General features: G+C 49.8%; 2 long non-coding RNA genes across 3 annotated transcripts; one reads left to right on the top strand and one right to left on the bottom strand.

Moving 5' to 3' along the window:
• Positions 1-17619: 17619 nt before the first annotated feature.
• Positions 17620-24722, top strand: LOC142020342 (uncharacterized). Of its 2 annotated transcripts, XR_012647372.1 has the most exons (4): positions 17620-17741; positions 21328-21462; positions 22585-22636; positions 24143-24722. It is a non-coding gene; the product is annotated as an uncharacterized LOC142020342 (long non-coding RNA). The 2 variants fall into 2 exon arrangements; XR_012647371.1 differs by lacking the exon at positions 22585-22636.
• A 14732-nt stretch (positions 24723-39454) lies between these two features.
• LOC142019963 (uncharacterized) lies at positions 39455-42947 on the bottom strand. Its single transcript, XR_012647247.1, has 3 exons — positions 42796-42947; positions 40013-40116; positions 39455-39554 (listed from the first exon to the last, which is right to left on the bottom strand). It is a non-coding gene; the product is annotated as an uncharacterized LOC142019963 (long non-coding RNA).
• Positions 42948-61941: the final 18994 nt, after the last annotated feature.

Below are 61941 nucleotides of genomic sequence, written 5' to 3'. Positions count from 1 at the left end.
ATTTCCATCCCTCAAGGCTTTTAAGTCCCAGCTTGACAAGGTCCTGGCTGGGATGATTTAGTTGGGGTTGATCCTGCTTTAGGCAGTGGGGTGCACTAGATGACTTCCTGAGGTCCCTTTAAGCTCTGGGATTCTATGATTCTAGGAACAGGCAACCAGGAAAAATCTCCATTCCTTGCACTACTGCTGCCCTTCCAGCAAACTGGGCTGAGCTGGGTTTCAACTTGGCTGTGTCTACACGAGCGCCCTCCCAGCAGGCACTCAATAGCCAACCCCACTTTGGGGCCGCACTCCTGATATGCTGAGCCATCTATGAAAACACTTCCCTGGTTGTGTTTGTCTGATGCCAGGCCAAGCTCTGAATGGAGACACGCAAAGGACATTCATGTGAATCTCCCTTAACAGGTCATGTGCCAATCGCAAGATTCCAGATGCTTGGTTTGCAGTCACATCTCTAGCCTGTAACAAGAGTGCCCAAGAGGTTGATCTTGCAATTGATATTTTTCCTTCCTTTACTTGGCCTGATAAAAGGAATTGCATTGTGAAAGGCAGAGTGAGAATCAAAGGTGACAGGCCCACAATATAAAATAAAGTGTTTAACAGTCCCAAACATAGGCAGCATTAGTCTGGAGTGCCAAGAATTCTCCCCTCCTCGCACTCCCTCCCCAGGAATTAATACCTGAGATGAATAAATAACTGCCATGAGTTTTGAATTCCCAGACCTATCAAAGGTAGCTGCTAGTGGTCTGTGTCACAGCTGATTCCAAAACCTTCATGGGAGATTAGAGTAACATTCCATTAGGATGTTGATGGGAAGTTTTTTCCTCGTCTGGGGTTTGACAGCGCCAAGGCTATAACCTCCCAAATCGTGTTAGTTACCCAGAGTTACAATCCCTAAGGCCCAGAAGGGCCAGTAAGATGTCTTGGCCTGGTGCCCATTCAGAGCACTGGGAAACAGTCATAGGCCAACCCAACTGAAGCTGAATCCAGAAAGTGTTGGTGCATGAGGCGGGGAAATGGCACAACAACGTGTTAGAGCTCACAGTTTTCCTCAAAGATGGGCCCAGATTACGCGTCATGTCCTAGAAGAGCCACTTCAGAGCAGGCCTGGATGCAAAGAGATGGAAGAGGCAGCATGAGGCAATTACAGCCTGGATTCTGGGATGCAGGACTAGCTGGGAGTTGGGGGGAGCAGAAGCCCAGAGAGGAGCTGCTGCTCCCAACCCACAGATTCTCCCCTCTGTCCTGCATTGGAGAGACCAGGACCTTTTTCTTCCCCTCGTCTGATCCCATGCGGGAAAGACCAGGAGAAACCATGAATTTGCAATGATATTTGTGACCAAGAGGTGGACTTGCCCTTCCTGGTTTCCACCGCCACCACTACTGCATCCCTGTTAGAATTAGAACAATTCTCAGTCCTTTTCCTAGAAGAAAAAGACAGGAAAGAGCGGACCTTGGGAGGCGACAGCAGGAGTGAATCACACATCTGAACTCTGCTGGGCAGTAACATTGAAACTGCCTTGAAGGCAGAGAGGAATATTTTCTTGACTACCTGGGATAGCTCAATCTTGCTGCTAGAACATCCTTGTTTCATGGGGTCATCAGTGTCATGTTGGATGGTACTTGTCCAGGTTGTTGTTCGGTTCAGCTAATGGGGACGGGGAGAGGTGTTTGTTCCCAGGACATCACATGGCAATTTTCCCTTCCTATCCTGCTGAGGCCTCACCTTTTCTGCCAAACATCACGTGTCACACGTACAATATGACTTTTGGTGACAGAGCTAATGGGGTAACCAGAAACACCCATGCTGATGTAAGCACAGCAATGCAAGCCAACTCTCTTCCTGGACTACATTTTCAATGGCAGGCACCAAGCCATTTCCCCCTACAGCCGCCTGACTGGCCCCAGCTGAATTTTCCTTGCAAAATAACATACAGTGAATTTAGCTAAGTTCATCGCAGTTACCCCCAATGGCTTATGACCTTTACAAATGTATTACTGGCAAATGCGCCACGAATCATTTCCCTGTATGTTTGCTGTTTATAAATTCACCCGCATGATTGGCCCCAAGTCCCTGCAAGAGAATTTCTGCTACCCAACTGGATAAGCTAAAGTCTAGAACCCATAAGGTTTCCTTTCATCTGTAGGCTTCATATTTGTCTACAGAGTCTACTGTGCATATAACAAAGAGCTTCTAGTGCAAATATTCTCATGGATATTTCTTCCCATTCTGGCTTTTCCTTTCGTAAACCATTCTGGGCTAAGAAATGTTCGTACCAATGTTACCAAATGCAGTGAACTGAGGCTTTAGCAGTATCTGAAAGATTGTTCGCAAATGCAAGTGGCATTTCATGAGGCTGTGTTCCCTTTTACTATTACACTAAATTTGCCTTCTAAGCATCACTAAAAGGATGGCTACACTGAAAAATGACTACATAAAAAATGGCATCATCTTATTCCAGATGTGCATATCGAGAGCCCGAGCTGCTGAGTTGAGTAACAAGGAGTGTTGCTATCTCTTTCTTCTGTGCCTACGTCACAGCGGAGACAAAGGGAGGTAAAACCCATCCAGGCCCATGCATTATTCCCAGCATTATTAACAGCTTAGCCAAGTTTGGCTCTTTGTTGTATCAGAAAACAAACAGTGACGTTCCGATGTAACAAAGGCACAGCTCACTCCACAGAATCTTCTTCACACAAGCCACAGAGGTCAGCTTGACTTTCAGATCCTGGGGCTCATGGGCAGACCTGGCAGTCAGGGGAAAGGCAGGCAAATTAGACCACTCACTGAAACCAACATAGGAGCTGCCTGTGTACTTTGTAGAAATTCATTTTCAGAGCAAAACTATTCCTGAAACATACACCCCATACAACACACAGTGCAAACAGCCACATGCCCTGGCTGTCTAGGAATACCTGAGGGTTGGGCACACAGACGAGAAACACTTTTGACTAACTTTCTGTATACTCAGGGTAAGCACATGTTGAAGCACAAGACTGCTTTGTGTTTAGGCGGCTAACATTCAGCTTTATTGAATTCAATAAGGCAACAGATGAGCCAAACTGGACACTGCTAAAACCAGGTCCAGCAAGGCTGCTTGATGCAGCTAACTCTGGTATTTTATACCCATCCACAAACAAGTCCAGTGCCAGAGGCAATTAGTTAGAGAAGCATAAATCATTTTCAGAGAGAAAACTGCTATCAGCAAGGAGGAACAGGTGTCAGGGAGAAGGAGCCCCAAATCCAAACCGTTCATTAACGTGTTCCATAGAGCTCATCCTCCCTGCCGTTCCCAAATAGGTGAGGAAAAGTTCAAGCTCTTGTGTACGTGCAGAAATAAGAAACGTGAAATGGCTTCGATATAACATGGCTTCCACACACAGGAGGGGCTGACTTATTTTAAAAATCAAAAAGCTTTGAGGAAAGTAGATTTTTGAAAAGACACTAAAATCTGTGAACATATCCCGCTTGCTGGAGCGTTTGTCTTTTCTTAGACATGTCAGCAGGAACTGAAGAGCTCCCTGCTGACATCTAATAATAAGCTGGGGAGAAGACTTCAGGAGCGGATCTTTTTTGCATAGACACACCCACGCTGCCTAGGCGCACAGCACGTTGGAGCTGCTTTGCCCCAGTGAGCACTTCTGGCGGGTGCTGGAGTGTGAGTCTCTTTCTCGTTGGATGCAGGGGTAATAAAGTGCGGTTATCCATTTGGTGTGACTCAAGGGGAGCAGAACTGTGCTTTTAATGCTCTAATTAAAGGGCTTACCCTCATCTGAACTGTTCTTACTAAGCAGAGTATAGGGATGCCAATGCTCAGTGGAGATCAGAGGGGCAGGGACGGGTATTTATCTACTGGTGTGGGCACTGCCTAAAGGTCCCAGTTCCATTTGACCCTTCCTCTCTCCACTGTGTAATGACAGAGCTGATTAAGCCTCAGGAGAACATATTTTGGGTGGTGCATCAATAGAGCTGAAATCGCTGGTAACCGGGTCTGAGGTTAGCAATCAGCAACAGATGAGCCAAACTGGACTAATAATTCACACACCCTGGCAGTGCTGGGCTGGATGGGAAGAGCAGAGAAGTGTGAGGCTCCAGTACACAAGAAGCATGGGGAACAAGGTCACACAGCAGGCGGATGGGTGCTCGTGGTCGTGGTGAATGGCAGGCTGCTTCAGCCCATTGAGGTGAAGCAGGGTCATCGCTGGTTGCCCATCACTGCTCTAGGGCTCAATTTGAAATGAAAGAGGTGCCTGGTGCTCAAGCAATTTTTTTCTTTAAATTTCATAATTGATGTGAAATGCCCAGAGGTTGCAGGACTCGGATCTGCCAGCCTACAGGGACAGGGATTCAGCCAGGGCACTGCAGACCTCCAGTTAAAGTCCATGACAGCCAAGTGGTGGCATCCCGTTGTCTCTGTGGTCAGACCCAGCCCCAGGGGCTTCCAGCAAACACTGTGGATCACAGTCATTGTACTAAAAACCATAAAACCAAAGTAAACTCACTGGCCGCTGGAGACAGACAAGGAACAAACTAACCAGGCATTGAACAAACACGGAGTGAAGCAGAGCAGCCATGAGTGGGCTGTGTCCATGTTAATATCGTACTGTTTGCCTGGCAGCCAGATGAACCGCACGGCCACAGGAAACAGTGATCCTGAGTGCTCCTGGAGCAAGCAGCTGATAGAGGGAGTGGGATGGACTTTTCAACAACTTTAAGCCAAATGCGGGATTGTCCACTTAAAGTTACTTCCACTTTGGTACCGTCAAACTGGGCAGAAAAAAATCCTAGGAGACTGGGGGTTCATCTTCCATTTGCAGAAGCCTCCAGCACTAAGATTGCAGGGGCTACAGGCAACTCCTTTCAGCCAAGCCGGTCAGGTCTCTGAGGGCATGAGATCAAACCTGCCCTGGCACAGAGATTTGCAAGATGTCTCAGACCATTAAACAACATTGGATCTTACACCTCTGCCAGCTTTGTGCATTGCTTATTGCTAATGAAATGGTCATAACTTCTCTGTTCTCCAGATATATTCTGTGGACTCTCAGAGCCTATGGCCAGCTGGACTGCCGGAGAATGTAAAAGCATTGGGCACAGACACTTACTTCCCAGCTTCCTCTGGCAATTATTTGTTTAGTGCCTAGGAGCTGTAGATATGCACCAGGGCCCCATCTTGCACAGCCAGACAGCCCCTGCGCTAAAGAAGTTTACAATCCAATTAACTTCCTGTAGCGTGAAAGGGACCGAGTCTTTGTGAGGTGACACCCTGTGATGTACAATGCTATTGTTTTGAATCCTGTTCCAGAGAAGCAATTTAAACTCCCGGTACAACGTCCTGCTAAACACAAGTGTAAGTCATCCATGTTTTCCCTGGGGAAAGAATAGCCCATTTTCCACAGCTGGTGCCAGAAGGGAATTCATCGGCACAGCAATCTGCTGCACCTCTCTGATGAAAACCGCTATCCCTTCCCACAAATACCGACCAAGGACTTCCCCCTAAAGGCTGAGGATGCTCACTGGTGCTCTATTACTGTAGCATCTGCAACCATAAAAGTTACTTTTACAAGAGACGCTGCAGGTTTTATACCTCTCCTTTTCCTGCAAACCCTGACAGGGGGTCACTGCATTGCCCCTCTGTTTTGCCAGCCTCCGTCTCCTGCAGTGCTGTGTATGGAGGATGTCACACATGGTAGCAGCTGTCTGAGCTTCACAAGAAGAAGCAAGGGGGGTGGAGAAGGGAAGCCGCCACCTCTCCTGACATTACTCATTTAGTGCTGGAGCACCTTGATTTTTCTCACACACAGGGGCAGCAATGAGAACAAACTGCTTGGCAGACGCAGCCCAGGCTGTTGTGTCCAATGGCTGGTTTTCACTGGGGACCAGAGAGATGGGCAGCAGGCAGGCAATGGGAGGGAGGAGAGCTGTCAAAAGAAAGCGTGGAGAAGGAGGTGAGGACGGAGAGGGATGGGGATAACAAAGGAGGACAGTTGGCCTAGCAGATGCTGAAGGATTACTCGGGGATGAACAAGAGCTAATTCGGAAGAGCCAATTTCTTGCTGAGCCCTCAATTGAAAGGCATCAGCTAAAAGCATAAAGCCTACTGCATGCCAGTAGACCTGCTCCAACGGTACTCTTAGCATCTGCTGCTGGACCACCTGCAGGGCCCCTCTGCCAGGCCCCTCTATGGCACAGTCTCGCTCACAAGCGCAGGGTACTACCAGAGTCCTGCCCTGCTGAGTGGGGTATTGGCTGGGACAGATGGGAGCCAGTCCCAGCCTTTTGTGACCGACCCCATTGGAATTCAAGATAAGTGCTCAGCCCCAGAGGTATTGCCCTTGCATGGCAAGATTTAGCCCTTTCTGGAGACTCCATGCATCAATGAAAGCTCCCTTAAGCCACCCACACAAAGTGCATAGAATCACAGAATCACAGAACAGGACCAAGAACCATCTAAACCATCCCCAATAGGTATGTGTCTAACCTGCTCTTAAATATCTCCAGTGATGGAGATTCCACAACCTCCCTAGGCAATTTATTCCAGTGTTTAACCACCCTGACAGGAAGTTTTTCCTCATATCCAACCTAAACCACCCTTGCTGCAGTTTAAGCCCAGTGCTTCTTGTGTCATCAGAGGCCAAGGAGAACAACTTTTCTCCTTCCTCCTTATAAACCTCTTTGTGGTACTTGAAAACCGCTGTCATGTTGCCTCCCCTTCTTTTCTTTTCTAAACTAAACAAGCCCAGTTCTTTCAGTTTTCCCTCAGACCTCATGTTCTCTTGATCTGCATGTGGGCCAGAGTCCTCAGCTGGCCCTCCACAAAACAGCTGCTAAGTTTTGAAAGCAAAAATCCTTCATGATCTCGCACCTAGGCTCTCAAGGGGTATCGTTTGTGACAGAATATTGTTTGTACTCACACCTTATCACACTCTTGGCATAATCCTTGTACCAAAAGTGGCTTATGAGGTACCATTTGTAAATTCACCATTTATTAGTCAGTATTGTGCTGAGATTTGTGTGGCAACATTGTATATGAAAGCAACAAGAAGTCCTGTGGCACCCTATAGACTAACAAATATTTTGGAGCATAAGCTTTTGTGGGCAAGACCTGCTTCAGCAGATGCAGGAGTGGAGGTGTGGTTCAGAGGAGGATTTAAAGAGGGAGTCTCAGTCAAGGGCAGGGCCAGAGCTGAGAAGGTCTATTCGGTCAGGGTGGACCTTGTCAGCTCTGGCCCTCCCCTTGCCTGAGACTCCCTCTTTAACTCCTCCTTTGAAACGCCCCCACCACTCTCTCTCTCTCTCTCTCTCTCTCACACACACACACACACAAACTCATGCATCTGACAAAGCGGGCCTTTGCACACGAAAGCTTATGCTCCAAAATATCTATTAGTCTATAAGGTGCCAAAGGACCTCTTATTGTTTTTGAAGATACAGACGAACAGAGCTACCTCTCTGATAATCGTATATGAAGTTCTAAGATCTCCTTCTGTGATGTTAGCATGTTCCAATCTACGCAGCCCTGCTCAAGCTAAGATTGGCAGACAGCTCTGGCCTAAACAAAAGAATGCATGTGCTGCTTAATTTCCTTTTAAGCAGTAAACTGAGTCAAGCAGAAAGGGAAAGTAAGGTAGCTCAGGAACAAGGAAAAAAAAAACTAACAGGAAACATCTTTCCACATAGATTTAGTCTCCTGGTGCCTAAGGAGAAATGGTTTCCTAGAAGTGACCTGAAGCTGCAAAAAGGGAGGGACAAACACCCGAACACTCCTCTCCCCGCAGGTCCAACAACGGAAGGTTTTGTCACGTAGGTCAGTAGACTGCTGGAAACATGAAAAACTTCACTTGAATCTGACCTCTCTGTTTTGGTAATCATTTTTAATTTATTACGCGCATTCACTTCAAATCTTTTAACGCCTGTGTTTTAGCTGCTCCATTGTGTCGAAACCGAAGCGTCACCCCCAAAGTGTACTTGGCTAGACAAGCTGTGTGCCCATTTTAAAGAAATAATGGACTTCACATAACTTGTACTGCCCAGGAGATGACTCGGCATCACGGAGCGTACATTCTGGGGCAGGAAATCTGAGACGGGGGGGTTATTGGAGTCTGCCTGCAGTGTAACCCAGGCTGGCAGGTTGTTGTTCTGGGTGTGGTTAGCTCACTGGTAGGCTGCCTGTGAGCAGCCCAGATAGACACTCCTGCAAAGCACTGAAAGGCATCAAAGGATGCCAGGCAGGTGTGACAGCTTCTCGGTAGATTCTCACTGGATTGTAGCCTGCTACGTCACACCCATCACTGGCGCACCTGAGCTTCCCCCAAAGTGACGGAGAGAAGACTTAGGATAACGTTACTTTCACTCTCCCCCGATTGCAGGGACAGGATATTTGAGTGTAAACACACACCACACAGTATTGTTATTTAAGGAAGCTTAGGTACATACTGCCCCTCCTGGCTCTCAGTCACGTCCCTCACACCCCAAAGGGCTTTTATCCTCACAACCTCCCTGTGAGTTTGGGCATTTTATAGTTGGGGAACTGAGGCACATGGGCCCAGATGCTCAGTGGTATTTTGGTTACCAACTTCCATCTAAGTCAAAGGGAATTAGGCACCTAAATACCTCTGAGGAGCAAGGCCTAAGATACTTGAACATGGTGGCAGGGCAAGGAGCTGAACCTAACTCTCTCAGGTGCCAGCCTAGAACCCATCCTCCATCATTGCAAGACTTCTGCAACTGAAGCCATGTCTGTGTTATTCGCCAGACAGGTCCAGTGACTCGCCTGTGGTCCCACAGGGAATCAGAGCAAGGAACGGGACCCCTTTTCCGCGTTATTTCCTAGCATACTGACAGCAGGCTTGTGAATTCCGAGGTAACGGACCAAAGAGGTTGCGTAACTAGGAGGCCGGAATACTTCACTGAAGCTCTGTCTCCCCCACCTCCCACACCCCTGCCTCTACTTTCTGGCACACACATGAATTTCCCATCCAACTCCTTCCCACACAGGTTTTAACAATTCCCTGCCACATCCCTTGGGGGAAAAATTAATTCAGTAAGTTCACATATCATTGGAGTCTACTGTGCTAAATGCACAGGTTGTATGTTGTTGTGGGCCTGGACTCCATTAACTCCCATAGGGGAAAAAGGGATGTGAACCCTGGGAAGTGTTATGAACGTCCAAAGGACAGTGGGCCAGACAAAAATGGACTTGTGGACAAAGAGTGTCAAGGTTTGTCTGGGAAACCTCCCCAGACAGGTGGATGAAAAACCCAGCCTCCTGAAGCTATGACCCTAGGCCGGGATCCCTGATATTTCATTACCTCCTCCTGGAATCTGAAGACCAAAGTCAAGAGCTGCACAAAGGAAAGAACCAGGATCCTCGTGAGCAGGGTTCTCCGAGCTAAAATCACTAGGACCTTCTAACACAGAAAAACCCCTTGGTGGAGTTTGAAGGATTTGTATGAGAGCCCTTGGTAGAGTTTGGGGTGAGCTCTGGTAAGTTTACTAGCATACCATCAATGAAAATGATTAAAGGTCTAGCAAATATGACCTAGGAGAGAAGATTAAAAAATTGGGTTTATTTCGTTTGGAAGAGAGAAGGCCAAGAGGGGACATGATTGCAGCTTTCAAGTACTTTAAAGAGTGTTACAAAGAGGAGGGAGAAAAATGATTTTCCTTAGCCTCTGATGATAATATAGTAGGGTCTCAACATTCGCAAGGGTTCCGTGTTGAGAACCCTCGTGAATGTTGAATTATGCAAATATGGCAGCTGCTTCCCCTGGAGCCCAGCTGCTGGAGTTCCATGCCCAGATCCTGGGGGGGAGCCATGGCTGCTGGCGCTCCTGCCTGGGTCTTGGGGGAAGCAGCAGCTGCTGGCGCTCTGTGCCTTGGAGCTCTGGGGAAGCGGTCACTCAGGGCCACTTGCAAATAATTGAATTTGCAAACCATAAGTTTGCAAATGTTGAGACCCTACTGTACAAGAAGCAATGGGCTTAAATTGCACTAAGAGAGGTTTAGGTTGGACATTAGGAAAAATTTCTTAGCTGTCGGTGTGGTTAATTACTAGAATAAATTGCCTAGGGTGGTTGTGGAATCTCCATCAATGGAGATACTTAAGAACAGGTTTGATAAATATCTAACAGGGATGATATAGATGGTGGTTGGTTCTGCCGTGAGAACACCTAGTAATATAGGAATCAAACCCTGATAGTTGTCCACAGAGTAACCAGGGACAACTCACTCCCAGCTAATTATTCTTACTGTTTTTGCAAATTCACACAAGTTACTTAAAATTCTCACCTCTGCCAAAGACCAAGCGTGGCAGGACCTCTCGGGGTGCAGCTGCAGTCCTGGCTCTGGAATGAAAGTTGCTCAGTTGTCCCCAGCACATGGCATGGCAGGGAAAGGATTGTTAGACTGGAGCTGAGGACCACTCCTTTCAGGGAAGGCTGTGGTTAGGGAGGCTGTAATTCACAGCTGAACTGAACTCGCCCGGTGGAATCAGTTCTGGCTCACATACAAAAGCATGCCATGTCTAGCTCCTTAAAATCGGAAAGGAGTAATAAGTCAGTCCTGTGTCCAAGCCAGCTGCCAAGCCGCATCAAGAAAGCTAGAAGCTCTAACACTGGAGACGCTCTCTCGCAGTACCCAGTGAGCTGGAGAGCGCAGATCAACTGGAGAAATCTCAAACACAAGACAAGCCACAAACCACAGAATTCCCGGACAAGCCCCCGTCACTCAGTCAGCTCTATTTTGCGCTTTAGTCCATACAGCGGAAAAGGGACACAAAGGGTGAGATTCTCAGCCGGTGTAAGTCAGCAGAGGACAGTTCCATGGAAGTCGAGGGTATGGCTATACATCAGCCCTGAATTGGAGCCTCTGTACATAAGATTCAGGTGTCAGGGTGGCTGTGTGGGGTACCTTGGGATAGATGCCCGAGTACATACCGACGGGGCTAAGAGAGGATTGTACTCACAGCAGCTAGCCCGTGGGGTGACTCAACTCTTTAGTATGCTAGCTTGCTGAGAGCTACCAAGACCTTGGGTGTAGGAGGAAGGACTCCAGCCCCTAGCACAAACTGCACATGCTAACTCAGTGACCCACTAGTTGTGTTTACACTTAAGCGAGTTTGCCCCATATGACGGTCTAGTCCAGGGGTCTGCAGCCTGTGGCTCCAGGGTCTCATGAGGCTCTTTAAGGACTTTTTAGTGGCTCCCGACACTGTAATTGTAAAGAAAAGAAAAAAAAAACCTCCTAATTATTTTCAAAAACGGTGAAAGTCTGAAAGCCCAACAATGAGTCCAACTCACGTCTAAATAGCAAACGATATGAGAGCTTGAAACATTGGATAACTCCCCCTTTAATACGTGCAGTGCATTGTGGGATGTGATACCATATCTGCGTTTTGATCGTGTTGCTAGTAAGTTGATTTAGTGGCATAATTACAGTGGGTATGGGAGTGAAAGTCAAGAAGATGGTGGTGCAAACACACATGTAAAGTGTGAGGAAATAGAATACGTAAAAAGTTTGTGAACATCCTGCAGAAAACACATATTGCACTACAAATCATTGTGTGTGCACTGTTCTGAAAATCAGGGTTACAGAAAGCATGGTATGATGTTATTTATTAAGGACCATCTAGTATTCACATGCATTGTGTGTCTTGAATTACTGAGTTTTTACCAAATTCAAAAAAAAGTCTCTTCTTGCTATTTTGGTTGCCAGCTCCGGTCTAGTCTGTTCATGGCTATGATAAATTTGATACAAAATATGTCCTGTGTGAGATCATTTGAAGTGTCGTAACCTGCTGAACATTATTGTCCTAGTAAAACAGGAGTATCAGCTTTGTACGTAAAGTTACAAGAATCTGCTGCAGAACATTGTCAAAACATGCTCCAAGGTTAAGTAAGCAGGCCTGAATCAGCATGAAACAGCTAGGCACAGGCTGGCAAGCCCACCAGTGTGAAAGAGCTATCACCTGCCTGAGCAGCCATTCTCCAGCAAAGGGGAGGGAATGAATGAGAACTTTACATTTAATCCCAGGGAAGGTTCAAACCTCAGGCTCACAAAAGAGTGCTTGTTGCCTGCACCCCAGCTGAGGGTAATTCTTCAAGCGTGGCCAGTGACACTAGAAGGAGAGACAGTGGCCTTCAAATCACTCTTCCCCATCTCCACTCACAGCAGCTACGCTGCTCAAAAGGCAGAGAAAACCTCATTGAACTAGGCAGGAGATGCGTGGGCCTGGCTGGGCAGCCTTTCAGCCAGTACAGACTGCTTTTGATGCACAGTCAGCAAAATGCCTTTGCTGTAAGTTCCCTGAGCTCGTTAGGTTAGGAATTAGCTTGGCGTTTCACTTTTCTCTTTTTTGTAAACAATCTGACTGTGATGCAGCATTAGACGGAATCACTTAACCATCTACCTGTCTGCAATTAATAAACTTACCTCCTTATTTTCTCTTGATTAGCATGTTTGAAATCAAGTGTGTGGGGAAACTCCATTTGGGCTGGCCAAGTTGGTGGCAACCCTACCAACCGGGGCGGCTCGAGCTCTGGGCCTCTTTGAAATGCTGCAGCGGCTCGCGGCTCCGGCTGCGCGCGACTGGAGGTTGGAGGGCAGCGCCAGAGCCCAGGAGGCACTCTTGGCCGCGCCCCTTCCCCTCTTGGCCCTGCCCCTTCCCAGGCACGTTGCTGGGTCCCCCCACCACAGGGCCTGCAGTGGCTGTTGGCACTACAAGTTGGTGCACAGCATTTGCCATTGATGAAGTCTCTTCTCTGATTTTGGTCTACTCATTGAGCAACGCGCTTCCCCGGGCTGGGTGCTAACAGGGTGTGCAATGTGAACTGACGAAATGACACATTGGAAAGTGGGTGCCAGGCAGTGGAAGACCCGCAGAGCCGGGGGAAGGCCTGGAACTAGCAAGCTTGTTGATGTCGCTCTGAGTGGCCAGCTAGCAGCACTCAGCACTGAGCAGCTGGGAGTCATTTCACAGGGTGTGTGTGAACAGCAGGAGCTGTGTGTGGGCAAGCAGCAGCAATGGCCCCCCGCACTGGGGAACTAAGCCCGTACTGTCCCTGGGGAACGTCACCTCTCGCAGGCTAGGCTGCTGCAGCATTTTAGGCAGGTTGCATGCGACTGTCGCCACATCCCATGCCATTGCCCTTCGTGGGCTGCAGACGGTTTGGGGCTGCAAGATCTCACTAGGAAAAGTGGAGTAAGCAGGGGAGGTAGCCACCAGAGGCCCCAGTTCCTGTATTATTTTAGGGTCCTGTGGCTGCTGGCCACCTTCGCCCCACAGGGTATGGAAGCCATTGATTGGGGCTTGTTAATTGGCACCCTCACTGTCAATTTGCATAAAAACATTCCACCCAATTGATCACTAAGTCATGTATCCGGCCAACGCACTCTGCAGCTGAAGCGCTGTGCTGTGCTCTGACACTCCAGCCCACAGGCAGCATAGCACACTGCAGAGCTGGCTTCAGTTCTCACCCAAGGGAAGGGAACTGCAACCCAACCCCCAGGAGAGGCCTTTTGTCGTGGCCGAGGGAAACATCTCTGCGAGTGAGCTGGGCCCCGGGCGCACCCCTCCGTGCCAGCGTTCATCTGCGTTCCGAGGAGATGGCCCTGAACATAACAGCAAGTGACAGGCCTCCTTCAGGAAGGTTTTGTGCTTCTCCAGCGAAGCTTTCATAATAGTCCATTGATTTGAAATGGACGCAAGAGCGTGTGAAGCTTTACTGCGCTGGCTTGCCCTCAAAACACAGCCATGCTTGGCTGGAGGCCTGGTAACCCCCACTGGAGCCTTGGGCTCCGAGTCCCAGGCGTAGGTGGGGTGCTACTTATGAAAAGCCAGTCGCTTTTCAAGCACGTTGCGTGACGAGTTACTTCTGGCTGTGCATCGAATGTGGTGCCCAGACTGGAGAGTACCATTCCCTTGCTTCTCCATTCAGCCAGCTGCAGCACACTCAGCCCCCTTGCAGGCTCCCTCCCTCTGCCTCGTTTTAACTCAAGCAGAAGGCAAGACGCCTTCCTCTTCCTTCTGTTCTCAGCAGGGCCAGCAGTAATGCACACCGCCGCAGGCCAGTGAGCCGCAACCCTGAGAGGAGCCAGCAGGGGGTGGCGGGGAGCTCATTCATGGGCTCACGGGGGCCTTTGGTATGGTCACACAAACGCACCTAAGACAATACCCAAGGTCAAAGTGGTGGGACTTATTTGCCCTAGTCCTAACACCTCAGCCGCACCCAGTACCGTGGAGGAGTGAGGACAGGCAATGCAGGGGCAAGAGTGACTCCAGGCTGCAGACATTGCCATGGGAGCACCAACACCCTCCGAGAGTCCCTGTGCTGCGGCAGGCAGGTTGCTATGGAGAGTGAGAGATATGCCTCGAGATGCCACCTCAGAGCATAGGACAATCCAACCACCCCACCACTGCCCTTTTGGCCCCCAGCTCTCTCTGCCGCTCCTCCAGATGGGCAGAGCCGCAGACGCGTCTCTGGTACCACCATCAGCAGGAACACATGAAGGAGAAGAGATGGCCGGTGCAGATAAGGGGCAGGCAGAGAGACATGCTAGCAGAGGTGGTCTGGACATGGGCCACTTTCAAGCTGATGCAACAAGACTACAGACGATGCAGGGATAGTACTGGAAACTCCCAGTGTTGGACAGGCCCATTTCTAGAAATGCGGCTTTCTAAAACTTAGTCACCTGTGCCCTGCCTGGAACAACAACCACTTGCAGTCCTACCATGCAAGCACCAACAGGAGGCTCACACTGACAGCTGGCACTGGGGGCCAGATGCTGCCTACCACAGGAGACAAAACAAGTGACCCAAACCCGCCAAGAGCTGGTAAGTGCAAGCAGTCGAGTTGACGAGGGAGCTCTGCCGGTTTACATCTGCTAACAATCTGGCTCCAGCTGAACATAATAAAAGGGGAGAGATGGCTTGGAAAGCTGGGACGTTACAATGGCAGCTTGCCGAGTGTCACGAGATGGTTGACTGATCGTTGCTTTGGTGGAAAAGGAAAAAGAGGAACTGGGGTCAATATTACAACTCACTTCTGGGTCTCTTCCAGAGCAGGGATTTGAATGCAGGTCTTCTGTGGCCCAGGGGAATGCCCTACCTACCCAGCTGGATGGTCTAACGGAAACAGCTGCAGCACCACTGTCTCTTGCCAGTTTGTGAATGGGCAAAAAGTCACAAATAGTTTTGGTGACCCCAAAACTGCAGCCAGATTGCACTATTTGTCTGATGTTTTGCCCAAGCCCTCACTAGAGTCCTCCATCCGGTGACCAATGGAGAAGATGGTCGGAGGACAACAGAAGAACTCATTCAGTAGCTCTCACCTAATGGGCCTCTGCCAGAGCGGTCACAAGGCTGGCAGTACCACAGCCTGAATTCCAGGCCACGCAGGGCTTCTTTCCATCGGCAGCACACAAAGCACCTGCAACCTGCAATCTGCAGCTGTCACCTGTGGCCTTCTCTTCAGTCATGGCACGCTCCAATCTGCCGCCCTTTAATTACCGCCTCTGTCAACCACACAGGCCTCCGATGGCTCCAGTCTCTCTTCCCCAGCCTCTTCACACTCCGTTCTTCTGTCGATCATGCCACAAGTGCTGGAGCATGAGGAGTAATCAGCCCCAAGCCGCCCGGTGCACTTACCAGATGCAAGGGGAGGTTTTCTTAATAATTAATTTTCCAGCTGGAGTCGAAGTGATAAGCCTGCTAATCTCCTTCTGACAGGCCAGCATGGGCGCTGTGCCTCCTGGCCGGCCTCGCCTTCACCTGCTGGGCAGCACATGGGGTTGTTTCTCACCAGACCCGGCAGGGATCTGGGTGCTGGGGGAACCGGGCTGCGGGCAGTTGGGCGTCAATGTTAGGCCTGTCCCACGGCAACTGTTTATTGCCAAGCCTGGCTCTGTGGTTTCAGCCACTTCTGCCTCAAGTGCCAGTGCTCTGGGCAGGGTCAGTCTGGCTCAGCTGAATGATGCTGAAATTAAAGGGAGCAGTTGCATGAGGGGGCAGAACTCTACCACCCAGCAGGTATGGGCCACCATCCCCTAATATCTGGGCTGCACAGTGGGGAGACCCAGGAGGGCCTATGGAAGGGACGATGTCCCCCAGTCTGGAGAACCTGTGTGACAAAGTGAGGTGGGTGAGGATTTTATTCCCCTGGTTGGGTTGCATGTGTTTCCTACTGTCCTGTAGCAATCCAAGGTGTGTGCCTCAGTTTCCCTAGGCACAGCATCAGGACATAGTAGCAAGGGGAGTTTTGGCATGATGACTTCTCACACGTAGGCAATGGCCCTCCATGCTCTTTGTAACATAGGCCACCAGGTGACATCTTTTTTCCCCCCAGGAAACAGGACAGAGGCGGGAGGAGGTGCCTGGCTGGTTTGAACTGGAACTGGGCAGCTGAGTGGGGCAGTCTCGTCTGGCTGAAGGGGAAGGAAAGAGGGCCCAGGGCCCCAGCTCAGAGACTCCCTGACACCCTCTCCCCAAGATGGACTGTACTGACAGCTTCTGGGCTGACCAGTCTGTTCTGCGCTGTGGTCCTGTCGCCTAATAAACCTCCTGCTCTCTCTGCAGAATAAGAGTCACATCTAACTGCGGATGAGGTGCAGGGCCTGGTGACCCCCAAACTCCGTGGCCATCTGGTTCCATCCATAAGCCCCTCTGATTGAAGCTCAGCCATTCCACCATAGAGTGTACTGGCCAAGTTCCCCGCTCCCCACAACCCTTGTATTATGGGTGTTATCTGAAACCCTCCAGGCCAGAGTTGGCTGCACTTCAGTGGAGTTGCATGTGTAAATGTAAAATGCTCTTTCTAAGAGACCTTCCCTGCCTGCGCGCCTGTTCCTCTCGCCAGTGCCATGCGATTGTCAAGTCAGTTGCTTCCCAGATATTGCACTCTACTTTCTCGGGGGAAAGCCACTAATCCCCTTTATAGCTGCTTCTAATGCAAAAACCTTTGTACGGGGCAGTGGTAAAGCAAGAATCCATATGCTCCGGCACCAGGGTTGATAAGCCCCGTTCCCTGTGATTAGCATCTATATGATGAGCTTTTGTGATGCCTGATGGCACAGATGGACCAGGGGAGCTGGGAGGGGCTGCAGAGTTTCACAGCACATAAGCTCTAACGAGCAAAGAAATCTCTTGTGCATGATGCAAGGGGAGATTTACAGCAGTCAGATAAATGTGTCTGCATCTGCAGCTCTCTGGGGGAAGCTTTTGAAAGGTGCAATCAAACCGGAGGCGGTAAATGGGAAAAGCTGCAGGATACAGGGGCCAAGGCTGGACTAGCTGGGGACAAAGATGCATTCATGGAGCTAGAGGTGACCAGAACTTAAAGACAGGGCAGCTCAAGGAAGGTAAGACCAGAAGAGAAGGGAATGGTACAAGACAAGACAAAGTAACTGCAGGATCACCTCAAGCTGGGGGACAGGACCAGTAGGGAGGGATATTTTATTAACCATAGATCTAGCCCCCCACGAAACTCACAGCTCGATGTGAAAACAGCCAGAATGTTTTATTTCTGCAGAAATCGAACATGTTACTTTAAATCCACGTCAAGCAAGCAGTGGGCCAACGCAGGGCATTACATGCTTGCATAAACCGAACAGAGAAGCAGCACCTGGGACTTTTCAATTCTCGCTCTGCAGCAGCAAACGAGCGGCAGGCTGCCAGTTTGCTCCGTCCTGGCGGGCTGCGAGTTCTACAGCTGGCCTCCCTCTTTGTGCCAAGGACAGATGTGAGGAGGTACAGCGTTACCACTTGGCCTAGCAGCACAGAAGGGGAAGTAGGCAAGTGACGGGAAGAGCTGTCCGGTTCGTAGGACTGTTTGGGGCAGAAGCTCCAGGCCCTGTGCTTTTGGGAGCCCTGCAGCAGCTGCCTCAACCACCCTGTGAATGGGGATTACAGAGGCCTGGCATCAGCCCAGCAGGGATCTCCCCCAGCACTCGCTGAAGCAGTGGGAGCCAGAGTAGCCCAGCAGCCTGCTCTGCCCTCCCTTGGCCCAGTGTGCTCAGCGGTGGCTGGCAGCAGAGCGCTCTGGCCTGAGGGCACTCCAGTTCCTGCTGCCGCAGAGAAGAGGGGCACGGCAGGCCGGGGGGCAGCACGGCAGAGCGAAGCGGAGCAGGCTGCTGGGCCGTGCCAGCTCCCACCACCTGCATGTCGAATGAGGGAGGGAAGGTGACCCCAGCTGCTACGGAGCCAGGCCCCTGCAATCTCCCACCGCGCGTTCCTCGGGGGAGGGGGCAAGACCGGAGTAGGACCTGGGGAAGGCGAGGAGCAGGAGTGGGGCAGGGCACCCCAGGCCGAAGGCCTGATACCCTGTGGGGGAGTTGCCGCAGGCCCCGTACATCCCTCAAGACAGCCCCGGCGAAGGGTTTGTGGGGAGGCTCAGAGCCATTGAACCAAACTGTAAGCCCCTTGTGTGATGGAAACCACTTCCAGGCAGGGGGTGGAGAGTGGTAGCACTCCCGCCCCACACACACACACTCCTGCCCACCCCATTTTCCTCCCTCCTCCTCCTCTCCTCCCCCCCCACGCCCCCCCACACATTCCTGCCCACCCCACATGCCTCCCTTCCCCTCTCTTCCCCCCACACACCCTCCCCTCCCCACACACACTCCTGCCCTCCTCGCCCCCACACACACTCCCCCCAACCCCACATTCCTCCCTCCCCCTCGTCCCCTTCCCACACACACACACACACTCTCCCGCCTGCATCACCCCTCCCCTCCCCCCCACACACTCCCGCCAACCCCACATTCCTCCGTCCCCCTCGTCCCCTTCCCACACACACACACACACTCTCCCGCCTGCATCACCCCTCCCCTCCCCCCCACACTCCTGCCCACCCCACATTCCTCCCTCCCCTCTCCTCTCCTCTCCTCCCCTTCCCACACACACACACACTCACACACACACACTCCTGCCTGCATCACCCCTCCCCTCCCCCCACACACTTCTGCCCACCCCACATTCCTCCCTCCCCTCTCCTCCCCTTCCCACACACACACTCACACACACACACTCCTGCCTGCATCACCCCTCCCCTCCCCCCACACACTTCTGCCCACCCCACATTCCTCCCTCCCCTCTCCTCCCCTTCCCACAGACACACACACACACACACACACACACACACACTCCCGCCCGCATCACCCCTCCCCTCCCCCACACACACTTCTGCCCACCCCACATTCCTCCTCCCCCCGCTCCCCCCCCCACATACAGTCCCAGTTCCAGCATCCTGCAGTGCCCTTTTGTCTGGGGCTGTGGGAGGGTGGCACATTGCCAGTGTTTCTCTCCGGGCTATTGGTCTTCCTTTTTTAAGGGAGACCATTACACGACTAGGGCGCCCAGGGTAATGAGCGTAACTTAATTTTAGAAATGTCTTAGTTAAATTCTGGCTTGCCAACGGCGCAGTCCTCTCTGCGGCCATCAACAAGTCGCAGCCTGCCTTGTCCTCAGTGCCCCTGACAGGCTGGGAATAGGAGCACATGGGTGGGGAGCTATTTAATCGTGGTTTATCCATCCTTCGGATGCCGGCGTGCCATGTAAATGCTTATCCGATGCATGGTGTAGAGATGTTGGGAAGCGGCCAGCGGCCGCCCTCCTTGCTCCCAGCCACCGCGCTGCTGGATTGGAGGGAGTTTTTAAATGAGGAAGTTGCAGGGATGACGCTTGTGCTCCTGCAAAGTGTGTCACGCTCGGGTACGGCTTGGCTCTACAGAGCGGCAGGGGCTGGAGCCCCGTGGGGCGCCAACTGCTGCATTGTGGGGACGCGAGTCATTTGTTTGCATTGGGAGTGAAGCCGGGCAGGCGGCTTTGGCGAGGCATTCCCAGGGTGCTGTGGAGTTGCCAGGTTAGGCAGTGAGCTAGCAGGAGGGGTGAGGGGCCCCCTCTGACAGCAAGTGACTACACAGCAAGCTGGACTGTAATTCCATAGGACATTAGAGCCGCGTCTACACGTGCGCGCTACTTCGAAGTAGCGGCACTAACTTCGAAATAGCGCCCGTCGCGGCTACACGTGTTGGGCGCTATTTCGATGTTAACATGGACGTTAGGCGGCGAGACATCGAAGCCGCTAACCCCATGAGGGGATGGGAATAGCGCCCTACTTCGAAGTTGAACGTCGAAGTAGGGCACTTGTAGCCGATCCGCGTCCCGCAACATCGAAATTGCGGGGTCCGCCATGGCGGCCATCAGCTGAGGGGTTGAGAGACGCTCTCTCTCCAGCCTCTGCGGGGCTCTATGGTCACCGTGTGCAGCAGCCCTTAGCCCAGGGCTTCTGGCTGCTGCTGCGGCAGCGGGGGATTCATGCTGCATGCACAGGGTCTGCAACCAGTTGTCGGCTCTGTGTATCTTGTGTTGTTTAGTGCAACTGTGTCTGGGAGGGGCCCTTTAAGGGAGCGGCTTGCTGTTGAGTCCACCCTGTGACCCTGTCTGCAGCTGTGCCTGGCACCCTTATTTCGATGTGTGCTACTTTGGCGTGTAGACGTTCCCTCGCAGCGCCTATTTCGATGTGGTGCTGCGCAACGTCGATGTTGAACATCGACGTTGCCAGCCCTGGAGGACGTGTAGACGTTATTCATCGAAATAGCCTATTTCAATGTTGCTACATCGAAATAAGCTACTTCGATGTAGGCTTCACGTGTAGACGTAGCCTAGATGTCCACGGGGAGCCTTTATGACCCTCACGCGCATGGGAAGTCAGAGCACAGTCACAGGAGTGAGGTGAACAGGTAGCGCTCGTCCAGCTAGTCTACTGTAGACTTACAGCCAGCGTGCTGCACTAGCCGGCAAACCAAGCCCTAACACTTGGGGGTTTCGAGCTGCACCAGAGCTCCGGCATCTTACATCTGAGGAGCTTCAAGCATTCCAGGATGCCACCACAGTATTTGCGTTGTGTGTGTTAGCGGGTCCGAAAGGAGCCAGAAAATACTCAGCTATTGTTTTATTGCAAGCCTGATAGGCTATGTCTACACTAGCCCCCACCTTTCGAAAGGGGGGTGCTAATGAGACACTGCCGTGAATATGCAGCACCTCATTTGCATAATTGCGGCAGCAGTGGTTCAAAATAGGAATAAGGGGCTTTCGAAGAGCAGGGCGTCCTTTCGAAAGGCCCCCCCCCATCTACATGGGGGGCATGCAATTTGAAAGCAGCACTTTCCAATTGCTGTGGCTGGCATTATGCTAATGAGGCAATGTATAGTCATGGTAGTGCCTCATTAGCGTATCCCAAAGTGTCTCATTAGCGTCCCCCTTTCAAAAGGCAGGGGCTAGCGTTGACATAGCCATAACCAATACTAACAATGCATCTACACCTGTCTACTAGACAGGTGACCCATTTTGCAGACTTACACTACCAGACTGGAGACCAAGACCTCCATTTTCTTCACACGCTGAGGTGCCCACAAGGTATCTGCCAGTTTCAAAGGTTCAGCTCCTTCGACTTGCTTCTGTGAGCAAGGTACGTGGTGGGGGGGCAACTTGCTCATTCCTGTCCAATGATCATCTCCCTTCTGCCCCTATATATTGCTCGGTGTGGTTTTTTCCAAGTGTGATGAACGATCGTCATAGCTATTCTGGTTTCCTAGTCCCTAAACTAACCTCTACCTCTCGGTCTATGCTGGTTTCATAAGCCAGTTACCCTTTTTGTGTCTAACAGTTTTGTGGCTGGTGAACGTTTGCACTTATCTGACTGGAAGTTTCTGGCAGGGCATGTTGTTTTGCACTGCTTGTGGTCATACTTGGCCTGACTACCTTAAACAGAGGAAGTCCCATTTCCTCACACCACTTTAGGCCTTTTCTGCTTGCACTTATTGTACCAGACTTCACCCAGGCCCAAACTTGCCTTCTCATGTGTTCCAACTTCGGTCAAGACAGGGCCGTGCATGCTCCCCTACAATTTGTAAGCAACATTTCTAGTTAAGAGGATCCAAACTGAGGCAGAGGGTTTAAGGCTCTGATGTTCACCCTAGAGTGCCTAAAGCCTAGGCTTGTAAATGTGAGGTATAACACTGAAGACAGTGCTGACTTGAGGTACTTCAATGTCAAGTCTGTAGCCTAGGTGGCCTTGAAGGTCAACACATTGGTTCAGTGGCAAAAGGAGGAGAAGAACTCAAGTGTCATGACTTCCAGTCATCTGCACAGATTCATCTTCTCTCTCCCTCAGAGCTTAGTATTATGAACTTTTCCAACATAAAATTCAACCTGCAGCAGGTACTTGGCATGGAAAATTTTAGTCCAAATGGATAAAGTTCGGCAGAGTTATAAGACTCTGTCTTCAGTTATTTATAAAGGTTAAAAATCAGGAAACCCTAATGAACAGAGCCTTCCAATTCAGCTTCAGGAAGAGGAAGTGTTGGGCATTATTAACTCTTAGGCCAGGTCTACACTAGATCTGAAAGTTGATCCTAGATACGTAATTCCATTGGCATAGCTGGAATCGCCGTATCTAACACTGATTTATCAGGCCATCCTCATAGAGAGCCAGAGAAACTCTTCCTCAGACCTCCCTTACTCCTGATGATGAGGAGTACCAGAGTCGACTGTCGAGCCCTGATAGTTCCATTTCACACATCCCAACCAGGCGCATGAAAATCGAACTCTAGAAGATCAACTTTGACTGGGTTGATCTCCCGGTAAGTATAGCTGTACCTTTAGTTGCATTATTTAGATTGTAACTGACTCGGATCAGTAGTTTGTAATACTTCTGTCCTTCATACAGATGTCCAGCCCCAAACTTTGGTGCAGCAGCTTCTCCAGAGGGGCATGAAGATATTTGCATCCAATTTTACGAGAAGCCATTCCTTTCCCAGACAAATATCAAGAAACTAAATGAAACTCTGACCTGCTAACTTGTGCTGAGTTAGGCCCCAACTCAGCAAAATACCAATACATTTTTGTAGCTTTAAGGAAATAAATAGCCATGTGCCAGCAGCTCAGTATGGTTTGCCAGACAGGGCCCATAAAGTTTAGGGAGGTCTGGGGAAAACAAAGCCATGACAGAAGGTTCCTTGGGGCAGAGAAGGGGAAAAACCACAACGGCTGCAGTTTTCCTCCCTGTTAATGATTTCATCTTGAACTGCTCCAAAACCCCTGTTCTCTTGTGTGTGATGGAGAATATAGTTCTTTATAAGCTAGTTACTAAGTGGTAAGAGGCACTAATCTCTGGGTTTGCTCTAACTCAAAGTCACTGGAGTACATCCAAGCAGGAAGACTACCTCTCTTGGAAGTGCTTCATCTTGCATCAAGACTCAGGATTTAATTATGCTGGCGGGGATTCACCAAGCATGCCTAGGGAATTGTGGTTTAAAAGCCGAGACCTTACAAGGAGTGCAGAGAAGATTATTGCTTGGTTGAAGAGGTTACTGCTGGGTTACCCCATTCCAGCTGAATTTAATGCATTCTCTTCTGCTACTAGCAACATTAGGGAGACATATGTTTGGGATTTCGCTACTCCTGGGCCAGATGCTGCTCCCACAGCTATAGGGGGAAGCTATCCACAAACCCTTGCCAGGGTCCTACTGCCCGCTGACCCTGTAGCCAGCATCCCCAGGGTCCAGGCCACCAGCTGCGGCAGACACACCCAGCTGTTCTTAAATTGCCAACTAACCCTGACCAGACAGACCAGATTTTCAGCAACAGCACCTGGTCCATCCAGTCCGAGAGAGTTGGCTACTCTACATATGATCCCCACTTGGGGCAGTGAGGGGCACAAACAGGCTTGGGATGGGGCACAGCTCAGCACCCCCACCCTAAAAATACTTCCCGTGCCAGTGCAGCCGAGAGAAGGATCAGTCTCCATAGGGTGAAATCCTTTTGCAAGCATAGCTGATCACAGTCATCAGCACTGTGCACACAAGTCCTACTTGTTATTTGGCTTGCTGAGCAAAGGCAACAGAAGCTCTTCAGCCCCTCTATAAAACCAACTCATTACACTCACCTTATTCTGGCTGAACAGAACGCTGTGCACTTCTGGTTGTCTACTCCAGGCTCCTCCCAGGAATCTAACATAACTTGAATATGTTTTTGTGCAAATTACATCATGCAACACAGCATGGAGAAGCTTGCAGTCCAAAGAATGTATATATTCTATTGCATGCATGTACCATTTCTGTATCTGACATCAGGAATATTGATTCTAGATTTATTATCCACGGATTCATGTTGGGACAAAGTCTATTTCCAGCCCATCTGGAACAAAATATCGAGAAGGGAGATGGAGTACTGGCCCATTAGCAAGAAACAAGGGAGTGGGGAGAACGGTCTTCCTGTACGTTTGCTACATACACATGAGACCATGTCACATGATGCTGGAATCTATCTGGAATTTTGTACTTATCCACTGAGGTGCAGGGAAATGGAAGAAAAGCTTCCTGGCCTAGGGAATTCTATATAAAGCAAAGGAAACAATGATTATCTTCAGCTGTCTTTACAGACTGTCCCCACACTCAGAAGATAGGTAAAAACACCTGGAAACAGAAAGGACTGTAATGACTTGGGCGGAGGAGAACCAGATCGGAAGGGTCATCTCTGGCCTGAGAAGGACTTTACTAAAATAAGAACCAGGGCGAGAAATTATGATTTGCAACAAGTTCTTTTAGTGTATTAGATTTAGCTGCCATCTTGTTTTATTTTCCTTAGTAACTTACTTTCATTTGTCTGCTATCACTTGCTATCACTTAAATCCTACTTTTTCCATGTAAAAAAAAAAAAAAAAATCACTTTTGTTTATTAATAAACCCTGTGTAAATAATTGTGATGGGGGGTACAGCAGCTGTGCACCTCTTATTGATTAAACAATTTCTGAACTTGGTCTGTATAAACTTTAGAAGAAGCAATACAGATTGCACTAGGATTCTGGCCCCCTTGGGACCGTGCCCAGGGCACTGCGTCAAGTCCTGTTGACCGAGCCTTCCTGGAGTTGAGCTGATCACGGTACCTGTGAAGCTGTGCCATGGGCTGTGACCTCAATACTGTGCCATGGCTGAGAAGAGACCATAGGTTCTGGCTCAGCAGAACAGAGTTGTGGGGCACCCCAGAGCCAGGTATGTGGTCTCACTGGTATTTTCAGCACATCAAGTGACATCTAAAGGGGATCTCTGGGCCTGAGCCCATCACAGTTTCATTCACTGTGTATTCAAGTTGCTGGCTTGTGAGTTTAGAGGTTATTACCTTGAAAGATTTTGATTTAGACAGTTATTAGCATCCCTGAAAGTTCAGAACTAGAGTTACATTTTCAAGAAATCCAAACATTGGAAGATATGGAAATGTACAGCTAAGGTGCACAAACCACCTCATTTCTGCTCCCTTAATGACTCACGACCTTACCCTGCCTCTTGCTATGTACTCAGCATACAAAGAGAAGGTGCAATGTACCTGATGGTTTTTTAATGCAACTTCCCAGCAAAAGAAATAAGACTGTTTCCTAGCATCCGGATTGACAACTGCAGAACCCAAAAACCACACACACACACACACACACACACACCCCTCCCTAAAAAGAGGAATATCTGAGCCCATCTCACTCTAAGCTGGTTCATTGCAGATTGACTGTTCAAGAACCAGATCACTTGTTTTGCTACAAAGACTCCTAGCAGAGCAGAAAAACACTAAAATTTAAAGAAATGACCGGTAATTTAATACCTACAGTCCTCCCCAGGCTCCTGCCCATGAAGATGGAGTCAGCAAAGATCCCCTCTTGCAACCCCTGCTCTGAGGCTAGGTTGTGTATTTCCCCACCCACCACTATCTTGACTATCCCAAATGTCTTTAGGCAGAAGAAACCTCCTCCTCCCTCACCTACCTCCTGTTGCTGCTTCCTGGCCTGGCTGGTAGAATTCCTATAAGTCAAAAATAGCTCAGAGCCAACAGCAACCTCTGAATTCAGGCGAAGGGTCAGATCCTTGGCTGGGATAACTGCCAGCACTGCCCCGTGGGTCTAAAATGGGATTTATAGCTGAGGATCAGATATCAGCTGTCTGGGATTTATAGCTGAGGATCAGACCCATTAACTTCAGCTTACAAGGTTTCACTCAAATACTTGCTGGTGTTAGACACAAGAGCCAAGTAACTTGTTTTCCTCCTTCACTTTCCCCTGTTTGCTACAAGATGGGGAACAGAAGTCCACCTTCGGGAGAGCTGCTGAAATCTGCTATTTGCAGGGAATCTTAATTAAGGGCCCCTCAGCTGATTCACTTTAAATTAGGTAGAAACATTTCTCTGAAGCCTAGCCCTGAGCTAGCAACTGAGGCTGAGAAGACTTTGTAAAATGGACTTGGATGAAGCTAAAAAATTTTGGAGAGGCTCCATAGCAAGACTGGAAAAGGGGTCAACCGACCTTGTTACCATTGGTGTGTCAATAAGAGTGTGACAAAGGCCTGGTTGTGGAAATGCAAAGATGCTTCTTAAAACTGTCCCCGAGGGCAGCTTCCACCTAGCAAAGCCTTCAAGAAAACATTGCAGAAGCCACATAGCTCCCTGAGTAGGGTGACCAGACAACAATGTGAAAAAAATGTTATGGGGTGGGGTGGATGGTGATAGGTGCCTGGATAAGACAAACTCTCCCAATAAAAACAGGACATCTGGTCACCTTATCCCTGAGGGACTCCCACACTCACATTTACCCGGGCCAAAGGCACTACTCAAAGCCTGTTTCCTCAAATGTTTCCCCATTGGCTCAGCTCCCCTAGCAGAAGCAATAGTGCATGCACACACACACGCGCACACACACAGAGCCCCAAGTGTGTAAGCACACGTGACCTAGTAAAGCTCAGAGTCTACACATCAGAGGTCTATGTGACATTGTGTTCAAGAAGCCAGCTGCCACCACCACCAGCTGTCCCACCATCAAGCCTAGGGAGGTGTTCCAAAGTCATAAGAGCGGGAGGCTTTGCCAAGAGTGGAGGCAAAACTTATGGGTCTAATCCAAGCATCCAGACCCCATGGGGCTGGCCTCATTTGTATTCCCACTAGAACCCTCGCCCTGCACCAGCCTTTGGCCATTGTACAGGAATGCAAGAGCTGCTGAGTGAGCCTGAGGAGTCAGACAATGTGGCCCATGCCTGGCCAGAAGAGAAATCAGCTTGCTCCAGCACTGTTTGCATTCACTAGTGGGGCAGACACAGGCTCATATTCCCAGAGCTCAGCCGGCAGGTAGCACGCAGGAGAAAGGAAGAAAGAAAAGAAAGGCCCCTTCCCTCCCTGATTTGTGCTTCAGTTTGCATCTTGAGACCAAGTGGAAACCCACTTGCCGTTCAGCTCACACAGCTCCTGGGACCTTCCTGGCACAGTTTACGCTCGGGTAACCTAACGTCTGGAGTCCATTAGGCAAGGTAATTTAACCAGTTCCTAAGCAAATGCCTGCAGCGATCTTCACTAAGTCAATTCAGCAGCAGCTGAATTATGGAGGAAACTCTCGTTTGAATTCTAAAGGGGGAACATAATGACTCCTTCCTTGGAAAGCACATTAAAACCGGCCTTGTTCCAGCCGATCGAGATGCAATATCGTCAGCGCACACAGGGCAGGAACACGTCCGATCCAGTGAGTGCGCTTAATACCGCTACAGAATAAATTCCATCAATCAACAATCTGCATTCTTGGAAGAGAGGTTTTATCGCATCATTCAGGCAGAGGCTTTTCAAAACCAAGCACAAGATTATTTTCTACCTCCTGCGTTGCTTTTCCATTTTTGCCATTTGGAGGACAAGGTTGTGCTGAGCTGGGTCATTACATCAAGGATGGATTTGAGAGCATTCCTGCAAACAAAAAGCTGCTGATTCACTTAGCAGGTGGCTGTGACCTACTTAGCCTGCATGAATGCTGGTGCAAATGTGTATTCACAAGCGTGTTCACACACATGCCCATTCAGGAAAAAAAAATCTTTTTAAAAATCATTCCCACAAGAGGTACAAACAACTCTGCTTGTTCAAGAGGAACATGAGAACAGAACAAAGAATTCCTGCTGTGTAAACAGCTTGTCATCCAATCCAGAAAGGGCAACAATATGCAATTTGGAAAGCCAGGGATATGACGCAGTTAATGATTACTCAAAACAGCCACCTTGGGCTCAATGTGTTAGTTGATACTGTCTTTCTTGGAAGACTTGGTACTGGCACTGTATTCTCAAAATGTCTTGTACTCACACTAGGCTTTCTAGCAGAAGTTTGGGAGTAGATAAACCATTCAAAACCCCTGTTACCTGTACGTGCGGTGACTGTCAGAGCCAGGAGATAGCTTCTGTTGAGACTTGCCATTCTGCTAACTACAACTGCTACAGTGTGCGAGGGATAAATCAGTACCGATGTTTGTGTGCCCTGGAAAATAGGAAGGAAATAAGATAAGCAACGGAGAGCAAGGTGTGTAATGATACAGAGGAGTTTTCTGTTCTATACAAGAGCTGTATAGATAAAAGCCAAACTGAGCTCATGTTTGGAACAGAGCAACCCTGCCACACGACTGTTCTCCAAAACTGAAAACGCATTTGCCTTTCTGCATTGTGGTGACTTCTCTTTGATTAATCAGTTGGGCCAGCCAAGTTATCTGGCATCCAATCAATAAAGATAATTGAATCCTCAGCAAATGCATAGTCTGAAATTTGTTCATGCAGTCATTTTGGCAGCCGACGGCAAGTGAGGGGCAGATAAGTTAAGAGTCACCACGCGGTCAGAGGTAATTTGCAAACAGAAAAAATAAATTTGGGATACCGTCATCTCCAGCAATCCGGCAAACTGACAATGTGAACTGCTGCCCCCCTGCTGATGTATATTTGGCCTAATCCTATGCAGTAGGGGTGGGGATCCAGAACACGGCCTGTCTGGACAGAGACAGAGACAAGAAGCTCCTAATGCTTCCCATTTATAGTTCCACGTCAGGTCCCCAGAAGAGGTAATCAGGCCTGGGAGAAGCTCTGCCCCTCATTCCCTGTATCCCTCCCTGGCCTGTGGTGCCGGTGCAGGAGGGAGTGAGGTGTCTGAGCCAGGGGCCACATCAGTAGGGGTTTTTCCGCCCCTTTTTGGGGAGGTGCTTCTCACTTTTATGTGGTTCCCCAACTGATTTTTGGGTGGTCAGTGGCCCCTTTTATGTGGTTCCCCACCTCTGATATAGAGCAGAATCATAGAATCCTAGGGCTGGAAGGGACATCAGGAGGACATTGAGTCCAGCCTCCTGCCCAAAGCAGGAACAGCCCCAACTAAACCATCCCAGCCAGGACTTTGTCAATCTGGAACTTAAAAACCTGAAGGGGTGGAGATTCCACCACCTCTCTAGGTAACACACTCCAGCGCTTCCCCACCCTCCTTGTGAAATAAGAGTGCAGGCCATGGCTAGCAGAGAATGGTTTCAACCCCACAACCTCTGGTTATGAGCCCAGCCACTTCCACTGCACCACTCTGCTCAGGAGGAACAGGCTTGACCTTTACCAGATCTGTTTCTAGACCTTCTGGTCATCAGAGTTCAGTGACAGCAGGTGCCTCAAGGGTTTATAATGAGATTTAGATAAGACTTAGACATAGCTAGTTCTGCCCCCAAGACCTCTGTCAGGTACAGATGTCCTTGACAACGAGAAACCGCAGCACAGAGCTATGCAGCTATTTGCACAGGGTCACAAAGTCTGCAACTGCCCCTTCCCTTTCTAAAGCGGGCTACAGGCCCCCGGCCAGCACCAGTCTTCCTCGCCTTCTAGCCTGACTGCTGCAAGGACCCACCCCGCCCCCAGACTGCCTGTTGTCATGGGTGGGGACAGAGCAGCCCAGTCAATGGAAACTGAATACAGATCTCTGCACTCCCCTCCTATGGTAATTAAGTACAGCGGGCACAAATTTTAATGGCCTCTTCGCACCACGCCAGTATCACCAATAGTGTCTCCAGACAGGGCCTTCCAAGGTGGTCCTCGGCAAAGCTCAGGCCTCGTAGCCATGATGCAACAATTTCTTTTCACTCCTTGGGCACATTCCGCTCTCTCCTTAGTGTCTCTCCATTTGTCCCCAAGTGGTCCCCCATTGGCCCATGGTGGCCTGGCCCGCACAGAAAAGGGGAAGGTGAGCAGAGACCGGAGCAGCCGTTCTCGAAGACAGCGGCGCATCAGTATTTGTTACGCCAACAACCACACTCATTTCCTCATCCCCGTAAGGTTGCTCTGGGGTGAAAAAGCAAATTTATAGGGAGGAAGGGCCCATCCAGCACCTCAGGCCTCAACCCAGGACCTTCATTTCCAAGTGGTCACTGCTCCTCAGGCGCTGAGCTGGTGCTGTCTGTTGAGCACAGTCTGTCTTGAGGTGCTTCTCATCCTGCAGGCCACGGACTAGCTGGAGTCTGATCTATATAGGCCCCAGACCCCTCCCACTCCCTGCAGTCTCTGAGGGCTTTGGTGATTGATCAGAACCAATAGGACCACACCCTAGGGCTCATTTTCACCCTCACCCCCATCCCCACATGACAGTTCTCTCCCTCTCTCCGTGTGTTCCTGCTGACAGTCCCCCGGGCAGCAGCACCAGTGTCTTAAGCACCATGCATTGTGGTGGCTATGTGCCAGCTTCGGCCAGATGCGCCCAACCGCTATGACAATGAGCATTGGCCAATTGACTCAGGAGCGGCCCTTCCCCAGTGGAGCTGCTCCTTTAACCCAGCCTGGCTGAGGGTCTCTCCGCGCTCCCTAGCGTCAGGTGGGGGTTGTTTGCATTTCCAGGAAGGAAAGGAGTAGATTAAATTGGGATCCCTTATTTAAAGGGTGGCCCCTGGCTGGACAGCAGCTATGGTAAAAATATATCTTCCCGTGATCCAGATCTGCAACCTGGTTGTGTTCTTAATCCCAGGGTTTAACACGAGGCTCCTAATATGATCTTGTCCTGTTAGCCTGCATTTGACTGAAGCAGCTTTTATTACAGGTAATGATGCATGAGGAGGAAATCGCCCAACTTAACTCAGATACCTGCCAGGTGGCGTCTGCAGGACCGGCAATGAAGCAATTTACCCACCACTCACTCACCCACCGGGCACAACAAATGACCACTGGGTAACAGCTGTCCAACACTCTGTTTCCACCTCCCGCCCCTCTCCCCACGGTGTGTTTGTGAGGATTCACCACACCCCTTCGCTCCACCTCACACCTCTCCACTTCGTCCATGACTGGGTTTCAGACCACATGTTGTGCAACCAGCATCGTGTGTCCTCACCAGGGCCCGGAGAATTATACTGAGCCCCCATGATTGCATCTAGTCGTGGCTAAAAGCCTTGGCACAGGTTTCCCTGGAGGGAAACCCACTCGCTGTCTCAGATTCCTCCTTGGAGCTGAAGAAGCAGCCGGCAGGGAAAAGGTGGTCACATCCTCCCAGGACGTCACACAGTGGTTGGCTCATGTCTTGAAACAAGCCACCAACAGGGCCTTTGCCTGTGACTTCTGGCTAGCGTCAATGGCGGATTGCCTGAAGAGGGAGAGACTGCCAGGCCTGTCAGGAAAACAGCCACGTCCCGGGGGTTAGTAAACTCCCAGATGAGCTCCCGAGACATAACAGAGGGATAGAAGGGAGCACCCGGAGAGCTCACAGATGATTGGGGTGGAAGGACACCAGGCATTGCCAGTGAATGCAATGAGCTTGGCCTGGAGACTCAATGAAATGTGTGCCCATCTAATACTCTCCATTAGCTGCCTCGCTGCCCAATCCCCTTTTGCAGCCGTGGTCCTAAGAGGTGACTTTGCCTGCCCACCTCTGCATCTCAGGGCAAGTCTCAGATAGCGTGTGTGCAGCCATGGCTCATGGCTCATCTAGCTAGGGTGCACACCAGAATAGAGCTGCCAATGTAATAAGGGCTGGGCAAGCCCACCCGAGCCATGGGTAATTGCTAAGGCAGACCATTGCTTCTCAAAAGCGAGCTGTTTTAACTCCCCATTGCAAAATGACCACCCTTTCAAACAGGCCAGGGACAAACTTACAATTAAAAGCAACAGAGAGAGGGAAAGACCAGGACAGATGAGAGCTTGACATGGGGGCATAGAAAAGATTAACTGTACACAGCAGGTGTTGTCCAAACACTAGCAGCTGCTCCAGTGAGGAAATGGAGCAAAGGGGAGAAACCAAGCGAGTGGAGCTGAGTTTGCGCAAGGACCGGGCTTTCATTTCTCCCTGTCCTTGGCCGACGCAAACACCCACTTGCTAACAACACCAATGCAAGCAAGCATTAGACCAGGGCTCAGTCTTGCAAGTGGCACCTCTGAAATATACACTCAGTCCAGGACCAGGAAGAAAACATCTAGCAAGGAAACGAGGTTCATCTTACCAACAGCGAGGCTTCTGGGCACAACCTCTGGTGGACTCTGGCGACAGCGCTGTCCTTTAAGACGTAGAAATGGTTTTCACAGGCCAGTCCATTAGTCCAGTCACAGAGGACAATACCTTTTATACTTCCTGGGGGGAAAACCCTGAACCCCATCTCAGAAGCACCCACGATGCACCTGACCAGTTGCATGTGCGCTGGTTGTCCCAGCGAGATGAACCCATGTGAACATGCGGCTGTTCACATGGGCTCTAGGGGAAGCCTCCCACTAGTAACAAAGACCACAGGCTGTGTCTGTGGCCCACAAGGCTGCCAGTTGATCAGCTGCAGTAATGTGGAGGTCCCATGGTTGGGGGATTCTGCTGATAGCTGGAGCCTTCCCTCCTGTCTGCTGACCACCCATCAGACACGTACCAATGAGCACGCCGCATTAGAAAGGACAGGGGAGCAGAAGTCCCTGGCAAGCGACGCCCAACAGCAGCAACATTCCGGCACAGCTGCCTGCCCTGTCGTCAACCAAGGCTGGGACATTTCAACGCTGGAGGCGGCTCTGAACAAGGCACCTGGCGGACGTTCTGCAGGCACAGACAAACCGTTCAAAGGGAGCAATGGGCCGGGCTCGATGCACACCCCCGGGGAAATCCCACGTCCCCGCCGGAAGGAAGCCTCCACAGAACCCAGTTCTGGGCTGCTCATGAGCAGATCCTCTTTTCTCTGCTTGCACGTGGAGGTCCTTCGACAGTTTCCCTGAAAGTGGTGCTGCGGGGCAGGGGGAGCACTAGCGCGTAGGCACTCTGGGCTTACAGTGTCCCAGCAGAACAGCCAGACCTCCTAGCTCTACATGACACAGTGGGAAGCAATTCTGTGCGGCCGAGCCCTTTGCGCGACAGGTCCGAAGACACTATGCCACCCGTCCATTTAGGGGCAAGCGCCAACACTAAGAGCTCCAGTGCCAGGATTGGGTTGTCAGCAGAATCCAGAACCCGGGGACCTCACACTCTAAAAGCATCAGCTGGTTGTGCTTGATTTATAGAACTGTGCTGATTACCAGGAGACTGTCACATGCGCGGAAGCCTCTTTATGGGGACCAGTCACTAGATGGCAGAAATGGAAAACGTGCCCAAAAGTTACTTAAGTAAAAGTGCGGCGGCTTTCCCATCTGGCTACTCATGTACAGTCTAGATGGGAGGTCTGTGTGTGAGCTTTTTCTCAAGTAGTTTTCCAGAGGGACACCAGGGACTTGTACTTAAGTACATCCCACCCCCCGCCCCTGCAAGCAACTGTACTTTTACTCAAGTAACTTTTTGGACACCTTTTCCACCTCTGCTAGATGGGCACCAAGACCCACACCATCAGTATGATTTGCTGTATGCTGAGTTTTTACCTCCGGCATTCTGCTGCCTTTGCAGCTGCAGATTTGCCAATTTCGCCTGGTTTCCTCCAAAACTAACCCTCAGCCCCAAGCTGTCTAAAACTCAGTCAACACGCCCAGTTGATAGCTCTTTGAACGTGGACTCATAGAATCCTAGGACTAGAAGAGACCTCAGGAGGTCATCGAGTCCAGCCCCCTGCCCAAAGCAGGAACAACCCCACCCAAATCATCCCAGCCAGGACTTTGTCAAGGTGGGATGTGAAAACCTCCACAAATGGAGGTTCCACCACCTCTCTAAGTAATGCATTCCAGTGCCTCACCACCCTCCTACTGAAAGAGTTTTTCCTCTGCTATTGAAATCGGAGAGGGAAATTTTGCCCTAATTTCAGTTCTAAGAAGAACTCTCCTTTTGATTTCCCTTGATAGTTTTCTCCCCACATTTAAGCAGATATTTAGGCAGATTGGGCTGGTTTATCAAACAGGCATTTTTTCAGCTCTCCTGCCTATGTTTCATGGTATTGTTACCTTTTTTTTTTTCAGCTGTAACCAGAGCCCCAAAGTTACAACTCTCATATCAAAAGCTGTATGTCATGCAAGCTTTGTTTCTTTTTCTTTTTCTTTTTTTTTTTAAATAACATTTCTGGGAAGAAACCTGCAAAAGATAGAAAACATTCTCCATCTGCAGCCGAATATGTAAAAAAAAATCCATCACTGCTCAATGATATATCACATCAGTGACACATCCACCATGAATAATTCATCCCCATTTATTATGATGTTTTTATTATCCTTGTAAAACTCTCCAGCAAAGAGTGCCGTTATTTGCATAGACTCCAATTTGGATCCTAGCTTTTGTTCCTACTCCAGGGCTAGCAGTATGGAATTAATCAGTTTCTCCCTCTGTGGATGCTACTGCCACTCCACTCCCTTGCCCTGGAGGGAAAGGGGAATGCATTCTCTTTGTTTTCCTTCAGTCCTGGGCTTCTTCTGTCCTTGCTCCATAAATGAACTTGCCAAAACCCTAACAAGAAACAGAAGGGGAACCATTACATACACTGTCTGGATTACGCTGCTGGAAGGAAATTAAGTTTTAAAAAAAAAAAGTTCTCATGCCCAATACTTAGATCTTCGAATTTAGAGCTGATTAATTAAACGGCTTCCTATCTCCTGTGCATACGGAACTCACGCCAGGTCCCCCATGCCCTGTGCGCATTGACTAGTGTAGCAAAGTTTGCCAGGATAACCAATTTGCTGACTCTCTTTCCAGTAGCAATGTCTCTGGATTCTGTAGAGCATTCTGCAGCATTCTGAAGTCAAGAATCCCATTAATATCTGCCTGACTCTGCTTAGCTGACTCTAGTGTGGCTACAAAGCAAAAATGGCCGGAAAGCGAGCCCAGAGGGAAAGCGTGAGGAAATTAAGCATTAGCCTCAGACTGGCCTAGAGGTCCGGCCTCGGGATCTATAAAATCATGACAGGTGTGGAGAAAGTGACTAAGGAAAAGTTATTTACTCATTCCCATAACACAAGAAGTAGGTGTCGCCAAATGAAATTAACAGGTAGCAAGTTTAAAACAAACAAAAGGAAGTTTTTCTTCACGCAGCGCACAGCCGACCTGTGGAACTCCTCGCCAGAGGATGTTGTGAAGACCAGGACTTTGTCAGTGTTCAGAAAAGAGCTAGATAAATTCATGGAGGTCGGGTCCCTCAATGGCGTCCGTGGCCTCTGTTTGTCAGAGGCTGGAAACGGATGACAAGAGAGGGATCGCTCAATGACTACCTGTTCCGTTCACTCCCTCTGGGGCTTCTGGCATTGGCCATTGTCACAAGGCAGGTTACTGGGCTAGACAGACCTTTGGTCTGACTCAGTGTGGCCGTTTTTATGTTCTGATTGGCTTTTTTTGAATGCCTCTGCTTTCCCAAATACCAAAAGATGAATCACACACTTTGACGTCCAGGGTTCTAGGTGCTGACTTTCCATTGATGCCCTGGACTTTATATTCCAGACTAAACTGGCATCCTCCATGTAAAAAAGACCATGGACCTGCCATCTTCACCTTATTATAGTAATAATGAGTTCACCACAGGGCATTCCGCTGCGGATTAATGACGGGCTATGTCTCTGACTCACCAGAGGATCTCAGATCGTCCCAAACAAATGAAACCAAAAAGTAATTGAAAGAGAAGCAATAATGAAAGCAAACACAACAAACCAAGCCTGGTGGTGCCACTGGACAAATATGCTACCTCTCAGCCCAACCAGGCCTTCTGCAGCGGGCATGCCGGAACAGACCACAACTCTTTTGCAGTGGATCTCAAACTGTAGGTTGGGACACCAATGTGGGTCACAACCATGTTGTGGTGGGGTTGCCAGGGCTGGCTTAGACTTGCTGGGGCCAAGGGCCGAAGCTGAAGCCCAAGTCCCACCAAGCGGGACAGAGGTCTGAGGGCTTCTGCTCTGGTGATAGGACAGAAATCTGAGAGTTTCAGCTCTGGGTAGTGGAGTGTAGGTTACAGGCCCTTTTTCTGGGGCCCTGCAACCACTTCATGGGGCTTGAGCTTCAGTCCCCCATGCTGGGCCACAGCGCTTGAGCAGGCCTCGGCTTCTGTCCCCATTCTGGGTTCATGTAGCAAGTTGTGTTGTCAGAAAAGGTCGTGTTGCAATGAGGTTTGAGAACGCCTGTCCTAGAGAGATGCTCGAGCTCAGTCAGAACTTATGGCTTTGATACTTGCTGGGTAAGGCCGTCTGACCTGGGTTAAGCAAAATGATCGAAATGATCGAAAGCACCCTTTCTGGCCTTAAAGAACATAAATCTAGGAGGTCTGTGATGTAGTCATATAAACGTGAACTTATTTGCAATCATCTAGTCTGACCTCAAGCAGGACAAAGGGCCAGAGAATTTCACCTAATATCTTCAGATGACTCAAGCTCATATTTTGTGGTTGACCGATGGTGTATTGTTCAAAAAGTCTTCCGATTTAATGACTTCACATGATGGGAAATCCACTACTAAGATGTTCCACTAGCCAATTACCCACACTGTTAAAAATTTGTTCCTAAACTTTGTAGTCTTTTCTTCAGGCCATTGAATCTTGTTATGCCTTTGTCCATTAGCTTGAAGATTTATCTATAATCTTACCTCGAGTTACCTCTTCACCTTCTCTTGAAAAAACTAAATAGATTAAATGCCATTTTTTAAAACTGTCCTTTGCTAAAAAACACCCTGGAAACTTAAAGCCACCCTGAATTTCATTTCCTACATTCCTGTGGCTTTCCAGCTTGGTGAGCCCGCAGCTAGGTTCTGGGTGGAAAAGGGTTACTGAACTTGTCTGAGGAATTTAAATTCTTATTTAAATATCTAGTTAACTAGCCCTTCTGGTGGCAAATGTAAATCTAGATGTAAATAGCTCCAGTAATTAGTTTTAGTGATTAAAGAGCATTTGGAGATTGTACAATTCATGGAGTTTTCAATCAGAATGTATAAATTAAAATTTCTGCCGGCCTCTTAAATATGTGACATGATAAAATTTATATGCAATGAATGCATGTATTTTGGCTACAAGTGGTGCAATGAACTTAAGTTAACACGTTGTTTTGTTATTATTTATTAAGCTTGGACAAGGTGCAGGTTCTTATGGAACAGGGCGTTTGCTGGCAGCTGGAAGAGCTGAAAGCCTGGAGGATTCTGGGATATGGTTTCAGAGCTAGGGAAAAACCAGGTGGCGTACAGGTGAGGGGGAAAAAGGTTGAGCCCCACTTCATCTTATAACAGAGTTTGTTTATTGTAGGGTCTCACCTGGGAGGAGCAGTTGAGAATTGTATGTTGTGGGGATGATAACTTTAAAGTACAGGCCAGGGGAAAAAAAACAGTGGTAAATTGTCTGACATCACAACATTCCAAAGCACTCAAATGAGTGCAGCTGCTTACAAGGAAACAAATATGACCCGGCATAGAAATGTTTCCTGCTGTCCACTTCAAGGCCCCAGTCCCACAACCAGACCCAGCCAGACAGATCTTTATGCCCATGCTGAGTGCCACTGACATCACGGGGGCACTCCATGGGTACAGATCACCACCCTCATGAGTCAGGCTGATGGACTGGGACCTAACCATATCTCAGGGAACAGGAGTAATTTCAACCCTGCCCCTCCTCCAAAAGGCGGAACACAAATGGTACAACTCAGTGGGGAAGAGACAAAGAAACCTGGGGGGGATGCTCTAATTGACAACGGCCTTTCCACAGCATAATCCCAATTAAGCATATCCAATGGTGTGGGGTGGGGGTGTCTAAATTAGCTGTTACCACTCAAGAAGAATCTTGGAGTCCTCAGGGATAGCTGTCTGAAAATGCAACATCAATCCAAAAACCATCAGAATATTCAGAACCTATAGGAAGGAGATTGATAAAAAGACAGAAAAATCATAATGGCACTTTATAAATCTATGGTACACCCACACCCTGAATACTGCATGCATATCTGGTCCACTCCTCTCTAACAAGAGATTTCATCATCGGAAAGGTTCAGAGAATGGCACAATGCCAACAGCTTCCGTACGGGAAGAGATTAAAAAGACGGTTGGATGAGAAATAACAGCATAGGGGATGTGAGGGAGGTTAAGCAAATCATGGCTAGTTTGAAGAAAGTGTTATTTGCTCCATCACAAAACAAAAGCACCAGCAGTCACCCACTGAAATGAACAGGCAGCAAGTTGAAAACAAACACGGGGAAATACTTCATCCAATGCACCTTCAACCTGTGGAACTCATTGCCTGGGGATGCTGTGTAGGTCAGGAGAACTGGGTTCAAAAAGCTAATGAGGTACATTTACAGAGCTAGATCAATCAACGGTTACAAGCCAAGGTGGTCAGGGCACAACCCCATGTTGTGGGTCTCCCTAAACCTATGATGACCAGAAGCTGGGACTGAAGAACAGAGGATCAGAATTTGATCAGAATTTCCACATCTGAAGAAGTGGCTCTGTCCCACAAAAGCTCATCACCTCATAACTCATTTTGTTAGTCTGTAAAGTGCTACAGGACTGCTTCTCTGTTTTGTGAAGACGCAGATGAACACAGCTGCCTGTCTGTGACTATTCAACAGTGGATGGCTCGCTCAATAATTACCTTGTTCTTTTCATTCCCTCTGAATCACCTGGCACATTCTATTCTTTGGAGAGAGAAGACTGGGCTAGATAGGCCATGGCTCTGACCCAGGGTGGCTGTTCTTACAGTCATCCGTGGGCTGCACCTGACCCCTGAATTTCCATAGCACTGAGTATGAGCAATGCCTGGGCAGGAGGCTCCTTTCGGATCCCCTCAGCTGCTGCAACGTCACCAATGCAAACACCTAAATCAACTCTAATGGTTTGCTCTTGAGAGAGTTGAGACTCCCATCACTCCGGCACATTCAGTAACGTTTGTCGCCAGCCCCGGCAGGTCACGAGACATTATTGCTTTGACAACTGACTGTCTCAAGAAACGAGGTTAGATTACAGAGTAACCTGCTCTTTCTGTCTCTCCAAGACTTCAGTGAAGGAGCTTGGCTTTCCAAGCAGTGCGCATCCCGTCCATCCATTCCAGTTCTCACACTAACAACAATTCAAACACATCTTTGCTGGAGTGCAGCAGAAACAGAACACAGCCTGGCTTCTGGCGACAGATGGTTTGGACTGGCTCTGAGCAAGTCTTGGGTAACTCACCTCTGGCTTCCTCACCGCTCCCGAGTCAAGAGTTCTGTGCTCTATGTGTGCAGGGGGGCAGGCGGCCTGGGTTCTGTTCCCAGCTTGGTAATTGCTTCCTGGCCAACACTGTTTCAATCTCCCCCTGCCTCAGTGTCCCGAACAGGGAAGGTATTTACCTACCTAGTTCCCCTGGGCTGTTGTGAGATTCATGCTTTAATAGGGCTTTTGCAGCTGCAGATGGAAAGAAGCATGTAAGAGGAAAGGCACAAGTTCCCTTGGAAAGTGTTTTTAAACATCCAGGAATGACAAGATGGATTTTGCAAACAGATAGCAGGTGACATTTAGAATTGTGGGGAGAGCGGGGGACCAACCAAGAAAGAATAAAAGTAAAGTGTCCCTCAAAGAAGACACTTTGCACAGCTCTGTGATTTGCTGCATCTGAATTGACTACAGAATGGCAGCTCCTTCCAGTAGAGAGCAGACTTCAAGGGACTTAAAGGGGTAGTTCATAGGAAACAAATATAGCAACAACACCACTGGGGGAATCAGAGGTGCCAGCCATTCTGAATGTATGCAGGACTGTCCTTATTATTAGTATGTGCTTTTTATCAGGGGATGCTGTGTGGCCTAGTGGCTATAGCACCAGGCAGATTTGAGACTGGGGTTCTTTTCCCAGCTCTGCCACTCACCTCTAGGTGGCCTTCAGTAAGCCACTTGCCGCTCTGTGCCTCAGTTTCCCCAGATGTCACACTGTGATCATGCTAACGACTTCCTTTGCAGTGTGCTTGGAGATCTACAGGTACAAAGCGCTATAAGTCGACAGCATAGAATGCACTTGTCCACACAGACACTAGAAGCCGTCAGGGTCCTGGTCCTCCCCCTACCTCCCAACCCATCTGAGTATCCTGCAGCTTTTGTCTCGCTTCCCAGGCAAAAGGTGTCATCTGGTCTCATCCCCTCCTGGGCTCAGACTGTCACACTGAAATTCCCATTACGATCTAAGTATTAGTACAGTGCCCAGGGAAACTGAGGCACATGCATGGTGTTACTACAGGACAGTTGAACTCACAGGCAATGCAGCATAACAAGATGACTAAAATCCCCACTTTGTTACCCCTCCTTTCCAAAGGGCTGGGATCCAGGAAGGACGTGGTTTTCTGGTGGAGAAAAGTTGGCAGCACACGTCACTGGCGTACTGCTAAACCAACTTTGCTTCCACACCAGCCCCCATATCAGTCCTATCCTTTAAACGCTCCCCTGAAACCCATTAATCTGCCAGTCTGGCTTCCCGCCTAGCTATTATCAGACACTCCGCATTTGTCTTGCTGTCACGGCTGAGCTTGCGTCTCGTGTGCAGCCTGTCCGCCACCAATCAATTCCTTCGTTAATTGCATTGTTTCACTTCGTTGGATTGTTTTTTTTCTCCTTCGTCTATGCTCAAATATTTATGCAAGAGGGTCCTCCAGAGGCTGGAGCCAATTTCTGAACAGGTCCCCATCCCCAGGCTGGCAGGAATTCAGTGCTTCACAAATGTCCCCAACAATTCAATTAGAGAATTCCCGTCAACTCAACGTGCGGCGAGTGCCAGCTGTCTCTTGGCTGGGGAAAGGGCACAGAGGAGGGCTACTTAGCAGCACCAGACTGCCAATCCTCTCTCACACACCCTGTTCAAGCTGAGCTAAGTTAGCTGCTGTCACACTTGGGCTTTCATTTCAGCATTTGGCTGGGCGTGTGGCCCTGGCTCGGCCAAATCTGTAGGTCATCACACACAGATGTAGGACAAGCACCTGGCAGTGAGCTGTCCAGCCAGATGGAAATTCAGAACAAGGCAACAGGAATAATAAAGGGTTTGGAACAAATGGCACAGACTGAAAAACAGGCTCATCAGGGCAGCCAGACAGGGTCCGCCCGAAGGTCCCTCTAGCCCAGTAGCCTGTCTTCCGACAGTGGCCAATGCCAGGCAGGCCGGCTGCTGGGGGGAACGAGGGAGACAGCTGCACAGGGGCCTGGTGTTTCAAAGGGCCCGGAATTCCCCGCCACTGAGCAGCAGTGGTGGATGGAAGCGCCGGGACCCTTTGAAATGCCATGGGAGCATCACTCCACCGCTCCACGTGCCGTCTGAAAGCTGGGGAGGGGAGAGCCCTGGTGGTATGCTCTGGGTGGTGCTAAGGGCTGACTGGTCTTGGTCCCACCCCTTCCACCCAAGACTCCACCTCTTCTGGGGACATGGAGCTGGTTCCTTCAACACACCTTACCCTGGGCCTGTGGTGACTGTCGGCCCCGCCGATGCCAGGTGCACCAGAGGGAATGAACAGAACGGGTGATCATCTGGTGATCCTTTCCCTGGCAGCCATTCCCAGCCCTGACAAACAGAGGCCAGGAACACCTTCCCTGCCCATCCTGGCTAATGGCTTCTGAGGACCCTATCCTCCATGAAGTTCTCTCATTTTGTTTTTAACCCCTGTGGGTCTTTTCCATCTCTAATGTCTCTGATTTTGGTGAGCTACAATGAACCAGTCACTAATACTGGGGAATGATAATTCCTCCCACACCCACAGGGTGAGATCAATGGGATAGAGCTTGTATCTTCCATTGGGGATCTCAGCACTGGTACATCTTCTGCCAGGTTAAGCACAATCAGTCACAGAGCTGACAGCCCATAATCTCATTCCCAGAATCAGCAACAGGGGCTCTATCGCATCTGGAGGTGCCCTTTTGCCAGGGTTGTACAGGAATTGTTTCTAGCCCTGGTAGGTAGCGAGATGGCTGTCCTACTAACACCTCCGTTGTTCCGTCTGGAAAAGTAATTGTAACATGTTGTTAACTCATTGATCTCAAGCTTATTCTGGCAGAGTAGCTGAGCAAGCCAAATGGCAAAGACAAGAGGAAAGATTGACCTGAGCTAGCCATGAAATACATTTGGCTACTTCCTCTTAGGAAAAGTCCTGCAGCATTTAATGGGGCTGCATCCAGTCGAGTTCCACGGAAATGCAGGTTGAACTTCTGTAGTCTGGCATTCTCTGGTCCAGCACTTACAATAGTCCAGCAAGGTGTTAGTTGGCCACAGCCAAGATAAGTGGACATCTGGCTAAGTTTTCCACGGTCCCATAAAGTTTGTTTACAACCACCAGTCCTGGCTCTCTCTCCATGCTCTGTGCTGCTACTTAGCTGTAATTTACCCCCAAATGTCTCCTGGGGGCCCAGCAGGCAGTGGGGAAGTGCTGATAAAATGCGAGACAATATTGACCTCCCGTGGTCCAGTAAATTCTCTTGATTGGCACCAATCGGGTCCTGAAGGTGCTGGATTAGAGAGGTTCAACCTGTAACTAAAACCCTAGAGACATTAAATAGTTACCAACCTGGAGAGACGAGGCCTTTTCAGTCCAGTTAAGAGGGTTTACATTTTCCAATAATCAACAAAGATAATATTGTAAAATAGTTGGAGAAATTCTCCTGTCCGTCCATATCTTACCCAGCTCCACATATCGCCTGGCTCCACTCCCGCAGCATCACCGGCTGTTCTTGTAAGTGTCCGGAAATCTCTATGTAGCGGAGGAATTTCTTGAATGGCTTGTGGGAGGGACAGCTGCAGTGGCCCAGCTGGGGATGATGAATGCTGACCAGGTCTTCATCCAAGAGGAATCTGTAGAATCTTCTTTCTAGCTGGAAATGGAGGGAGGTGACCAACAGGAAATAGTCTAGCCCTGGTGTCCAGGGCTGGTCTTAAGACTTAGGGTGCCCTGCGCATCCTGAGCACCTGCACCCCCCATTTCCCGCCAGGGAGCTGGGCAGCAGCTCTGCAGCGGGTGTGGGGTTGTGCTCAAGGCTCTGGGGGCTGGAGCAGGAAAGAGAGGTTTGTGGGGGACCAGGTGGCAGGAGGAACGGTGCAGCCCACCAGAGCTGCAGGTTGGGAGATGAAGCAGGGGGGCCAGACGGTTGGGGCCACCAGAGCCAGGGGGTGGTCAGAGCAGTGGGTGGAGGACTGGGAGATTCGACTGCCAGATCCCAGAGGTGGAGTAGGGGGTGGGGCTAATGGAGCAGGAGATGGAGCAGGGGAAGGGCTGACGGGACAGGCATCGGGCCACAGGGCTGGGCGGAGGAGCACAGACCGGGGGACTGGGGATTCTTGAGGCAGCCCTGTCTTCCGGTGGCGCTAGGCATACACAGGCACAGCACTGGGCACTACGTCCTATGGGGCAAAGCGGTGCCCCGCGCTGCTGCCTGCCCTGTGTGTGACTACGGCCGGCCCTGCTGGTGCCAAGTCCCTCCGGAGATTTCTAGGTTGCTTTTTGTTTCTCAGAGCTGGATTCTGCCTTCCTGCCTGCATGGACCAGGGTGGTTACAAATCCCCTCCAGCTCTATTTGCAGCAGAGAGGGCTGGGCTGGCCATGGCCTTTGGAGGGTGTTCTTTGCCTCCATCCGCACCTGCAGCTAGTAACTAGGTGTCTGGTTTTCCCATTTGCACCCCGCAACTCTGCTGCTCCTGCCAGCAGCTCTCAGTACTGTATCAGCCAGAAGAACGACAGCTGGGGGCATACTGCCTGGAAAGCAAATTCTGCAGAGACACAATTGTCTGGCCCTGGTCTGAAGCCTGGGATCTGTTTCGCTGGGTCACGAGCTCCTGCCTGGCAGCACGTTGCTCTGTCCTTGATGACCTCTTCTCTGGCAAGGTCTGTCAGCGAACACAAGGATTATAAATAACCCGGCTGCTAGCGCATGGCAAGCAGAGAGAAGCTTCATCAGAATCCTGGGATCTGGATACCAGTGAGGCCAGGGGTGGGGCTTTGAAATCAAGATCCAGCTTTTTGTAGCTTGCAGGCTTATCTCTCTACCGTGGAGGCCTGGTTGAGGGGTTGTGAAGTCCCCTCGCTAATTGAGCCCCACTGTCTTCCCCCCGACACACACACACACCACTTGAAGACAATGTGACTATGATTGTAAAAGGGCACAGTGCTCAGCCGCTGTTCTTGAACATAGTACCAACCAAGTCAAGGAAGTAGAATCACAGAATCATAGAAGAGTAGGACTGGAAGGGAGCTCGAGAGGCCATCGAGTCCAGCCCCCTGCCCTCATGGCAGGACCAAGCACTTTCTAGACCATCCCTGAAAGCCATCTATCTAACCTCTTCTTAAATAGCTCCAGTGATGGAGACTCCACCACCTCCCTTGGCAATTCGTTCCAGTGTTTGATCACCCTGACAGTTAGGAACTTTTTACTAATGTCCAACCTGAACCTCCCCTGCTGCAATTTAAGTCCGTTGCCTCTTGTTCTATCCTCAGAGGCAAGGAAGAACAAGTTCCCTCCCTCCGCCTTATGACACCCTTTTAGATACCTGAAAACTGCTATCATGTCCCCCCTCAATCTTCTCTTTTCCAAACTAAACAAGCCCAATTCTTTCAGCCTTTCTTCATAGGTCATGTTCTCTAGACCTTTGATCATTCTCGTTGCTCTGCTCTGGACCCTCTCCAATTTCTCCACATCCTTCCTGAACTGCGGTGCCCAGAACTGGACACAATACTCCAGCTGAGGCCTTACCAGCGCAGAGTAGAGCGGGAGAATGACTTCTCGTGTCTTGTTCACAACACACCTGTTAATGCATCCTAGAATCATGTTTGCTTTTTTTTTGCAACAGCATCGCACTGTTGACTCATATTTAGCTTGTGGGCCACTATAACCCATAGATCCCTTTCTGCTGTACTCATTCCTAGGCAGTCCTTTCCCATTCTGTATGTGTGACACTGATTGTTCCTTCCTAAGTGGAGCACTTTGCATTTGTCCTTATTAAACTTCATCCTGTTTACCTCAGCCCATTTCACCAGTTTATCCAGATCCTTTTGAATTATGATGATGACAATATGCATAAGCCAAGGATCAGGCTCAGGAAGCCAGCTGAAGCACCACTGCATCTTTCTCCCTGCCTTACCTGGGGCACACAACCACTGAGTCACCCGTCTTGGCGGGCTGTCATGAGCTAAGCCCAGCTGACTGGGCTCAGGGCATGGCACATCTGTCAGGGCAAGGTTAGTGGCAGGAAATCAGAATAGAGGGTCCCTCCTGATCTTTCAATCATCAGGTTTAACTCTTGCCCTTGGCTGGGCCCTGCAGCTCCTGCTGATTTCCATAACAGCTGCTCAGGAGCAGGTTAGGGCCCGGAAGATGCAGCTGTTGGTTGTATCTTTCTCTCTATTTGCCCTTAAGATTTCTTTTCTTCTCCCCACGTTCAGTGGGGCCCATGGTTTTCAGTGCCTGTGGCCAGGGCATGAGCCTCCTGGCTGTCTCAGTGCTTTTCGACTCTTCTGCTTTACTCCTGGGGTGATCTCACGCCACTGCACACGCCAGAATTTTGTAGAAATTAACCTTGCTGGTGCAGGATTTCCTTTCCTGCCTCCAAGAAATGGGCTGCAGTGCTGCTAGCCACCAGTAGGGGCTGCTGGTCCCAGCAAAGCCCAGCTGGCACAAAGGACACTCTGTGGGATGGAAGGAGACAGAGTTGGAGGGCACCTAGCAGCTGCAGCTCCCAGCACCAGCTTCGGCACGGAGGGAGGCACGCAGGAAACTCCATGCATGCATCCAGTTGCTTCTCCCTCTTGATCCCTGCACTCTGGTGGGAGCACGTGTGAGGGTCTGGGCCAGGGAGGCCCTAGCGCGGGAATAGGACACGAATATCATTCTCTCTCTCTCTCACACACACACACACAAGTGCCCGCAGTCTTGTCTGGACTCTAGCGTGGAAGGTGGCAGAGAAAACAGACATTAGGTTGTCAAAGGGGTTTCTTTAACTCTACTTCTGGGTGGATATGTTGTGTGTCTGTTTTGTTACAGAAACACAGGCTGACAGATACTTTGAAAGAAATTACCACGATAATTGAAACTTGCCTGATTGTGCGGGGTTATTTTGACAAAATTTGCAGAGCGTTAAAACATCATGCTCAGACATTTGCATTTTTGGGTGCTGAATGCCCCCAGGAGTACGTGCTTTCGACAATACAGGCAAACATTACCTTTATGAGGTAATAAAGTTGATTAGTAATTACTAAGCATTTCCCAGAATGTGATCCTTCCAGCCAAAGCTGGTTGGGGGCTTGTTAAGATTGTGAGAGAGGCAGAGAGTTTGTTGAAAATATATTATTTCTAATCTTAATGGATACCCCCCACCAAAAAACAGACACCAAAAATATATGCTTATGGCGCATTATAAAATCTTCAAATGAAAGACAGCCTTTCATTTCGATCACCTAGTACAATGAAGGTACAGTGCCCGGTGCAGGGATCGGCAACCAAAATAACAAGAGCCATTTTTTTCCAATGCAGTAAAAAACTCAAAAACAACAAGAAGTCCTGTGGCACCTAAAAACTCAATAATTCAAGAGCTGCAATGCACGTTAATATGAGACAGTCATTAATAAATAACGTCAAACTGTACTTTTTGGACCTCTATTGTAAGAACGGCACACACACAACGATTTGTAATGCAATACATGACTAGTCCAAGACGTTCACAAACATTTTACATATTCTATTTCCTCACACTTTACGTGTGTGTTGTGCCACTCTCTTCTCGATTGTCACTCCCCAGACTTCTCTCTTGAGGATGCTAGGGGGAGTTATCCAATGTTTCGAGATCACGTTATCATTTGCTATTTTGATATGAGTGGTTCATGTTTCGGTTTTTAGATACTCACCATTTATTGAAACTAATCAGGCGGCACGGGGGGTTGTCTGTTTTTTGTTTTGTTTTTTGTTTGTTTGCTTTTTACTTTGTAATTATAATGTCAGGAGCCACAAAGTCCTTAAAGACCTGCATATGGCTCCGGAGCTGCAGGTTGCAGACCCCTGGCCTAGTGTAATGAATGTATATCACTTAGTATAACGAATGCCCAGACCTGAATATGGTCCTTGGCTGCTGCTGGAACATAATCAATAATAATAAAAATGAAGTATGTGATTTAACCAGAAAATCTTGGCTCAATGCAGGTTTTTTTTTTTTACTATCCAGTTGTGTAAAATGACAACAAGTCTGGGAAAACAGTCAAGCAGTTAATGAACGGTTGGCACAGAACAACCCTTTGCAGCAGAGCCCAAGCTGGCTGTCTCAGGGGTCCTTTTTGAAGATGCTCCTGTTTCTCCTCAAAGAGACATTGTGGCATCTCCTTGTGCAATTTGATGCTCCAGGCTGCAGTGACAATCAAAGAGCATCCTAACGGGCTTTCGGCTGAACTTTGGAAACCTCACAGTGTGTCACCAGCAAGGAGCTGGTTTCTCTGCTGCAGTGTGACAGAGCTTTGGGGAAAAGAACAACAAACTAGACTCCAGATGATACCTTTCATTGCATTCCCGGAGAGCACTACCAGCTCCTGCCCTCTGCTCTGAACCCTGTACCCTAATGCGCTGGCACATGGGGACTATAAAGTCACGTGGCCCTAGGCCAACCTCCTTCCAAGTCGCAATATATGGAGGTGATGGGAAATATCAGGCATACAACCTTCATGATTGTGCAGGCTACAAAGCTTCTGGGCCCCTCAAAGTTGCAAAGCTGGTGCAACTGAGTGTGGTTCCAGCCCAGGTGGATGTACCCTGGCCAGCTTGGATCACACTAGTTTGTGTCCCAAAGCAGAGGTGCTTGGACCAACTCAGAAGCTCTCTGTGGCCAACCCAGCCCACGTGCAAGACGTAAAAATGGTCTCTTTGTGACAGCACATGCTGGAGATGCCTCAGAAGGAAACAAATCACCACGACAGTGCCTGAAACCACTTCAGACCCACCTTGCTGGAAAACAAACATTTTGCTTGGTGGGGCAGACATAACCCTGAACCAGTTGACTCCTGGTGCTCTTAGCCCAAATGGGCCCCAAGCAGCTTTGCTTCTATTAAGTATTTTTCAAGCACTTTTACAACCCAGCTCCACTGCTTTGCATCTTAAAAATCCTGAGATACTGCCAATTTCTCAACTGCTCCAGAGGGAAGTTAAAACTCCAATGCTTTGTATATTGGACAGACTTCTAACTCCCTTAGACAAAGGGTTAACGGGCACAAAACAGACATCAAAACACTCCAGATCCACAAACCAGTTAGTCAACATTTTAATGGAATGGGGCATTCTATTAATGACCTAAAGGTATGTGTGTTACTGAAAAAAAATTTCGCACCGCTATCCAAAGAGAAGCAGCCGAGCTGGCTCTTATATTCAAATTCAGCACATTAACATGTGGTTTGAACTGGGATGTGAACTTTCTGAGTCACTACAGGGGCTCGTCTGCATATTTGGCTTAATCTAATTCTTGACCTTCCTCCCGCACCCCTCCACTCTCTGATTTGCTCACCTTGATCTTTTTTTTCTGATTTGTCCTCCTTGATTACTGTTTTTGGTTCTCTGTGCCTTAAACATTGAGTCTGTTCTGGTCTGGCCACGGTCTGAAGAAGTGGGTCTGTCCCACGAAAGCTCACCTAATAAATTATTTTGCTAGTCTTTAAAGTGCTACTTGACTGCTTTTTGTTTTGATAGCGTATAGACTAGCACGGCTCCCTCTCTGTTACTATTCAGAGGGAAGTTAGTGCTCTTTTTTGAGCAATCTGGGGTAATTCCATATTCTGTTCCAACTCCCCTCCCGTGTGAAAAGGGGATGGCTCCAACTTAATGTCTCTGATGCTCAACCAGAATCCATACTCCCAAGATAAGAGTTCTTGTAGCAGAATTAAGGCTGATCCAAGCCAATCCCAGAAAATCCACGTCTAGAGGAATCCATTGATTCAAATAATCCTCCTGGCTTCTGTGTTTTGCACGCTGAAGTGGGTGATGTGCGCAGAGCCGATATGAGTAGAGATAGTCATAGTCATGGTCCACTGTTCAGCTCAGAAAATGAATGCTAAGAAATGTGTTCCTTGTCCATTGGCCCCTCTCCTTTTCCAGCCTCACAGCCACTTCCTCTGCTGCTGCTTTCAAGAAATAACATCAGAGGGTGACTTCAATACTGCATCACGTTGAGCATTTACCCAACATTCAGGCTGAGGTTTTGTTACCAGATTTGCCCATTACTTTGAGGTATGTTCATTTATTAGGCTTAGTCTTATGTGGGTAGAAGCGGGGTGTCTATTAGCCAGAGAAAAGCTATTCCAGAATAGCTTATTTCAAAGCTATTATTCCAAAATAAACTAGTCCAGAATGATGTGTTTACACTACAGAGAAGGCCCAGAATAAGCAAAACTTATTCTGAAATAGTGTATCTACACACGATACAGTTTATCACTTCCAGGGACTATAATCCAAATTACTATGCAGAATTACTTCAGCATTAACAGGTGTGTTGTGAACAAGACACGAGAAGTCATTCTTCCATTCTACTCTGCTCTGGTTAGGCTTCAGCTGGAGTATTGTGTCCAGTTCTGGGCATCACAGTTCAAGAAAGATGTGGAGAAATTACAGAGGGACCAGAAAAGGGCTACAAGAATGATTAAAGGTCTAGAGAATGTGACCTATAAAGAGAGGCTGAAAAAACTGGGCATGTTTAGTTTGGAAAAGAGAAGATAGAGGGGGGACTTCATAGTGGTTTTCAAGTATCCAAAAGGGCGTCATAAGGAGGAGGGAGAAAACTTGTTCTTCTTGGCCTCTGAGGATAGAACAAGAGGCAATGGGCTTAAACTGCAGCAAGGGAAGGTTAGGTTGGACATTAGGAAAAAGTTCCTTACTGTCAGGGTGGTCAAACAGTGGAATAAATTGCCAAGGGAGGTTGTGGAATCTCCATCACTGGAGCTATTTAAGAACAGGTTAGATAGATGTCTATCAGGAATGGTTTAGACAGTACTTGGTCCTGCCATGAGGGCAGGGGGCTGAACTCAGTGGTCTCTTGAGGTCCCTTCCAGTCCTAGTGTTCTATGATTCTATGATTTTGGAATAAACTGTTCCGGAATATTTTATTTTATTTTCAAATAGCCTCTATTCCTGCCTATGCAGCCTTTATTCCGAAAACTCTCTTTCAGAATAGGCACTATTCCGCACGGAATGAGGGTTACCAAATTTGAAATAAGCCGTCCTCTATTTTAAAATGATTTTGAAATAATGGTTGCATTGTGTAGACACTTGCAAATTTATTTCAGAATAGTGGCCATTATTCCAAAATAACTTGGCTGTGTAGAAATACCCGCAGTGTGCTGCTTGTGTTACTTGTGTTCTCATATGGAGTTCTCCTTCTCTCTCTTTCAGATCACCTCCCCATGGAGCTACACCGCAGGATCAAGGGTCCCCAAGGGCTGGGTTCATCTGCAGAACACACATACACACACACACACACACACACACAAGCTGAGCACATCTGAGAGGACTGGATAATCAGCACTCACCAGCTGACCTCTTCTATGTCCCTGGACTCAGCAGCCTGGGTTGCACCACAATGCCAAACTATGGCCTTCATGTCCCCTTGGACTCAATGGCCTGGGTTTAAACAGCACTTTAAGCTGCCACCCTCACATGCCCCCGGATTCAGCACCACCCTACTCCCCACTTTCATACCACACTTGTTCTGCTAGTAGCCCACCAGATGAGAAAACCCCACAGGCTTTTGTGGGACCACAGAGATCTTTAGCTTACATACAAGGAGCATTGTTGCAGAGTGAATGGGGAAGCCAAAGCAACACCCTTCAGGTAGTGGGGGGTGGGAGGAGAAGAAGAGAGATGGGAAAAGAGAGAAAAGCAACCAGCTTAACTATAAAAATTACTTATTTTCCAGGTAGTAGCCATACCAGGGAGTCAAATAAACAGAACAGTTACAATATTAAATCTAACTTAAATGTGATTACAGTCTTCCCCCACCTTACAAGGGTAATTCATTCCTGAAAAACTCCTCTTAGGGCGAATTCTTGTAAGTCAAAAATGTAATTACCATTAATTTCAATGGGAAAAAATTTTATGCATTCCTGAGCCCCAAAATTTACACCCATTTACGCTAAAACACCACCAAATCCCATTGAAATGAACACAATTACTTCAACAGTTAACATTAGTTATCATAACACAGCCTAACAAGGCATTTTCCCTTCATGAATTACTCTACAATATGTCTGTTTACCTGCAGCGACAGGGGAATGGAAATCAAAGAGTGCCTGGGAGGGGGACACAAAGCCAGGTACCTGCCCGCAGCTGCAGAAGCGGGGCCGGTGCAAGGGGGCGGGCAGGGCAGAGCAGGGCACAGGGAGTCAGCCCAGCCTGAGCGCAGCTTAGGTTAAGTGAGGAGGGGGCAGTGTCAGGGGCTGGCCGCACGGGGAGCTAGGCAGGCACAGGAGGCCTCCAGGTGGCAAGGGGCAATGCCTCGCTCGTGTGGGGCTGCGCAGCGGAGAGGCCCCGCCAGCTGCAGCCAAGGCACTAAATGCAAAGGAACGCCACAGGCAGCAAGCGGCGCCCGAGGCGCAGCTGCGCAGGGCGGGCAGCGGTGGCCTTCTAGCCGCCCGGCGTCCGGGTCGGGATGGGTTGTGCACCCAGCAGCCACGTCTCGCGTGAGCACCTGGGAGCCTGCGGCCGCCGGCTCAACCAGGGAGCGCTGCTGCTGCAGAGCCGAGGTGGAGATCCAGACCAGCCACAGGTAAAGGCTGGGCCGGGGCTCCGGGAAACAGCCGCCGGGCACTGTGGAGAGACGCACCGGGCGGGATGCAGCTGTGGGCAGCCGTTGCCTGGATCTGCAGCCTTTCTCCCACTGCAGGGTGTCCGCATCCTGCTCAGGCGCACGAAATTGAAATTGGTCCTCATAAATTCCAGGAAATTCCTTGTCAGACGAGGTCGGGGTTTTAAATCAAACTCCTTGTAAACTTGAATTCTCATAACCCGAATGGGTGTATCTCGGGATATGACTGTATAAATGTTAGGGCTAGAAAACCGTAACTGACCGCACAAGGGAGGGTCAGGAGGCGATACCGAGAGAGAGAGAGAGAGTGCACTCCATGAAACTCGAACATGATCGGGGTTCTCAGATTGTGATAGTAGCTGGGGTCCAGAGTGTCAGAGACAGGCAGAGCAGAGCCCCCAGCACGATCAGTATGGAGAAGATGAATGCAGAGTTTAGATCCAGACATCGGAATGCTCTACTCGAGCGTGAGCAGGGGGCTTTGCAGGGAAAAGACAATGGTTCAAGAAGGAGCACTAGATTTGTTGGTGGGTAGACAGATGGTTCCAAGGTGTATTCTAAAGGTGGTCTGTTTGAGCTAGACAATAGAAACTGATCATTCCTGTGTTCCTTCGCGGGCGCTCGTAATGCAGTTAGGCAGTTTCAGTACCTTAGATATCAACAGAGGATTTATTGCTAATTTGGGCTGATATTTACTAATCTGGGTGTAGGCAGGCGTGGGTTCAACAGCATCCCATCAGGCAGTGCTTCCTGCTTGCTGTATCGCACAATTCTGTGCGATTCTTGCTGTGGAATCTCTGGTCTCCTTTCTGTATGCTAATGGAGGTGTCTTTCTGTCCTGTCTCCAGTGCAGATGAGGCTAGGTGTGCTTCCTCCTTAGTCCTATCACTCTGGTCCGGAGGGCTTAGGTGTCCTTTCCCCTGCCTTTTCATAGCTTTTTGCACTGGCTTTGGTTCAAGCAGAGGCTGAGGGCGGAGGAGGTCTTCCATGAGTACTGTGCCCTGATTCCCAAGAGCTGCTAGGTAACAGCTTGGCCAATGCGAGAGAAGAACAGAGTCTTGCATCTAACTCAGAAGCAGGAGGTGATCGAGCACGTTGGAGGATGGCGTGGGAAAGTGGGGGTGGAGGAGGAGACAAAGTGTGTGCACCCAGTCAAGGACGACGCATAACCAAAGACGGAAATGTGTTCGTGGGGATTTGATCAGACCTAATGCAGCCTTTGATAGCACGAACGGCTCACTGGGGATATCCACTCTATGGGCCGAGGGGCCTCGTAGTGATCCCACTCCTTCCTCCGAGATCGCCCCCTGAACTCCACGACAAACGTTGGTTATTAATATCCATGAGTGAGCACCACATCCGCACAGCCCGCTGCAAGCCCAGGCCTATGAGCAGCTGGACTGAGGTGGAAGGAATGGCTTAGGGATGGGCGGAAGCAGGGGGTTGCCTCAGGAGCCCCTGGTGCGTGTAAGGAGAAAGGGTGGGATGTGAAATGAGCATGAGGATTTGATAACAGTCAGGTTATGACTCCGTACTTTCCCTTTGTGCGTATAAAGACACTTCCCCTCCCGTCATGTCACACTCCCTCTCCTCCCTGTCTACAGCCCCAGCTCCCACTCCAAAATGGGGCACACAGAGCTGACTGGCAGCAGCAACTCCTCCCCAGAAGCCCGGCCAATGGGGCTGCCCTCTAAACGCCTCTTCCGAAGCAAGGAGAACTGTAATTGCTCGGTGGGACAACTGAGCGCCAGGAGAAAAGACCTCATCTCACTAACGAGCTGGGATTCGCTCCTGCCTGAGGGAGGAGTCAAGGGGACAGATTAAAGCTGGGGCACAGAATTTAGTAAAAGCCATCATACTCCTAATAAGGCAGGCAAATTGCTTATGAACATGCACAAGGTTTCAGAGGAGAGAGCGATTCTCTCTGAGTATTAATCCAGGGTGTCTTTCAATTTCATCCTACTCTCCGCTCAGCTCAGCCAGGCCCAACCGGATACACAGAGACTGTCTGGGCAGTTGTCAGCCCCTAAAAGACAGGAAGGCTAGTGATCCGCTCCGACTGATTGCAGAGTGGAGAGAGACAAATATTGAGCCAACCTCAATGAAGCTCCAGCTGTGCCTCTCTCTACGTGTAATCGCAGAAAGTGGCCCAAATTAAATGGAGCCGTTCTCTGTGAAAGCAGAAGCACTGAAAATAACTATGAGCCCACAGGAGGGGCCAGGTGCTCAGCTGGTGTAAACCAGCCTAGCTCCATTGACTGCCTGGCCTCACACCTTCTGAAGAGCTGAGCCTTGGGAAACGGACTACTTCTTGCCTAGCTCTATCATTTTAGGAAAAACAGAAACCCTAGAAAGAAATCAGAACGTCACCAGCCAACACTACCCTCTCCATCAGCACAAGTGGATCCAGAGAGCTCCATGCACATAAAGAGCTTTCACTATCCGTCCCAGCAGCCTCTGTGGGTGAGTTCTGGTCATCACGGTGTAGCTCCCCATCTCAGCTAAAAACTCCCCAATCCTCTCCCTGGCTTGAAGGTACAGCTTTCTCCAACAGCTCCCTCCTTGCCTTGTCCAGGGGCCAGGCAAGTCATCAGGGTAGCAGAGAGAGGGGCTTCCCCACTCACCCTTCCCTGGTCCTGGCCCATCATCCTTCAGGACAGCCACTCTGTCAATCGACATGGCTACAGCACTTCGTTGCCCCATGGGACCACAATCACAGCACTTGCCACAGCCAGCTACCAAGCCTGTCTCTGGATGGCAACGGTGGGAGCAGAGACTCATTTGACTGCACATTTGAACAGTTGCATTGTCCAGGGAGCACGAAGAACCCCTCTGACTGCACCTCGAGGTAGCGCAGAACATAACCAAGATGCAGACAGGCATGGTCACAGCCCATGCACTGACCACAACATTGATTATTTCAAAGGAGGCTTCCCCTGGATTCTCCAGACAGGTAAACCACACCCGAGTACAGTGCTTAGGGTACATTAGCAATTTCCTTGGCAAACCTTTCATGAGGATAGGTTTGCCAAGGAAACCCTAAGGAGGAGGAATTGGAACTTCACACTCCCCGCCAGGCGACCAGCTGGGATTTGGACGAGGAATCAGTTGTTCTGGTTTTAGCATTCCCGCATTGGTACTGCTGGGGCAGACCTCTCTAATGCCTTACCTGGTCTCCTCTCATGCAGGTCTCTACTTACCAGTGGGACAGTTCCCTGTGGCTGTGTCCCGGGGAACGTGCTGCCTGGTCCGATATCTCTTGCATCCCTCATTCACGCTGAGTCTCCTCTCATGCTCCAGAATTTGCAGTGCTTCCCTGTGTCTCAGGATGCTCCCTCTTCGAGGCTCAGCCCTCTAGGCAGCTCACTGCTGTTTTCTCCTTTGAGGTTTCAGTCTTTCTTGGCTGGCTCCCCAGGTATTGTTCCCAGCCAGCCTCCAGTCCAAGCCTACGGCACTTCTTCATTGGTTGGTAGCCAGCCACTACTCCAAATTGTAGCTCGGGGATGCTATAATCAGCGGCCCTGATCTGCCCCATCCCAAACCTCACTGCTGTTTCCCTGAGCTGCTTCCTACTCAGTCTGTCTTCTCCACCCTGCTTCTGGATACATCATTCCCTAGGAGTCTGGGGCCTCCTCTTAGACCAGAGAAAGGCTGCAGGCTTCCACACAGGCAGCCCTGCCTGTCCTCTCCTCCTGGCCTGCTATCAGCCCAGCCTCCTCCTGCCTTCAATCAGGGACCACTTATCAAACCCGATTCTCCCTCAGACATAACATGGGAGGTTTTAATGTGTCCTTCATTCACCTCCTGACCAATCTGAGGTGTACACCCATACACCACCATTACCTCTGAGCACCTCATCCTTGTTATGCGTTTATCCTCCCCACATCCCTATGCACCTGAGCAGGGCCATTAACTCCATTGAATAGATGTGGAACTGAGGCACATAGAGGCTAAGGCCCAGTGCCTCAGAACTATTTAGGTGCTTAACTTCCAGTGAAATCTGTATCTAGGCCTAAGTGACTTGCCCAAGGCTACTCAGGAAGCCTGTGGCAAACCAGAAACTTGGAGCCAGCTCTCGCAGCTCTATTTTTCTGACCCCCTGGGATTCTCAATCCCCAAGAGCGCCAAGCATGACTGGTTCTTCAAGGCTTTGGTCTCACTTCCGCTCCACTCTCCCATAACCGGGGCACTTGAGATTTCTCCCACTGGATTGCAGCATGTAGCAGAGGCTGTTCTGTATGTCCCTGATACAGTAAAGTATTTAAGTACATGCTCAGTTTGAAGGATGCTGAACTCAGACACTACTTATGTACTCTGAGGGAGGGCTCCTGAAAATCAGGATCAAGATAAATTACTACATCTGCTTTAACTGAGAAGGCAACTGAAAATGCCTGGGGTGACAGGGGAAGTACAGGCTCACACTGAGGATACCTTAAGAAATTTATTTCATCTTTTTAGTTTCTCAAGATTATCTAACCTGGGATTGCTCTGTGGGGCAATCTGTTTTTGATCTCCTCCTGCCCTGATCTTCACCAGATAGGTGAATTTCACAGTCCTGGAAAAAAAAATCTCTTCATTGACAGTGAGATTAAGTCAAAAAGGCTGCTTCCTTCACCCCCATGATGCAGGAATGATCAGTAAATCCATGCTCTGATCTGACTACCTCCCGTATTAATTTGGCACTTCCCTGATTAATTATCTAAACCAACATCATTAGACCATTTATCTATTGATTCATTCTCTGCTGTAACTGCGATTGGATCATTCTATTGTTTAATTCCTCATTAACTTAGTGACATTCATAGTCGTTTGGGCCTTGCCGGTATCTTCATTTCGTTTGCATATCTCTCTGCTAATTCTTTTCAATAACACCCCCCCAAAAGGTACAGTAATGGGGTGCTTCACTCACTGAGAGGCAGGCGCCAGCCTCTGGTCACTGTGGGAATTAGCACACCAGGTCACTTCTCCCCACCCTTCAAAGCCACTGCTGCACTTATCTCTGCTGCCCCAGCCTCACTCCGGGGCTGCTGACCCAAGAGCTTCTTCCCTTCTGGGGTTTATCGCTGTCCAGTTTTAGACCACTTCCCTAGTGGCCTATGTGGAGAAGCCCAGGCCTGGCCACCAGCTACTCCAGTTGACAGCCCAGGGACCCTAAAAATAGCACCCACTTGCCACCAGGCCCCTTTTAACGAAACAGCTTCCCATTCCCTGGACCTCTTCACCAGGCCATGTCGGGATCCCAGCTTTCCCAGGTGGGAGGGTTGGATGATATTGCCATGAATGGTGTCTCATCCGTCTGGTTAGGAAAGTGGGCAATCCTAGGCACCAGCCCTCACCAGAACTTTACCCTCATGGCAGGGATCTTACGTTCAGGCCCAGCAGCTCCTCTCAACCCCCGGCAGAACCAGCACTGAGCTGACCGAGGTGCTGCAGCTCCCTTGCGAACCAGCACTGAGCTGTCCTTGGAGCTACTGTGCCCTTTGGCCAGCCTGGCACACTAGCTCTACTCCTCTGGCTACAGCAAGGAGTAATCTGTCTCTGGGCCCGCGGCTCCTTTTTATAGAGCCCTCCTGGGCCCTGACTGGCTGCTCCCTGCAGGCTCTCTGATTGGCCAGGCCTTCACCATCTCTCCAGGCCCGAGAGGACTTAGCTCCACTGCTCCTTTCCTGGGATGGCTGCAGTCTCAGTCTGAGGCCTCCCACCCTAGCCCATCTCATTCCAGTCCCCCATGTCCCTCCCCTAGGTGCCGCTATGATTTCCCCTTTCCAACCTCCTCCACAGAGTTAGCAAATGTCTGTCCATGGGCCTCGCACTTCAGCATCCTCACCAGCCCAGCAGCTCACAGCCTCGTGGCTCACTTGCCCCCTCACACCACCACAGACCCAAAGAAGGCATCCTTCAGGGCAAAGGGGTGAGGGGCAGGAGCTGGAGATACCATGCCAATCCTTCCCCAGAGCAGGAGCGATGGATCTCAGCAGCTCACGCTGTTCCCCCGTGAGATAGAGGCTGGGAGGATGGAACCCAAGAAGGGTTCTGAGCCACCAGATGGATGAAGGAAGACACCTGCCCTGGGAACAGGACCCTGAGAGAGTCAGAAAAAGACAGCTCCTGCAGCTCCTACGGGAGAAGACCTGGTACAGGGCAATGGTCTACAGGCAGTTGGGCACGAGAAAGGGCATCCCTGTGAGGACTATGCTCCATACTGGGGCAGGGATATGGAAGAGGCAGATGCTGAGAAATTCAAAGGGAGGCTCTCCGGCATTGGGCCAAAGGAGATGGGCAGGTCCAGCCAGAGGTGGAGGGGTGAGGGGACAGGGGGATTGTAGGGTGAGGGAACAGAGCCAGCCCCTCCCCACATGGGCCAGAGACGACAGAGGGGTGGTGAGGTGAGGGAATGGAGCCAGGCCCTTCCCATATGGGGCTGAGGGGGCTGTGAGATGAGAGGGCAGAGCTAATCCCTCCCAATGTGGGGCAGAGAGTTCAAAGGAGCCATTATTCTCCTCCTTCCCAGGAGCCCCTGGATGTGGCTTTGGTTGATAATCTTTCCCCATCTCTGCTTCAAAGGCTATTTTGCCCTTGAGAGTGACTAATACCAGGGCCATTGGCTCAGTGACCGTCCCTCCCAGCCAAGCCCTGAGAGGGTGCGGCAAAGACTCCAGAGATGGAGTCTCCGCTCGCTGCTCCTCACCCCTGCCGCTCCCCATCCATCTCCAGACATGGTGGGTTGCTGCCCCCTCACACAGCAGCATAAGTGAGTGAACCCCCAGCCTGCAGTGCACACGCCTTCCCCCACTTCCAGCCACCATCAGTCCAAGCCTGGCGCGGCCAGCAATGGCGAGCTAGTGGTTGCAGCAAATCACAGCAGAAACGCCAGGCTGGCTGCCAGCATGAAGCCACTGGCACCACCTCCCGTGCCCTCTGCCAGAACACTCACCTGCAAATAATCTTCCTCCCAAGGCAGAGCTGAGCGGAAAGGAGAGACCAGGGTGCTGTGTCCATTCCAGCCAGTGTTCAAACAGCAGCGGATGGGCTTCCAGGGTCCTGCTCGCACCAAACAATATCACTCAGACCCCTTAGTTCTCCAGGGCTTTGCTGCTTGCAGCTGCTCCCCACTTGGGACTGCTGGGTGCCATGGATCAACTGCCAGGGGATGCTACAGCATCATCATTCAGGAGAGGGTGAGCTCACAGCAGTCAGCGCTGAATCAAAGCTCCAGCAGGCTGCCTAGGGCACTGTGCAGCCAAGGGTGGGACTCAAGTTTTCCACACTGGGATCTCCCAGGACGCTGCTATGATCTAGCCAGGGACCTGCTTCCCGTTCAGCCAGGATCCAGCCAGGACCCCTCCCATCTAGCCAGGGTCCAACCAGTGCCCTTCTCCAATTGAGTCATATGAGAAGGTGTTGACTGGGGGACAGGGACGATTATTACTTTGGGTAACAGCTCGCCAATCTGACCTAAGTCTCTGTAGGTTCACCTTCCACCCGGGACCACAGCTATGAGAGCTCTACTCTGGAGGTAGGTCGCAGGGCCTGCAGCAATCATATGAACTGTGCAAACAACGTAATAGCAGCACAGAATTTATTACACTTAATCATGAAGTTGACTATCAGATATTTGGCATGGTTACATACAGATTACCCCCACTTGGATTAGTTACATAAAACCAGCATACAGTACAAATACACCGAGACTAACGCCATACTCACACGCCCTCCTGATGGACGGGAGGAGTTGAAGGACCAGCCTCGCTCCGAAGGTGGTGAGACATGAGGCTGTGTTCGATCCAAGGAAAACTTCAAAGGCAGCTCTCATCCTGGGAAAATGAATGAAGAATGAACAGAAAGAACTGAAACCAAAAGACTAGACTTCCAGGGAGAGCTCAAGACAGCAGAACCCTCAGCCATGGAGTATTTTAAAGACTAACAAAATGATATATTCGGTGATGAGCTTTCATGGGACAAACCCACTTCTTCAGATCAATTTCATTTCCAGTACAGACTGACATTGATAAACACAGAGGACCAAAAAAAAATTGCAATAAAAACTGACAAATCAAATAGGATTGAAGGAAGGGGGTGAGAGATGGTGTTAATTGTCCTGTCTGAGATAATTACGAGCATCAAAGGAAGGGAGGCAGTCCTTGTAGTGCGTGAGGTAATTGACGCCTCTGTTCATACCACATGTTAACATGTCGAAGACACCACCTAGCAGCCTCAGTGACCTTGGCCTTCACTTTGCCAAAACCTAGGTGGTTGATCTGATGGGGCTGTGCCATCGTGGCACCATGTAAGATACAAAGATGCTGGGAACTAGCTAAACTAAAGTCTGGGAATGCAGATGCATTCTCCTTTCACTAGATCTGGCTGGAGCTGGCCACATGCCCACATCTACCTAGCTCAAGCTAGTGTGCTACAGAATAGGAGCCTGTAGGCCTTTTGCATTAAGCTACAATGGAATAACAGTGAAGGGTGAAGGAAATAGCAAATAACATATAATATAGGTTTAAGCTACAAGAATAAGATATATAAAAGAGGCTACAGATGGGAAAGGTGGTCCCAGACCCCCAGGTGACAACCTGTGGATTACACCAAGCTCCTAGCCAATCCTGCTCCTACCCCAGGTTTTCCACTTGTGCCATTAAAGGTCCCATGGGGCCATTCAGCAATCACAAGGCTGTTGACTCCAGCCACCAGGCCCAATCCAAATGGGACAGGTCCCAAGGTTCTCCCTTGTGTTTTCAGATGGAGCCATTATTAGGGGGACCACATTGCCCTATGGCACATAAGGGACACCTGCCTCCGGGCTGCTGTCCCATGTCAGAGTTCCTTGGTGGTGGGGGCTGCTGCTTCAGGGTGAGGTACCAGTGATGGGAGCTCTGCAGCCTCCAAAGGGGAGGCACCAGGGATGAAGAGGAGTGAGAATGGGGGCTGCAGAACTCCCTCATGGGGGGTGTTTCAAAGCCTCCCAACAGGGGGTGGGAGGCAGGGAATGAATTGGAGCTGCCTCCCTGAGGCGTGGGAGGCCAAGGAATGAGGCAGCCACCATGAAGGGGCTCCCTGGCAGCAGAAGCTGCCTCTCCTAAGTGTAGGGCACCAGGGAACGAGGCAGACGTCCCATTGTGGAGTTCGCCGGCAGAGGGGGCTGCCACCATGGGGTGCCAGGGAGTGAGGCAGCTGCCCTACAGAGGAGATCCCTTAGAATAGAGCTCCAGGGAACAGGACAGCCATGCAGGGGAGGAGCTCCCTGGCAGGAGAGGCTGCCACCCCAAGACACAGGATGCCAGGGAACAGGAGCCCTGCAAAATACAGGACAATTTGCTCATTTTCTTGAAAAATTCAGGATGCCTGTGAGACAGCTTAAATAAGGGACCATCCCAGGAAAAATGGGACAGATGGTAGCACTACCATTATCCATTCTTCTCCCCAGAACTGCCTGTTGCTGAGGCAAAATGGCTTCTGTGCTTTGCCCTAGAAGTGGCTGCATTTCCCTACGTTGGGGTGAAAGACATCTTAGACAACAGAGCTATTCATCTAATCACCATATATCTGTGTGAGTGCGGCTGTCTTCCCCACTGAAATAATCCCCCAGGGCTTCCTTCAATGCTGTACTAGGTCCGTGGGAGCCCCATTCACATGGCAGCTGCTCTCCGGTGCATCAGAGGCACCATGGGGTTAAAACTAGGCAGCAAGCGGACGTGACAACCTGATCCAAGCCGACACAGAACTTGAGCCCCCAGGCTCTGAAATGAGCATCTCCTGAGGTAAATCCACTGCTCATTCTGGGAGCCTCTGCCCAACACGGCTCTGGGCAGGGCTGACAGAGAAGAAACCCTTTGCCCACAGAGAGATTTGTGCTCCTCAGAGTTCCCGGTTCAGGCTTCCCAGGACTGAGCCTCTTCTGGCAAAATCTGTGACCCACCCTTGCATTTCCTAGTCATTCAAACAGGCCTCGAGCAGTGTCACTGTGGGATGGGGAGGGGATGTGCGGAGACTCGAAACAGAATCAGTCCT

This window comes from Carettochelys insculpta, chromosome 13 (genome assembly GCF_033958435.1).
Source record: "Carettochelys insculpta isolate YL-2023 chromosome 13, ASM3395843v1, whole genome shotgun sequence".
NCBI lineage: Eukaryota > Metazoa > Chordata > Testudines > Carettochelyidae > Carettochelys > Carettochelys insculpta.
This window is presented reverse-complemented; position numbering and strand designations above follow the sequence as displayed.